Source organism: Cornus florida, unplaced genomic scaffold (assembly GCF_030987335.1).
Source record: "Cornus florida cultivar Cherokee Brave unplaced genomic scaffold, ASM3098733v1 CherokeeBrave_3.0.0_Hap2_Chr03, whole genome shotgun sequence".
NCBI classification, from domain to species: Eukaryota; Viridiplantae; Streptophyta; class Magnoliopsida; order Cornales; family Cornaceae; genus Cornus; species Cornus florida.
Window position 1 is genome coordinate 41,870,814 of NW_026775573.1, and position 72,089 is coordinate 41,942,902.

The window sequence follows — 72,089 nt, forward strand, 5'->3', positions numbered from 1 at the left end:
TTTCAACCCTACTTGTGCATGGAAGGTGGTTTCATACATTATTTATTTGAGTATAAGCTATGAACTTATTTGTTGATTTTGGAAACACTTGGAATATTATGACGTTGACATGGCTAGAGTCCGGCTCTAGTACGGGAGGTACGAGTTCTCCTTACAATATAGTGCGCACTTGGGTTGTTCCCGTGGATTAGTCCCGATTAACTGCTACGTCTTAGTTATATTCCGGGATTTGATGTCCAAGATTTCTACTACTTGATTTCGCAATTCAATTCCAAGTTGACAACCAACACTTAATTGTAACTTGTGGTATTGGTTTTGATATTCTTGTATTGATTACATTCTGGTATTTGAAATTGCAATTCAATTCCAAGTTGACAACCAATGCTCAATTGTAACTTGTGGTTTTGGTTTTGATATTCTTGTATTGATTACATTCTGCTATATGAAATTGCAATTCAATTCTAAGTTGATAATCAATACTTAATTGTAACTTGTGGTTTTGGTTTTGATATCCTTGTTTTGATTTAGTATACTTCATGTTGTAGATTGTGAAAAATGCTTCAAGTTAGTTTAGGATGATCCCTTAGCTTCACCATAGAATATAGACGTTAGGAAGCATGAACCACATGTATTGGTTTATATTACGTTGCAAAAAATTGATGAAACTTTAGGGTATACGCATATGCTTATTCCTACGATAACTTTAGTCACTCACCCTAGTTGATTGGGTTATTTTCAAGTAAAGAAGTCCTTTTCATGGAGGGACATCATTCATAGCCTCTTATGTAGCTTGGTGTTGTGGACGTTTTTGATTTGAAAACTATGCAAGTGTTAGCATGTTTTGATCTCTCTTAATAATGTAATATGTAGCTTAATTGAGGCATGTTTGCTTCCCTTTTATTGTGAAATGAGCACTTGTATAACTCTCTTTTGATGTACTTGTATCACATATGTAATGAGGCCAAGGGCCAAACATTTTAATTTATGCTATGGATGCTTTTAAATTCTTGTATTTGTCTATTTTTGCAATGTATGCACTTGGGGGAATTTAGGTCATTTTCCATTGAATGGTGACCTTGGTTTGGACCATGGTTGATTAGAACGTACAATTTTAAGGAAGGTTACTTCACATCCAAAAAAGTCCATCTTGGCACTCAAAATGGTGCATTTTTTCAACATTTCCTGATTGTGAGACCCATCTAATCGATTAGATGGCCTCCAGTTGCTTTTCTGCCTTTCTGTTTGTCATCTAATCGATCCATCTAATCGATTAGATGGTCATGTGTTGCTTCTTTTGACCTTTTTCTTCATTTAATCATATCTTTTTCATTCGGACTCCAAATCAAGTGATTTTTTAGCCTAAATTTATTAATTTTTTGTTGTCTATCCAATGGTATGCACAGTAGAATCCATTCTAGTTTGAAATGACCATTTTATCCTTAGTGGTTCATTTTGTCCGTTTTAAATCCTAACTTTCGCATTTGCTTCCGTTGGTTCTCGAGACTACTCAGGAAGCCACTTTGTGTCTTAGAGGTGATGTACATCTCTAAAGACCTTATTTCCTTCTTTCGCTTCCGCATGTAGGATCCGATATCGGGTTAGTTTCGGGTCACTCGTTAAAGCACCAGGTCCTGAGAATCTGGGATGTCACAAGTGGTATCAGAGCTCCTAGGTTTGAATACCTTAGGACGATGGGTTTTTATTTCATTATTCTTCTTGACATGTTTTGATGTGTTCACATGTTTACGTGCTTATGGACTTATGTGTTTAGAAGCATCTTTTATATGACATGTACGCTTATGTACTTAAGTATTTAAAACGTTTATTGCATGACTTAAAATGATTTATGTGCTTATGTGTTTTACCATATGGGGTTTAATTGTGCATTCATTGATAGGGTGCATTGGATTATGAGCACTTGAATTTGATTAATGATTTAGTCAAATTTCTTGGTGCTCATTTGTCTTCGACTTAGACGGATTAGTGGGGGCATGAGAAAGGCATGTAAGCGTCTCAATTTTTGGTTTTCATGCATTGTTAGGTGCATTTTGTAATAAAGTGTGATACCTCCTGATTTCGGAACACTGGTTAATCAAGTCCGTGCACAAAATCAGGGGATATCAAAACAATTAAAGTATTTAAACAAGCATAAAATACAAAGATGAATAATAAAGAATAAATAAATCGCTGAAGAAAACTAATAAATAAATATTAATTAATAATTCTCCAACAATTACAACTCGGGAATCCTGTAACTCAAGGACCCCTTATAACATTATCTAATAATCTAATACTACTTAAAAGTACACAAGATGAATAGATGAATGACAGTCTCCCAACTGCACATCCTCAACCTCGAGACTGGAACCTCTAATAACCTGAAAAATAAATCGTGAGTTAAACCCTACGAGCAAGTTCTCTCTACCAGACCTCTGAAAACTAATAAGTAGATCATCTCTGATCAAAACCAAACCTAATAAAGTTTTTATCTTTAATATACTATGATATACATATATATAAATAATTATATACAGTATAACAATAACATCTATAACTAGGTGCATTAATTCCAAAACCATTATCAACGATTAAATTATAATCATACCTAGTCCAATCCACAATTTCTTTATAAAGAAACTCCTCCAACCTTAATTCCATCCTAGACAGCAATTTAATAATTTAAACAATAAAATATAATTAAAAGAACATTATATTTAATTCCCAAAACCAATAATGATGTTAAGTATTTAAATCACACAGCCAATATTTAGGCTTTGACAAATCATCCATGTCACCACTAGTATTATTTTATTAATATGTATAAAACAATACACTAACCTGTAAGTACTAGACTATTCTAATTTTAGAATATCTAATCCTAATCCAACCTATACATACAATAACCATAGATGATATCTTTTAATCATCTAACATATAGCAATATAATTACACTTTGACAAATCAACCACGCCATTATAAATATATTTATTTATATATTGGCAATTCAACTTTGCCTCCTTTAAGTATATTTATTTATACATTGGCAATTCAACCATGCCTCCACAAGTATATTTATTTACACATTTGGCAAATCAACCATGCCATTATAAATATATTTATTTATACATTGGCAACTCAATCATGCGTCCTTTAAGTATATATATTTATACTTTTAAATTAACAATTCAACCATGTTTTCTGTGTATGTATTTTATTCTTACAAATACTTAGGCAATATACTTACGCCTATGACAACTCATCCATGCCTACAATTCAACTATGTATCAACTTTAAACTTAAAAATAAATTAATTCACATATAACCATTTCATGCATATTATATGCATAAGATTAATTTAATAACCAGCCTAATATAATATATCAAATAAGAATAATAATTTAATTATCTTAAATGATATACACATATACCCATATATTATATAATACATATATGTATAATACCTTCAATAATAATCCTTAATTATTTAAAATCATATATACATTAATGAATATATATATATACATATAGTTCCTTCCATCCTACACATAAATTAATTAAATCATATATACGCATATATAATTAAGTATATATATAACTCCTTCCATCACCAAACTATTAATTAATCACATTTACGCAAATTAAACGTCACTAAATATCGTCACAAATGGTTTCCCATAAATATTCCATATCAACTTAAATAATTTTCCAACACCATTTCACTAAAATGTAAATATCTCTTAGTATGATAGGAATCTGATAATTAAATTAGTACCGTTGGAAAGAGGACGAAAAATCCTTGAATTTGAGCTTAAGAATGACCCAATTTCGATTTTAAATGATTAAGTTATGACCATTTAAATTTCGAGTAACAAAACAGGAATAATAATAGGTTAAGCTCAATGGTTACTGTGACTGCGCCCACATTGGATTAGCTCACTTGAGCTCACACAAATGCACCCACACCAGATTAGCTCACTTGAGCTCACATGTATGCACCCACACCAGATCAATCTTCGGTTGACCAAACCTAATCCATGGTCCAAATTCACATGCGCACTCTTTTGTGTACACCGCAATGCACCGAATCATTCCACTTATATCTAAACTATTCCAATGGCCCAGATTAGTGATGTAACCTCTTACCATGCACCATCCTACACCAGATTACTACCCTATTGTTGTGCCCACCTTATGGACGCCGCCTCCAATGTTGTAAATATATATATATATATATATATATATATATATATATATATATATATATATTTACATATATAAACTATCTATATAATTTTGCCAAAATAATATAGAAAACAATTCTAGAATAATTCCAAAAAATATAAAACACATTCTAAAATTAATCTAAAAATTTCAGAAAATTACATATAAATTCTAGAAAATATAGAAACCCTAATTAATCCTCTTGGGTTACAAATCCACCTATACATTGATTTTAAAATATATATACAACACCTAATATATATCAATTTAAAATCCAAAATTCTATGAGATCAATTATAATAATTTATGGTTTTAATTAATCCGATCTAACCATAATTTAAATTAATAATTTAATTAAAACTTTTATACTCAAGGTGAAATCCTTATGGATTCTAAGAGGAAAATTAGAGAAGAACTCGCCTAAAGGTTTCAAAATGAAATCGACGCTTCAAGCTTTATTTGTCTCTTCTAATCCCAACGTCCTCCTTCTCAGATTCGGCCTCCTCTTTGTCGGCCTTCTCCTTTTCTCTCTTTCTCTGTCTCTCTTATTTTTCTAACGTGTAAACTTTTAACCCTAAAGTCTTATGTGTATATTTATACACACTAAAATCCAAATCCTATTCCAACTAGGACTCTCAAATATAATAATAATCTTTAAATAATATATATCTATAAACATATATTATATTACATATATATATATATATATATATATATATATATATACCTTCTATATATATATATCTTTCTATAACAATAATTAATTAAATATAATTATATATATATTTATAATTAATACAAAAATGATCATTTAAATAATTAAATAACCATGGGCCTTTATTAATTAACCCAATAAGACTTCATACAAGCCCAAGACTACATCTTTTGGTCCAACTTCCCTTCAGCTTAAATAAACCAAATAATTAAATAAACACTTTAAAAAAAACTAAAAATTAATTACACTAAGCACGTAAACAAAACAATAAATTATAACCAAGTCAAACCATACCAATAAAATCAACACGCCAACAATTCAATCAATAATTAAGCACACACACAACAATCATCATATCAATAATTCACGAAATATAAACAAAATAAAACAATTAATTTAAGCACTCAATAACGCAAGCCAGTTAAAAATTAAAATAAACACAATTAATTAAAATTAAAACAAATAAATCATTTAAAAATAAAATAAAATTAATTAATCACAATTAATAAATCATTTAAAATATCGGGGGATTACATAAAGTATGCTAGTTGATACTTGTATGTGCTATGTGTGCTTACTATTTGTCTAGCATGAGTTGATTTTAAAGTTTTAAGCATAACATATGATGTATGCTAGCTATTGAGTATGATTAAGTGTTAAGTGTTTACGTCAACCTTGTGTTAGGTTATGAGCATACTAGTTGTTACTTGCGCTATTTGTTTTGATTTTTATCTACTTGAGTGACTGAGCATGTCATATATGAATTGTTTGCTACTTATATAAGTAAGTAATCTTATTGCCATGTTGTATTCTAAGTGTTTAGTGTACCTATATGTATAAATGAATGTTTTTAGTGTGGTCAATAGCATATTGCAATGAACAAGTTAAAATGTGTGTAGTGTGGCCAAGTTTGAATTTGTAAAGTGTCACTACTACCTCTAACTATTAAATATAGTTAGGGTGAGTAGGGATCGTCCCAAGGGATTGGAAGCGTACTTTATTTGGAAACAATGTTGGATTAGTAAGTCAAGTGATCAAAAAGTGGTTTGATTGGGTAATTAAACTACAATTTTAAATTAAATGAAAACAATGTAGAACAATTAAAGTAAGTACAGTGTAGAGAAATAAGAGAGAGAGGTCTTGGGACTTAGAGGTCACCACTAAACATCACCTTCCTAGACACTCAATGTGCAACAAATGAGGGGGATTGTATGTTGCAATACAAGTGTGTGTGATTAATTGAATCAATAAGCATGGATAGCTCATTTAGTATACATTGTCTAGACAAACTAATGAATAGTACAACATATCAAATTAAGCTATTGTTCCTTCCTTTAAGTTCATAATCAAAACACATCAACAAACTAGAGAAATATACTACTTACATTCATAAGCATGGAACATCAAACAACAAGCATAGATTGTCCTCCCATCTAAGAAAGTAAGGCAATTACACTACAACTAAGTTAAGGACATGAAAATTAAACTAATTAAACTAAGGAAGAGGCATAATCCATCAAAAAATTAGTATGAACTATCAAACAAGCCACAAGAGTATTCCATTAAAGCACCATGCCTTAACCATCACTAGATTCATGATATTAACATACATAGACATGCATCAATGTAGCAAAATCTAGAGATAAACACATGAACATCTATTTTAGCATACATAGACATATGAATAGAATGAAATGATCAATTGGAAGTATTAAACTACACAAATTAAGAGAGAAACGATATTTATATATATATATTAAAGGTCAAAACAGGAATTACAACACAAATCCCCTCAAAATACAAAGCATCAAGGTCTAAGAAGCATGCTTAGGGCTAACTCTAGCCCCAAGAAGATGTTTAGCCACTCATTGATGTAGTCATCCAACCTTCAAGGGCCATCTCTATTGTAGGATTGATCTTCTTCTCCTTGATGGAAACCCTAGATGAGTGGAAGAACTCCCAAATGGTGTGTATCTCTCTAATCTCTAGACTCCTCCAACCTCTCTTGTTTATGGTTCCTTTCTCTATAATTGTATATGTGTAAAATAGCTCAAAATCCTTATATAGGTAGCTCAAGTGTCATACCCAATGGTCAGACCTCGTGCCCTAGGACCTCCAAATGATTACACTACGAGCACACCTTTTAATAAGCTGGAACTCTGTTTTTCTCACACTTGAGGGGGTTCGATCGATCAAAGTATGGTCAGATCAATAGAACCTTGGCGGCGCCTTTTTGGAATAATAACAAATTTGAGATATTTTCGGGATATTTTGGGAAAAGGAAAAAAGTGGTAGGTAGGGATAAGATTAAATAAGTTCGATCAATCGAATGAAAGTTGGATCGATCGAAGATGGGAATTTCCTGAGGACAAGAGTAAAAGGCTCGATCCATCTTGGCATGGCTGGATCGATCACTGTGAGATCGATCGAAACTTGATCTGATCGATCGAAGATTGCTATTTTCCATCACTTTGCTCCTTTTTTCCATTCAGCTTGAGATTGCTTCTTTTATGCTTTAATTTGGCTGAATTAACTTATTTTGGGGATAAGTACTTGAAAAAGGAGATAATATGAAATTAGACTAAAACAGAAAAATAAGATATGATAAGGTACTAGAATGTTCAAGCTTAAGGGGTTTAAATACGCATTTTTTAGCGCTAATCAGTATTCTACGTGTTTAACCTGATTGTAGTGACAGCATGAGATTTTCTATGTGATGTGTATGATCTTTATAGTTTCATGTTTACTATGTATCTTGTTTTGACCTTATGTATTGTTCATGCTCAGTTGGGTGAGATTAATGATTGGGCATTGTCTCTTAGAGTCCATAGTATTCTTAGACGCGTCCTTGTCTTTTAGGTTTTCTTCCTTGTAAAGAAAGGATTCATTTTGTAAGGTCTCCACGACGGGAACCTTCTTGTCTATTTTGTTGGTTTGAGTGTTTTAAGACTTTGAGTCTGACAGTTGATGTGAGTAGGGCTCATGTAAGCCTATAGTTGCAGTCTTTGTCTGATGAAATAAGACGTGGGCCATGGAGGCACCATTTCATCTCTTTTTCCTTCATGGCTTCACGACATGGTCGGGGAGTGTCTGAGGTGTTGGTATCATCTCTTGGGGTTTTGTGGTGATCTTGATGTGGTGACATCATTTAGGGTTTCGTTTCTAGTATCTGGAACAGTGAGTCAGGATTAACTTGAGTTTTTCCTTAGGAAATGAGAGATTTGTTTCTGTGAGCCTCTACGGTGAGGTTCTCATGTCTTGTCTTCTTAGAGTGATGGTTTAAGGACTGATAGGTGTGTTGACCTAGAATCCTTCTTGTGTTTGCCTTAGACAACTCTTACGAGCTACGTATTAGGGTGTAAGTGGTTTCGTGTGATTAATTGCATTGGTGCAATTAATTACTCTTTTTTGTTACTTGAGAATTGGGGTTGTGTGTTAGGATTCCGTTAGAATCCTATAGAGTTCCTATCGGACTCATTGGCATCTTGAGGTATGTCTTCCTTGTGGATGTCTTATGATGGTTAGTGTTGAAACTATTCATTACATTGTCGTTTTGTTGTTCAGTAGTCGTTTTTGGAGATGTTTCCTTTCCTAGCAGTGAGAGATTGGGGCTCTTCCGAGTTTTGGGGTACGTTTTTCCTTTCCTTGTGAGATGGTTCCTTTGAGAGGCATTCCATTTTCTTGTGATTTTGTGGCATTGTTTTGTATAGTCACCCTTACATGTCTATATGCCTTACTATTTTTAAGTATGCCTTAGAAACATGTTTAGGATATGTGGTTATGTGTTGGTTTGTGTGATGATAGATATGATTCGTTCTCATATGCTATATCTATTTAACATGCTTGTATCATTAGTAATATATGGCATATTGTTCCTTTCTTGATCCCTATGTGATAGGTGAATTATTTGATTATCTTATGTATACTATGTGTTTAGTAGTAAGGTGTTATTTGGTTTATGTGATTTGATATTGTGAGTATGTATCATGTTGTTGTCGTGTTCCCCTTGTTTGCATGTAGTGTATATATGGGTTTTCAGTGTTTTCATCGTGGAATTCCTCGTAAAAGAGTTATCACATTTTATTTTTTCCTAAGGTGGGAAGTGTCCATTTTTCGTTCTTGTCTTATTTTCATTTGAGGGAGGGTAAGGCTTCTCCTCTTTTTTTGGATTGTGTTAGGGACTTTATAGGGAGTGAGTTCCATTTCTTCATTTCTTTGTGCATAGTTGTAGGTTGATTGGTCCGCGAGAATCACCATTATTGTCTCGAGTCTTTGGTGAGGATTTGATTGATTTTGGTCGACTTACTTCCATATAAGGGGTGAAGTCTTTGATTTTTACGTCTTTCGTTTCAGATGTGGAGTTGAAGGTTCTGATATTTTATGATTTTATGGAGTCTTTTGTTTTCAGAGGTGGAGTTGAAAGTTCTGATGTTTTCATTTCAGAGGTGCAATTGAGAGTCTTTGATTTTTGCGTCTTTCGATTCGTGGCTGGTGTTGTTGATGGAGGTGTTTGGAAGAGTCCTTGATTTGATTTAAGTGACTTGATTTTGAGATTTCATGATTTTGAGGAGTTGAGGCCTTAAGCATAACGGTGCCTATGACATTGTTGTCCAGGTTTTGGGATTAGCTACCCCAACTCTCATAGGATGTCTGGTTACCACAATGCTTGTTTTGTGGCATTTATGTCATTTGTATCGAAGGTTTTACGGGTAGTTAATGGGGACATGTATTGAACTAGGGCTATATACTTTCATGCTACTGTACGAAGTTATGTGTTGTGGGCGGGTGCTAGTTGCCGTCAATGCTACCTTACTGACGAATAAGTGTGGGCGGGCTTTAGACACTATCACGCTACCATACATTTGAGTATATTGTGGGCAGGTTCTAGTCGCTATTCATTCTGCCACATTGCTTTTTTTTTAGGTACCTTGATTCGACGTGTTGTTGTCTTGGGGCCCATTTTTGGGCAGATGTTATTGTGTGTGTTGTGTTATGAGCACGTGGGTGCAAGTGACATTGGTTTGTACATTTTCTTTCGATTTTTGGGTCGCTGATGTAGCGTGTTGTGAGGGATGCTCGAAGGTGTATTCCGTGGTTATCCTAGGTTGGCCTTGATTTGCCATATTGACAGTTATATACAAGTTGGTTATTTTTTGGACAATGATATCCCCAATTTGAAAAGTTGACAAATGCACCTCTATAGCCACCTGCCACATATGACATGTGGGGAATTGACAAACTTGCCCTTTGACAGTTTAGTGGACCTTTTTAACTTTACAACTTAATGAATTGGACCAATCTATCCCTCATTAACATTTAATGCAAAAAAGTTGAAGTGGTGTATTAGAGGAAAATTCTGCACAATAGTGAATAAGAAATTCATAAAAAAAATTCGTTTGAAATCGAAACGGAGCAAATGAAAATGTTTGAAAAGTAGACTCACGGAAGTATAAAATTGAAAATTTTGGTGACGATCCGATATCCAGAAGACTGTCAAATAAATAAATTATAAACCTGATTTCAAAAAGTGGAAAATTCCAGACAACAATTGTTGTCGGATTTTTAAAAAAATATATTTTTGGCCAAAAATTATGAAATTTTTCAGAGAGTAAACATTTTGTAAAAATTTCATAGCAATCGGAATATTACAATACCTTGGAGAAATTAATGAATTTCAACACAATAAATTGACGTCATTTTATGGCTCATATTAACTCAAGGGTAATTTCGAAAACCTAACATGTTGGTTATTTTACAATAAAATTGATTTTAATATTAAGGAGTAAGTTCGTCTTTTCAAACCATGTAAGACTTTATTTAGATGACAATTCTAACAGGAAATGTCATTATCCAAAAAATAACCAACTTATATATCCGTGTCCATATAACACACCTCAAAGGATGTAGTGTGCCCCAAATATATATATATATATATATATATATATATATATATATATATATATATATATATATATTATCCACTTCGGATATGGCATAGTTATTTGTTTGTCAGACTTTAGTACTTTGCATACCCAAAGTTTGGAGGTTCGAGTCCTACTAAATGTTCTTTGTAACTACCTTTCGGTACTCATACAGTGACTTACCAAATTCAAATGAAAAGGCATTTCCTAGATTCTCGAAAATTAATCTAGTTATCAAGGGCCTCGAATTTGTGCCTTCCCAAATATATGAGATATGGCATAGTTATTTGTTTGTCAAACTTTAGTACTTTGCATATTCAAAGTCTAGAGATTCGAGTCCTACTGAATGCTCTTTGTAACTATCTTTTCGGTACTCATACAGTGACTTACCAAATTCAAATGAAAAGGCATTTCCTAGATTCTCGAAAATTAATCCAGTTATCAAGGGCCTCGAATTTGTGCCTTCCCAAATATCTGAGTTAATTATATATATATATATTTCACTCATACCGACAATACCTTTTCTAGCTTATCTGAGATGCATGAACCGATTTAAATGGCCCACGTCAGTCCGCCACATACAAAGTCAAAGTAGGTGGCGCCTCAAAATATAATGTTAGTTTGAGTAATTGAGCATGGCATTATTGTAGTTCCACACAAATTGGCGGCCTATTGTTTTATAAAAGAAACACCCCTAGCTCAACAATACACACAACAGACACACACACACACACACAGGTCGAGAGAGATGGCGAAGAAAATAGTAGTTATGGCTTTTGTTCTGTTTTTAATTTCATCTTGGGCTATGGAAATTGCTGAATCTTCTGCTTACGACTGTATTGATTCTTGTTCCACTGGTTGTGTTAATAGAGACGGTAAGTTTGTGTTTTTTTTTTTTTTTTAACCCCTAAATTGACACATTGTTATGAGTATTTATTATTCTTGTCAAAATTTGAATCTTGAAGATAAAAACCAGAATTATTTAGACAAATTTAGTAGTTTAGATATAGTAATTTTAAAATATATCTATATATAGATCCAGAGTAGATTTGATTTTGTGCGTCTCAAGACAAACATTTCCTTGTCTGATTTTCAGCTAGGCTTATGGCGCGTTGTGATCGCAAGTGCCAGATAAAATGCGATCCAGGTAACTCGACAAAATATATAATATATGTGTGTATGCATATGTTTTTTTTTTAAACCATATGTGCAAATGTAATAAATTGAATGAACATATATAAAAGCTTTGGATTGGTTTTCTTATTTATTTTTTTCTCTTTTCAAAACTTAGAAAATAGATAGATATTTAAAAAAAATTATAAATACAGTTCTCAAGTTAAAAAATTTTGAACGATTTTTCACCAATGGGCATCTAGTGTGAACATTGTGTACTATAGTGCCGCAAAACACTTTCAATAATTTTTGTTAAGATTTGAATAATAACGTATTTCTTTTCGAAAAAAAGCCTTTAATCGAAAATACTAAATTCTAATATTTTTGCACATAGGTGAACGAAACCTAAAAAAATAAAAAATAAAATAAACATTCTGCACTTTTTTAATTCGTTATTATAGTTTGGATAAATTACACTTAGACCTATAGGTTTATCTGGACTAAATGAAGATTTTGTTTTTAATTTTTACTTATATTTGAATTAATGGTTTAGTATTTTACTTATACTTCAAATGTCAATTTTTGGTCGGGTTATAATATTTTTGAAATGTTAAATGGCTATGCTACTCTTTAACCTGTTGTTAATTATTTTTGTGACCAAATTACCCCCAACATACCCCTTTCCTCCTCTTTTTCCTCCTCCCCCTCAAATTAGAAGGTCATCGTTAACAGTAGCTCTCATGAGGCGTCTTCTCAAAGGGAAATTTCACACATACATGCCTTGAATGTGGGTAATCTCTACACGCAATCTACAATCATTTACATCATTAGGGGGGAAAAAAGCGTAATATAAGGGAAAACCCATTTCAAGTTGGTTTGGTTCTATGCATCTGATCATACAAAAAGCAAAGCATTAATTAGATGGGTTCAATACAAGTACGAGTCCCCTGTTCATCATCATCAATTCATCATCACTCCAAATTTGAATAGAAATTTGAGAAATAAAAAAGAGAGATAATCTGAAGAATCTGATGTCAACCCATTTTCAGAATCCATTAATGCTTCTTATCGTGCATATCTATGTGTGTGTATATATTGTAGAGAGCGACAGAGGGTTGAAATGAGGTTAACCTGGCCCTTTTTAGCAACGACAGGGAGGTCAGGGGAATCGGAATCATCAAAATCCTTGGTGACGGCGAGCTTGGGGATGTCTCAATGGAGAAGAGGAGGTTGGATGGGAGGAAAGAGATGAAAAACTCAAAATTGTTGAGGGGTATTTATGTCATTTAAGATTAAAGATATTTTGTATTAAAAAATTAAAAGTAAAAGGATCCATTCGCATATGTTTGAGGCCAAAAAATAAATTAAGGTATAAGTAAAAGTTAAAAATAAAATTTTCATCTATCTAAAAAATAACCTAATCTCACAAGGTGCGTGTAATTTACCCTTTAGATTTCAATCTTGCAATGTGCGTGTAATTTACCTTTTAGATTTCAATCTTGCAATGTGCGTGTAATTTACCCTTTAGATTTCAATCTTGCAATGTTTTTTTTTTAGCATGTTATACATTTTTGCTTTTAAAAATTTTTTCCCTTTTGTTTTGCTGGACAAGTTAATCCACTGTAAATGGGCCATTGGGACCATAAAAAAAAGTTGGGCTTTAAAGAGCAATGGTTGTGCCTAGGGCCCAAACTAATGAATGGCATTAAGTAATGTAATGGTCCATATATGACACTCAAATCTTTGTGCAGATCTTGAAGTGGGGGAAAATCTAGGTTGAAGTCTTGGCTAGACAGGTGGAGCGCATGAATGATGTTAGTGGGTACTTGTTGACAATGTAGAATAAAGATTTTGTTATCCAATACATTGTCAGTTGGATTTGAAATTTCACACAATAAATTTTAATATATGAAAATGTTGTTAGAAATTTTAATCTATGAAACTTTATTGACTTGAATGGGATTCTTTTTCTTTTATTATTATTAATTTTTTTGTTGGTGCCATGTATTGAGCTTTTGTACTTTAACTAATCAAACTGTTGAGTTTCAATATAACATAATTAAGCTGGCAATTTCTTATCCAACAAATGCACCGATAAATTTGAGCATTATTGAACAAACTAAGGCATAATGTCTGCAATGTATTTCGGTGAGAGATGATTCCGGTGAGAGCAGGGCCGGTCCTAGGGCAAGGCGACTAAGTCCGTGGCCTAGGTCCTCCAATTTGGAAGGGTTTTAAATTTAGTACAATAATGTAATATAATAATGGTATATGTCTTAAATAGCACTAGTTTCTATTTGTAACTAGCTTTTTAATCAAGTAAAACTATAAAAGACATCCATTTTAGACCATAATTTCCATAATAAAAAGATAACATAATTTTCATAATTAAAAGACAATACACAATCATATATCATGTAAATTTATGACAATAAATAACTTTCAAAAAAAAATTATGACAATATACACGTGCTTATAATATCAATTTATATACATAATACAATAATTTGTATAGTAAAAATAATTTGTTTCTATGCCTTTCCTTCAAAAAAAAAAAAGGATTTTTTTTATATTTAAATAAGAAACTGATTTATTTTATTAGTATATTAGTTTTGGGCCCACGTGCATGCATGATAGTCCAGTTCAAAAAATCAAAATTTTAATTCATGGATGCAATAACTGTCAAAATTTTAACTCAGCCCAGTTCAAACAACAAAATTATGACAGTGATTGGAGGACTTTAATTTATAGTTTTGCCAAAATGTAAAACGGTCACATTTTTTTTTATATGAAGTTGAATTTTAATTTTTGTGACAAAGTTGTATTGAATATTTTTAAAATTTTTAATGTAAATTGGATTGTGCTCTTTATAAAGTACCAAGATCGATTTTTGTTTTGTATTTTTCAACCTTTGTTTTGTATTTTTCAACCTTAATATATTATATGTGTTTATGGTTTAATTTTAATATAAATTTCGCACTCATATAAAAATTTTGAGAATCTCAAGACCGCCCTAAGCGACAGAGATGATTCCGGTGAGCGCCTTCGCAGGGCTTTAGGTTTTCTCCATATTTCATTGGTGGTCTTGCAGGGTGACATTCTATTGAATTCTTCTTGGGCTCAAAGTGTTATACAAGTTACACATGTCCTTATAATTTTATCTCATCAATTGTGTTATCTACATTGGTCCACTCAATTTTCTCTTTGGGCCTTTGGCAGTACCGTCATCAATCTAAGGCCCTAACTTATGTCATTATTTTGGTATTCCAAAAACTTTATTTTAGTAGTTCCATTGAACCAAGAAGTATATAAGTAGTTCCATTGAACCAATAACTAATGAATTTTTAGTAGGTGTATATTTATAATATAAATGTTTTCGATATACTAATAAATGTTAGCAAAAACACCTCAAGTCCAATGATACTAAATTCAAAGAAGACTGAATTCCTAAATGGAAACTATGAAAAATAAATAAATTCTTTTTAAAATAATTATATATATATATATAGTCTTTATGACTTCCTAATAAAAATTGAATTTGTTTTTTTTTTTTTATATATACATATATTCTTAGGAAAAATTTAAAATATATATATATATATATATATATATATATATATATATTCTCTAATTAATTTTAGTCTCTTTAAATACAACATTAATGAGATTCAGAGTTACACACCCAAGCGCCTCCACGGAGTCTTGATCTATAAACTTCCCTTTTGGAGACTAAGAGCCGGTACGCTAGGTATAACAAGGGTCATTTGTCCTACATCAGAATCGGATGTGAAAGTGATTAGGTATAAATGGGTGGGTATGCAGCATCACCCAATAATTCGAGCTTTTGGGTAAATGGGCAAGTGTCCACCCGTTACAGTTGGTATTAGAGTCAGACCCAATCCTTAATCCGATGTCACGCTAAACGTCTAGCCCGAAAGGCGTCTGAGTGAGCATCCCGAATAGGTAAGGTGGCCCGAGCTACAACGAAGGCGTTGCTTTTGGGTAAATGGACAAACGTCCACCCGTTACACTAAGCTACTTCCCTTTTAGCTTATGTGAATATATACAAGTGTTTTTTATTGGTTAAAATAAAAAGGGACGAAATGCAAAAATTCTCATGTAGTTTGAAAAGTATGTAAACAACACTTCTCATATTCAAATTTGCACCCTTACACTTAAAAAGTGACATATGCTAGTCATGTGCCCAAAAAAGGCTCTTTAATACCAACACTACCCATGATTACTAAGACCGAAAAGTTAAACATAATTCCTTAACTGAATATCTTGGTTGGTCATTTTGTAGTCCGATTATAGCGATTTTGGAGAACCATTTAACTTATTTGGGCAGGGATGGTTTTTATTAATGAAAACCGGCACGAATTTGTGGCGGGGGCAGGGGTAACCTGTCCCTGCCCCATTTATGTTGGTAAATTACTAAATTATACTTATTTTATTAATACATATAGTTAGTTCTAAAAACCTTAGGTCACATTTACTTGCTTTCTCAACCATTCTATAAAGGGACAGAGCCCTACAAATTAAAAACACTCGTACCCTTAAATTATTAATTGCCTTTTTTTTTTTTTGTTGAATTTTTTCAATAGATATATAATTATATTTGAGGGAAAAAAAAAATGTGGAGAAATTATAGAATTAAACAAGGCGGGAATGGGATGGAAATGTCCCCGTTTAAGCAATTTTGAAAGAGAATTTCTAAACTATTACAAGAGCGGAGGTGAATACATCCACCCAAAATCGTCAACATTTTTCCCCTTCCTTATATTTTAAACACATAACCAAATTAAAACTTTAAATCAAGAAATTCTTACAACGCCTTCGCTTTACAGACATTTTCCAATTGTCAATTAACTCCTTTAACACCGTCGATTGTTGGAATCTGACAAGGATGACAGGGTGCAATTCTGAAAGCAGGAGGGAAGGCCAAAAGTGTAATTTCACCTCTCTTTTTTCCCTCTCTCTTCCGTTTCTTTTTCCTTCCTTTTGAGCTCGTGAATTGTGTTCACCCCATTTAATTTCCACTGTCATTTCCACTGGCATTTGCCAACCAAGAAGGAAGGATACTTAGTAATACCATCTCCCAACCATCCCAGGTCTCGGATTGGAGAACACAGGGCGGTGACGTGTAGTTTAATTCCACAGCCATGCAAAGTGAAGGCGTGTCACATAAGTAAAAGACCTACGCCTCGCACGTGTGAGTGCTACACACGCACGTGCTTGAATTGATTACGTGTACGTAGTTGCTGACGTAAAAAGTCAGCAGATGCCCTCGAAACTCATCAATTTTTACAATAAATACCACCCTCTTTAAAGGTTAAGCACACAACCCTAAAACATTCATCCCCCTATTTCTCTCACTTACTGTTTTTGTTGTTGTTGTTGTAAAGAAGAAGTACTATAAGAACACCCCAATGACTCGCTCTCTCTCATTTTTCTTGTCAGCTCTAAACAAAACAAGCAGGGAGAACTAGCTTCTCGATCTTTTTGCTTGTTCTCTCTCTCTACAATTTCACCTTTCTCTCTCTATATAGACATAATATATAGAGGTGGTGTTTGGTGATGAGTCTAAACATGGCCATGATGATGGAGAGGATATGCAACGCTGTACATGGTTTGAAACCGGTAATGATGATGGTGGTGGTTAATATGGCAATGGCGGGAGTGAATGTATTGTACAAATTGGCTGCAAATGATGGAATGAGTTTGAGGGTTTTGGTTGCCTACAGATTTTTATTTGCTGCAGCGTTTATCGTTCCTCTTGCTTTTTATGTTGAAAGGTTCTTTCTCTCTCTCTCTTATTTTTTTTATAAAGAAAATCAATTCCCATAGCTTTGAAATAATTCATTTTATATGTATTTATTCAATTATTTTCCTTGATATGCGCGCTTCGAACAACTCTAATTTTCAGTGTTCTTGATCATGTTCGCTTTTGTCTCTTGGCTATATATTCTCTCTATTTTTATATATACATAAATATTTAAGTATATATGATGACTTTAGTAATAACAAAATTCATTTCTTTGCTCATTATGATTTAAATTTCTGTAATCAAGTTGATTTAAATCCAATTAATTATGGGATATTATTCTAAATTTGCTTTATTTTTTATTTTCCAGAGAAATTTGGATCAGTATAGAAAATAATTTATTTTTTTGTTGTTCAGCACCATCCCTTTTCTGGCTCCGGCCGTGATCACTGTAGTATGGCTAGTTGCTGAAACTACAATCCGTTATTTATTTATTAAATATTATTATTACTATTTTTTCGGTAAATAATAATAATTATTAGTATTGCAAATAAATCATTTACAGTTATTATTTCTCGTATGAAACTGGGTTATTTATGATTATTTAATGTTTAAGGATTCAATACCAATATGTCCGCGTTACTATCTAGTGAATCAACAAAGGAGGAAAATAATCCATATTAATCAATGAGTTTGAAACTTTAATATTGTTGCAATATTGACTCACAATTAAATATGAACAGCTAGACTCACAATTAAATATATTTCAAAAGTTACTCGCAACATGCCCTTAGCAAAGTTTAAATTTTCAACAACAAATTGTTCCAACCGAACAAATAGGCTAATGAATATATATATATGTATATACACACATATATATATTGAAATGTGAAATTGTGTGATATTTTATTGTTGATTCATTGCAGAAAGAGCAGGCCAAAGCTGACATGGGTAGTTTTAGGTCAAGCATTTCTCTGTGGATTATTTGGGTAAGTTGCATGCAAATCTTGCGTTACTGTGTGTTTGTGTGTGTAAATGTGCATTTTCGATTACTCCATATTGATTTTCGATTACTCCATATTGATTTCTAGAAGATGAATCTGTTGTCACGCTCTATATAGGAGCGTGGAGGAATTAGACACTAGGTCATGAAGCTGACAGCTGTATGATCGCTTGCAGTCTCTATTAATAACCGTTGTTAAACATAGACACGTGAAGCAATTTCTACCTCTGCCTATCCAAATATCTCTCTCCTTTGTTAAATTGCTTTATGTGATGTGTCCTCGTAGACACATGAAGCAATTTTTACCTTTGCCCATCCAAATATTTAGGGTCGCAATTCTTGTTCGTGAGTTCTGTCGTATAAATGTAAGAATATTATATTAAATAGTTAAATTTATATTCAGTCTATTTAATTATTGTATTAAGAATTCTTAATACTAATTTAACCGATCGTTTAGACATGTTGACTTGTTTAATGGTTTATTTATTAAAACGAGATATTTAATATTTAATTAAATATTACATAATAAAAAAAATTGTCATAATTAACCTAAATATTTAAAATAAAAAAAATAAAAAAATCATAAGACATAAATAAAGTTTGGGTTTAAATAGGTAATATATTATATAAGTCATATTCACGATTATAACATATTGAGTTAAATAGGTCATAAATGGATTACACGGATTGACTCAATCATAACCCGACACGGTTAGGTAAACGGAATAATTGTGTTGATCTTTTTATGCCAAACTCAATCGTGTCGTGCATGTTGTCGTGTAGTCTCATAATCTGGCACCCCTACAAGAACCCCCCCCCCCCCCCCAACACACACACACACACACACACACACATTATATAAACACACATGTTTAGTAGTGGTATAGTATTATTACATTGCAAATGTTTTTATCTCATATATATAAATATTTTCAAGTCCTCTTTTTCACTTTAGACGACTTAATATACTCTACAAAGCTTCATTGAGACCTTTAATTCCTATTTTTGAAACATTTTTTTTATAACCTAAGTTTAAACATAGCCATCTTTCGTTTGTACTTTCTTAAATTATTAGAACTAAATTTTGCAATTATAATTTCTAACCAAAATTTTTCTTATAAAAAAAAAAAAAAAAAAAAAAAAAAAATTCTAACCAAAATTTATTTTTTAAAAAATAATATTTTAACTACTTAAACATGTTTATTATTTTCTTAACAATTAAAATACTTTTGTTAGTTTATAAATTTTAGCTTTAAACAGTAACTAATGTTTTTAAAAGTGTAAGAAAATTATTTGATAAAAATTTATATTGCTATTTAGAAATTAAATAATTTTTAATATGATCGAAAGTTATAAGATTGTTTTTTTTTAAGGTAAGCCATGCACACATACATAAACTCATTTGTCTTAGTCGAGACTAGGTTATCACTTGAGCTAAGCTTTTAATTATTACAAATTATTAGAGTAAACTTTGAGAGATTTTAGTACTAATACAATGATATTTATCACAAATAAAAATTTAAAAATCTTGTTGAAAATTGATAGGACTTTTTAATCAATAATGTAAGACATGATGTAGGTAATTCTATGAAATAAATTCTTTCTTGGTTTTTAATTATTAGATGGTTGATTGTGGAATAAATAAAATAAAAATCATCATCATGGTTTATATAGAAATGTTTCTTGAATATATAACTAAAATTTTGGTAAATTGTTCATTATAGTGGTTCTCTGGCCCAGAATTTATACATAGAGAGCTTGGTTTTAACCTCGGCAACATTTGCTTCAGCTATGAGCAATCTCATTCCCGCCATTACTTTCATCATGGCCGTTTCCTTTGGGTATGTATATTCTCTCTTTCCTATTTTTCTCATATACATACTTTGTTTTTGTCATATATATATATATATATACAGACACACACACTTTTAACTTGTTAATTAATCGTTAGCATTGTTTGATAATTGTCTAATGTATGCGTGTGTGTGTGTATATATATAGATAAATATGATTAAGTGAAGAATATTCTCTTACTTATCCGTGATTACGTATGTTCTCTTTCCTTAGGATGTGTATAATTCTCTTGCTTATGTTGAGTAAAAAAAAAATATAACAATAATATTAGCTGTCTTAATACCTGGTGTATATAAATTGCTCCTCGGTGAGAAAGAGATTAATTATATATCTATATATATATATATATATATATATATATTGGGTTCAGGTTGGAGAGTCTGGTATGGAGTTCTATGGCAGGCAAAGCAAAGGTGGTGGGAACATTAATGGGAATGGGTGGGGCTATGCTGCTCACGTTCTACAAGGGAGTCGAGGTTGACATCTGGTCAACGCACGTTGACCTTTTGCACCACCAAGGACGCGTGTCAGCACCACATTCTGATAATCATGTGTTGGGTGCTTTATTGGCTATATGTAGTTGCCTGTCGTATGCATTGTGGTTGATTATTCAGGTGATCGATGATCATGCAAAAGAAATAATTATTTCGCTTTATTCCAAATTTACCCTTCACTGATTTGATTTATCACTCCACATTCTTGTTATCTTTTTTGGATCAGGCTAAGATGAGTGAGAGGTACCCATGTCCTTACTCCAGCACAGCGCTAATGGCTGTGATGGGATCAATCCAGGCCGTTGGATTTGCCCTCTGCATGGAGAGAGACTGGAATCAGTGGAAGTTGGGGTGGGACATCAGACTCCTCACAGTAGCTTACGGTGTAGGTGCCTATACATGTATAGATATGCATATATATATATATATATATGTATAATGTATTCTGTATGTCTGTATTGATTTTTTTTTTTTATTTTTTTTTTTATTTTTTAATTTTGTGTATGTGGACTTGTGTTATAGGGAATAGTGGCCTCCGGATTGATGGTTACGCTAATTGCATGGTGTGTACGCATGAGGGGCCCACTGTTTGTATCGGTTTTCAACCCTCTGATGCTTATACTTGTTGCCATTGCTGGGTCTTTGGTATTGGATGAGAAGCTACACTTGGGAAGGTTATTTCTTGCCATCCTTTGTTAATTTTTTGTTTTTTTTATTTTGGTTTTTTTGCTTTTTGGTAAGTTAACAATTAAACACATATTAAATGTGTCTATTATGTTTTCATAAAAATTTGAGCGCTAGATTTAAGAAAAAGATTCACTCTTGTGGAGGAAAGAATGCTCACATAGTATGACGTGAATTCTGTGTTAGGATATATGTCTGTGCACCAAAATGACATCATTGCACCGGATGCATGGGTCCGGATTCTCTGGACTTTTTATGTCTTCTATGTAAGAAGACAAGAGGATGTCACTTGATATTGCGGTGTTTAGATGTCTAACACCGCAATAATGTAAGGGGGTCGAACTTTTAATTTGTGGGGGTAAACTTATACAGTGAGTTTATTTTTATAATTTCAATTAGGTTTTTTCATAAATTTTAAAAATGTAAAGTACAAAATGTAAAAAGCAAAAAAATTCAATAGGGCCGAATTGCAATTTTATTGAGGGAATTTTCATAAATTCTTAAAAATTTAAAGTATAAAATGCAAAAATAATAATAAGAAGAAGAAGAATCCACTAGGGCAAATTGTAATTTTAGTAGGGATCTTCATAAATTTTTTTAAAAATTAAGATATAAAATGAAAATATAAAAAATTTAATGAAGGCATCCGCCCCCACTAATCCCACGTTGGACCGTGCCTGATGGCATGTGCAGTTGCTCATCTCATATGCACGGACCTAAGAAGTTTGTCTTATGCCCCTGTCTCCATTGGAGATGTCAAGATTGAAAAAAAACCACCAAAAACTTTTTTTTCTTTATATATATCTACAAATATGTGTGTGTTGATAGAAATTAAACCTCCAGTTTAACATTTTATTTTATTTTGGTGTTAATATATAAGTTTATGGTTGGTGTTGATTTACATATATATATATTTGTGTTTGACAGTGTGTTAGGGGCTGTGCTAATAGTGATTGGGTTATACTTTGTGTTATGGGGAAAAGGCAAGGAGATGAAAAAGATTGTTCCACTCATGCCCTCCAAAAGCTCTGCAGAATCGGAACGAGTGGACATTGTGGTAATTTCATCAGTTGAAAACAACACCACTAGCAATGGTAGCAAGGTAATTGTACCATTGGCGGATAATGTTATTTTAGATGGAGAAACTAAATAATAGTAAGGATGGTAATGAGGAAAAATAGGAATTTTTTTTTTTTTGTTTTTAAAAGTTTATGAAAAAAAAAAGGATAAATCTTTATATGTAGTTGTAGGTGTAGTGTCATCCCAATTGCCCGTGGATTTGGGCATTTTTGGTAGAGTTGGAGGTGGCACATTTTTATTATTTTTTTCATAACTACTTTCTATTGTTGGTTGTATTAAAAAAATAGTTTAATTGTTATTCATTATAAATGAATTGATAGATTTTATATTTGGTATAATTTTTACTGTTTCCTATAATTGGGAGGTGGCACACATTTGTTTTGTTTTCATTTGACCAAATATTAATATACCAAAAATATAATAATAATAATAATAAAATTATACGGAAGTAGGGGCTTAAGGCCCAAACACGGCAAAAGCTCAAACCATCCCCAAGCCAAACCCAACAAAACAGCCCACCTAGCAAACTAAAGAACTAAGGGCTAGCAAGCTAAAGAACTAAGGACTAGTTTGGTATGGTTGAATGAAATAAAGTGGAAATGGAATGAATTAGAGAATGAAATGGGAAGGGAATGAGAATGAAACCATGTTTGGTTTGTATAGAAAAACATCCTATTTTTGTAAAACACACACACACATATATATATATATATGTATATATGTATTCAACGTTTCATAAATATTTTTTTTATTCATTTATTTATTATTATTATTTTTTAAAATAGGAATAAAATGGTCATTCCCTTAGTTCGAAATTGGAATGAATTAGTGGGAATCACCATTCTCAGAGAATGGTTAAGAATCATCATTCCAACTTAAAATTAGTTATCAAACTAAATAATGGAAACAAAAGCATTCCATTCCCACTTTATTTGATTTCATTCACTTGCACCAAACATGGGTTAAAGCCTTCAACAATATTGAATATAGCTGTTTCATAAATATTTTTTTTATTCATTTATTTATTATTATTATTTTTTAAAGTGTGAATGGAATGATCATTCCTTTAGTTGGAAATTGGAATGAATTAGTGGGAATTACCATTCTCAGAGAATGGTTAAGAATCATCATTCCAACTTAAAATTAGTTATCAAACTAAAGAATAGAAACAAAAGCATTCCATTCCCACTTCATTTGATTTCATTCGTTCGATAATATTGAATATAGCTGTTCCACTATTTTTTTTTTTTTTTTCCTAACTTCATTCAGGCCACCCCGGTTCAGATTCGGGACTTTCTGGGTTTTCAATTCTCTTTCCAAATCAACCCTTAATCCAATTATGATTTATCCAAATCTATTCCAATGGGAGTGGACCGGAGCCGATGGGACGGATTAAATTGACATCCAACACTCCAAGCAACTGAAATGGACCTTGAACTTTTATAGTTTCGCATCTTACACTAGAGTGGGCGATTACGAACACCATTAAAGATGAGAAATAAGAATAGAAGCATGACTTCCAAATGATACTTGAAAAATATTGGAACCTATACCAGGACAAAGGTCCAACTAGGGCCCAACTTCCTCTAAAGGGCTGGTATTGGTCTATATATACTATTTGCATAAGCCGACGAACATTTATTTCAACAACAAAATAAGAAATATATATAGTGATCCGTACCTTATTGTATAATAATAATAATAATAATAATAATAATAAAAAGGGATACAATAGCGTTGACAGGAATTCGAGAGACAAGTTTTTGAGGTCTCGTTTTTTAATCGCATTCTTGACTTGATTAGTATGTGTGTTGTGGGACACCTACACGTGCTCTTTAGAAAAAAAAAAAAAAAAAAAAAAAAAAAAACAAACTTACCAAAAGATGGGTATAAATGGAACAATTTTTTTTGTTTTATAGTTTCAGATTTTGAAATAATATTATGACATATGAGTTTCTTATGACATGAGAGGAAACCAACTATAAAATTCCAAAATTTATGAAAAAGGGATTGTCTTTTTCTTTAATTACAGTCTGGTTTTTCTCTCTTTAAAATCTAGTACTGTTAGTCCTATGGTTTGATAAATCCTTCTTATTGAACACTTTTGCTTTGTGACTATGACTACCTTCGATATATATATATATATATATATAAACAATGCTTTTGACTAGGATAATTGCTTTGTTCCGTTAAATGGTCAGTCTCATTGGCTTTGACTGTTTAACAGGAAATTCACTTTATTTGATTGATGAATTTGAGTCATGTTCAAAGTATTATGTAGATGAACAACGATTTTTATTACGAAAAACGCCAACAAACTAAAATTTGACCATATTACAAGCATTTGATGACTTAGATTTGAAACTCCTGGGTCCTACGCATCGAAGCATCAAATTGTTGCGATAGAGTTGCAATTGTGACATATAAATTTTATAATTGACATATTTTGATTTCAAAACACGCATGATTGAGTAATAATTTTTTTTTATAAATTTTGATGTTTCGACATCAAAATAATACAACAAATATACAAATATTTCAGTTCGAGGAGAATATAGGGACTATATAAGTAATGATACGTAGCACTTATTTGATTTGGATTAGTTGTGAGAACATTGAGAATTAAAATAGGTCAATTTTTAACCCTCGATAAAAATCACTTATTTGATCTAGATTAGTTGTGAGAGCGTTAAGAATTAAAATAGGTTAATTTTCAACCCTAAGCAAAACACAACCGAATGAGCTCACAAATAGAATTTGTTGTGATTTTTTCAGGTTTAACTTAAAACAGCTCTTGGTAAAAAAAAAAAAAAAATTGGTGGCATTTCCAAAACACAAATGGGGCGTTCTCCATGATCATAAATTGCTCTCAATAAAGTGGTGTTTTGAATTGCATCCATTGGTTTTTTCTGGGATGCCCGAATTTTTTAGATTTTGGAAATTTTTTACCCAAAATCCTAAGGTGAGTCCTTCCATATACATCGAGAGCACTCTAGTCTGTATAACTCTCTTTCTCTGCTAAATTTTTAGGGCTTGAAAATTAATATATTTCTAATTGAGAGTATTTTTCTACGAAAAAATCACCTTGATTGTTTTGTATATTTTTATTTACTTGAGAACATACGCAAATACACTTGAGTGATTTTACAATGATGTTCTCAATTTGATTCAAAACCTACGGACAACTCTCCCTTTTATACGCCCTTTACTTACTCTATAAGTGGATAAACAAATTCAACAACGCCATTAGAGTTTGAAAGGAGGAGGAATCGATCATAGTACGAAAGGGTCAAACGTACATTCGTAGAGTGTGTGATCTACTAACAATCTTTTTACAAGGATTGAGGACTAAGCTCAAAGTTCACAATAATCGGGGAGTTGCGAGAGTCAATCTGGGATGTTCAATAACTAGTTCTTGGTAAGAGGACTAGTTGTGAGACTAAGTCAGAGTCTAGTGTACTCTACTTCAAAGATAGTGAACCGTTTCGTTCGAGTTTGCGAAAGTTTATGTGGTTTTCACCCCGATTGGTTAGATTTCTTTCGACTAGAGTTTTTACGTATAAGAATACTAGTGTTATCTCTCAAACTTTATTTACTTTACTTATACATTATTTTTTGATTTTTGGATTGATTTTATTTTTATTTCAGTAAAATTAAAATAAATAAAAATTACGTAAATAAACAAGTAAAACCTATTCACCCCATTTATGATATTTTTTTTACATCAATTTTTCACATCCATTTCGTATTGTGCAACTCACATCAATTTTGTTAAAACAATAGAGTAGTGCAACTTTGACGAATTTGAACCAAAATCTTTAGTCGAACCCTGCTTTTGGCAAGATATAAAGAAGTACGTGCCTTATTTATTTATTTCATATCCAACCGATCAACAATCTTAGCTAAGTATTTAGGTTAAATTTTTTGGATTTTTCTAAACAAAATAAAGACTTACTAATTTAAAGAAATAGCTAATACTTAGAGTTAGGAGAATGTGACCCTTTTTAAGTTTATATTTTGAAAGATAAAAAAATATCAAGTTATGAGAAAAATTTAAATACTCTGATTATAATAATGATGTGGTATCACCACTATTTAAAAGCGACACATAAATAAAAATGCATAAATCTTACTATATATCTATATTTAATTAATACACCATAGGCATCATCACGACAATCGAAGCATTTAAAATTTTCTCCTATAGGCTACAATTCAGACACACTTTTGTAATTGCGGGTATTTGAATCCTTAATTATCTATCTTGTGAAAATGTAACCACTACATGCCATAGAACTTGAACAAGTGATTTGCCCAAACTTTGAACGCCTAGACTGGTCAAATTTTCTTGCTTTGAAAAAGAGAGAGATATATATATATACACACACGCGCGTATACGTGTGTGAAGTGTGGTCAAGCTTGGCCGGCTAGGATAAAAATGAGAGCGACGTAGGGGTATAATTGACATTTAGGTAAGAGGGCAACATATTCATGATGAAGCGTGCGGACGGCCATTAATAATTCTCCCCCACCTGCATTCTACCAGCCACCCACACCCTCGTAAAGTCAAAACGAAAAGAAATCACATCCATGGCTGCCAAACAGATGGATGGACCAGTACAGTACCATAACGCACCACCAAACACTGCTTTAAAAGTCTTCAAAAAACGTGACATTGCCATTCTAAGTCAATTCCTACTGAACCAATTTAAATACACTACCCCAATATATATATATATATATATACACGCACACACGCACACCTTATGGTATGCATACAAGAACGTGTTCTTTGAATGCTTGGTCACGATATCAACTTCCGACTACAAATTAGGAATATCGGTTATATAAGACTTGAATAGTGAAAGATAAGTTTAGTATATTTGATTTTTCATTTTAAAAAAAATTTAATAAAAAGAAGTTATTATTATCATATTTGACTTTATGTGGGAGTGTGATGTGGATAACTAGACATCGAACGAATTGTCACACTATTACATGGTGTAATATCTCACATCGCATAACAAAATAAAGTGTTATATGTAAAGTTTAATACTCTTGTATAAGACAAGGCATTTTAAAGTCACGATGACCCTAAATTTATTAAAATTCTAAAATTAAACGTGCTTATTGTGAATTAGTATTGGACGATCTTCTGAATAGTCTCTCTCAAGGAACAATATTTTATATGAATAGAATAAGGGTTCTTACAAACAGCTCAGTTATAAGTAGGGATGGAGTCGGGATTTAGTTTTAGAAGAGGCACAAAGTAGTAATTTTCATTTTTAAGGGTATTTTTTTAAAAAATTTAATTTTAAAAAAAGCACAAAGTAATATTTTATAAATTTTATACCTATATATAATAAAAATTTTAATGAGCCAGCTTAAACTTAGGGGGCACGTGCCCTCCCTCGGCCCAAATTGGCTCCGTTCCTAGATGTAAGTGCGGGAACGAAAATGTTGGACAAAAACACCACATTAGTTTTTAACAAATCAATTATTGGTGTCTTAAATATTTTGTCCCATTTTAGAAAATGTAAACTAATACTCAAATTTTTAACATTTAAAATCAACTCTTGGATTTTGCACCAAAGTGAAAAAGTCTAGTCGCCTCATAGGATGCCCTAAAGCGGAGTGGTCTCAGATGTAGACTAACAAAACCCACCGCCCACTTTCTCTGCAACTTCGCTTAGTCAGAGTACTGAAACGGAGAAGTCAAACGTCATTTGAATTGTTCCCCTGTTTTGGTCATGTAGTGGGAACATAAAAATCATATTATATGTATTGTAATACCAATAAATTTTTTTAAAAAATATTATTACCATTGGCATGAAATGAACCTTTTTTTTCTTCTTTCTCTGATTCGTTTGTTGAACTAGATTTAATGTTCACTTGAAGTCCGGATGAGACAGAGAGAGAAAAGAGCCCCAATTCATTGCTGACCTGCTTTTTTCTGATCTGCTCCTCTGGGTTCCAAAAGATCTCTCAGTTTTTCTCTGAATATACGTACCCACTAAGGTATAGATCTTCAATCTTACTTTACAAGCCTTCAATATATATATATATATATATATATATATATAAAGTGTATGTTTTCAGTTGTGGTTAAATTTGATGTGTCTTTGAACTCATTATTTTGATCTTTTCTTGGGTTTATGTTGTGACAATGCCTAGGTAATCTAGTGGGTTCAGCCCTATTTGTCAGTTTTATCAGACAATTTATTTATTTATTTTTTTAATTTTTGTTTTCTTCCCCAATGTCATTTTTAGAATATACTTCGAATTATCTTTGTTTTTGTTTTGATTTGCTTGGCTCTGATTGTTGGGTTTTTTGCTGGTTTCTTTTTAAGAAGTGAATCTTTGGTCAACATTAAGGTTCTGCTGATTTCTAAGCTTCAGTTTATGGTATTCCAAAGAATTTATGCATTTTACATGGGTTTTTACAGATCTTTGAAGAAGGTCGTAGCTTTTAATTTGTATCAACAGGTTAGTTTTCTCAAGTTTCTTTTGAGATTGAAAAAATCAGTTAGGTCTATGTGTGTGTATATATATGTATATCTGTGTGTGTATCAAAATCTATGTTTTGTTATAACAAATATGCTGGTAATACAACTGCAAATGATGAGAATCAGAAATTTATTTGCATATTGGGACAATTTATTTGTCAGTAAGGATTTTATACTAAAAAAAAGAGAGCAGAAGTAGGAGAAAAAATTTGTAGTATGAAGAGAAATTTCACAATTAAAGCTAGCATGACTGCTCACGTCTTTGTATCTAGCTTGTTTTGTCAACTTGCCATGATGGTGTGGGTTTTTATTGCCTATCTTGAAAATAATCCTTTGGATAATGTTTTTTAGATTCCTGGGAGGAAAGTTTTCATGCGTGAAGTGCTTGGTGCCTTATTTAATTACAGAGTTGACCTTGCAACATAGGTGATGAAAAGAGAATAAAAACGTCCTGGAGCTAGGTGATGAAATCTAGATGGGAAGAACATAGAAGTAGAACTATTTCAAAGCAAAGTGCTAAAAGAAGTACATGACGTTTAGAGGATGAAACTAACTTAATGCGTAATATTATGATAGCCAAATGTATTAAAGGAATATCAACAGAGGTTCTTGGTGAATAAAAAAGAAAAGGTTCATTTTTTTACGAAACTTGGTTAAGTTCAGATCTGGCAAAAACATGGGGAAGGACAAAGGAAAGGAATCGCTAAATACGAGTCAGTCGATTTGAACTTCTCTTTTTCTTTAAGCGGAGGCTCAGTCAAGATCAACCTATGGAACTCTCTATCGTTTCGCTTTGTTTGTGGGTTCACCCATTCCGTCAACCCTTCTTGTCCGGTAGCTCTGGCCTAATCAAAGAGAATTTGTTATAAAATTTGGTGAAAAATGTCAAATTTGGTAAAAAGTAGTAAGAGATACTAAATAGATAACATAAGGTGATTTTATTCTTAATTAGGTCAAAAGGATGTAGGGAAGTGTGCAAATAACATTGCTAAGATAAAAAGAGGAGAACTAGAAATGTGAATTATTTTAAGGGTGAGTATTTAAAGGTACTTGTTAAGGGTGTTATGAGGGTGGATTGGATACAAAACTAATCTTTGGTATTATTACAAAGTGGTTACTTTCAAGATCCAAACCTGCATTCTTAGCTCGAGCATTTTACCATTCCCCTAAAGATATGTATGGTAGTGTGCCATTCAAATAGTTATAGCCTCAGATATGGTAAACTGGTTAAACATGATTCATGCGGTGGGCTTGAAATCGTTAAGACAGATTTTTGTTTAGTCGGGTTGAGGTGAGTGAGCTAGAAGTATCATAAACTTTTTCCTATGAAGTATTCGTATATCCAATCAAAACAAATTAACATTTTGGGTGTTTTTGAGAGCTTTCTGTTGGATGTTTTGAAACCTTGCAAACCTTGTCTTTTGTGCGGATTTATCTCAAATGTTCGAGGGACATTCAATTTTTATATCTTTTGGTGATAGCGTTTATGCTAATTGGGTCCTAAGATTTTCTTCAATAACTCTATTTTTGAAAACCAAGTGGGCAGTTAAAATTAAGGTTTAACAACCTAAAAAATGGTGCGATTTAATCTACTTTTTATGTGCATGTGAAGTTGTCTTTTCTTACCCATCTCATTTTCTTTTACTTCTCTCTCTCTCTCTCTCTCTTCCTCGGTGCATTTTGTTTAGTAAATGATCTTCTTCCCTTTTTCTTGTTTGTGTGCTAAACCTGATTTACCTTTTGTTTATTTGCAGCCATATTCACATAAGAAGTGGAATATAATTTATCAATAGAAATAGATAATTATTCTGGCATTTGGATTTCCATCTACCAGTTTAGGGGGTTAAATGTCATTCCGCAGCATAGTTCGTGATGTTAGGGATGGTTTTGGAAGCTTATCCAGGCGGAGTTTTGATGTCAGGCTTACAGGCCACCACAGGGGGAAATCGCATGGTTCATTTCATGAGTTGCATGACCAACCTTTTTTGGTAGTTCAAAACAGCCGTTGGGCCAACCTCCCTCCAGAGCTACTTTTTGATGTAATCAAGAGGTTGGAGGAGAGTGAGAGTACATGGCCTGCTCGGAAGCATGTTGTTGCGTGTGCTGCCGTTTGTAGGTCATGGAGGAGTATGTGCAAAGACATTGTTACATGTCCAGAGATCTGCGGGAAGCTTACTTTTCCTGTTTCCCTTAAGCAGGTAGGTTGTTTATGTGCTTTTTGGTTATATATGGCACAAATTCATGTGAGATATTGCTCTATATTTCAATTTCATTCATTATGAAATTAACCCAGATTCGTATATGTTGTGGCTTAGATGTGGATTATGTTTTTCATTTAAGAAGTACAGTATCTTATGATGTTAGGACAACAATATGTTAAATCCTGTTCATTAACTTTTCAGCCAGGGCCTCGTGACGGAACTATTCAATGCTTCATCAAAAGGGATAAATCTAAGTTAACATACCACCTTTTCTTGTGTCTTAGCCCAGGTAAGCATCTTGTTCAAATCTTTTGTATTTCTGAAAAATGCAAATATTTGATGAGTTCTCAAGTTCTACTTATATTTTAACTTGATGAATATGGTAACTGTTTTATTTGTGATTGCCATTTTTATCTTCGCAATTGTGCAGAAGAAAACGAATTGCATTTTAATGTTTGATTATGGTCCATCGTAGAATATTTATATATGCGCCAGTTCGATTCACATGGGAATGCTAGTGCAATCGTGCACACTCGGATTACCTTCTCTGTTTACCCTGTTTTAAACAATAATTATAATAAATGCCATCATAAAGTGTGTTGTTCATACCTGCAGAAATGGCACTTGTCAGGCTCTTTATAGCAATATGTATCCAGCATAGGCTGATATCAATATTGCATATAAGTCTCATGTTGATAATGCTCTAGTGTCTGCATTATTGTTTAATGATGATTGACATGGTTTATTTAAATGTCTACCTTTTTTGTCTTTTGGCAAGAACCTTCAGCCTTTCTATAATTTACAGACTTGTAACTAAGAAGAAGTCAGTATTTTGTTTTACACTGCTTGAGAAAGGCTTGTAGCGAGGAAGTCAGTATTTCGTTCTCGCTGCTTAGACTTCACTAAGCTGCCCCTGGCATACTGTGATGGTGTCATTGAGTCATGTAGCATGTGATCTGCAGTTCTATTCAGATGCTTAACTTCCATGGCATGGAAGGATTTTCCAAATATTCATCTTTCAGTTTCCAAAATTTAGTGTCTTTTAGATATGATGAAAGCTCTGTAAATCAATAATGCGAGAAAATTCTAGCTTTATTCTCTGTTGTGTTGTGATAATGCCTAGTAGTTCAACTTTCTCTCATAGATACTGATTACCACTTTACACCATTAACCAAAAGATGGGGAAGGATAGAAAATGATTGCATTTAGCTAGTGTTTTGCAAGAACTACTGGTTTGTTCCCATAGGATCTTTTATAAATAAACTACATAGATATATATTTATATATGTTGCATTTACTTGGGAGTAATGGTATCCGGATACCAACAAAATGTTTTTCCTCCCTTAGTTTCATCCATCTTTTAGCAATTTTGTTTCACGAGTGTCCTCTTTGCTATTTAAATTTTTTTTTTTAATACCATAAATAATACTTGATTTTTACTGTCTTAAACTTCTCTCTGTTCTACTGAATCTTCCACCTTTATATTTATTATTATTATTTTTTTGGTGATTCTAATCCATTGTGATTACAACTCTGCAGCTTTGCTTGTTGAAAATGGGAAATTTCTACTTTCTGCAAAAAGAACTAGGCGAACAACTTATACAGAGTATGTTATATCAATGGATGCCGATAACATTTCAAGATCAAGCAGTACTTATATTGGAAAGCTGAGGTAACAAATTAGAGTGACAGAGATTCAATATCCGCCCATTTTCTTCTTTTATGTACTTTACCCGTCATCATTATTCCAGGCTAATTAGGAGTTCTGGAATTTTCTTCTTATAATTCATCATGAGAGGATTTACCATAGAATGAAAACAATATTTTGTCACGCCCTAATTTTTCCTACAACACTGGTGGAGAATGTTCATGAATGACCAAGAACGAAGATGCTATAGGAAATTAGGACTTTTAATGTGAGAAATTTAAGTAGAGCTTAAGGATTATGGAGTTGGCACCTAAAATTAAGTTGTGGTGTGCTAGGTCACTTGAGATGAGTGATAATGACATAAATGCAATGACCCTTTGTGTTGACATTTATATGGTCTAATGAACTAAATTAATGAATTTGGAGGTCTGATTATACATGCAGAAGGTTTTAGGCTGCCGTAAAATTTTATAGTTACGAAGGTCGCAAAAATGATTTTTTTTTTTTCCTGAATAAAAATGATTTTTTTTAGAAGTACAATAAATTTTAAAAGTTCTGAAAAATGCTACAAATAATTCAATTTGAAAGCTTTTTGAAAAACAGTAATTTTTTTGGAGATACTAATGGACTTTTTCAGATTCAGCAGAATTTTTGCTCAATGCAAGGATGCACGAGTGTTATGCTAACATATATATATATATATATATATATATATATTAATTTTCCAGAATAAAAATAATCCTAAAAACACCAACTATGATGCCAAAAAATTGCGGCTAAACCTAAAGGAATGAAAACGCCTAAAATAATGCAGAATAATGACACTGTTGTGATTCAGACAAAATTCTGATTAAACCCATTATTTGAGGACTTTATGGAGTTGATAGAAACATACTTTCTAGAACGATTTTGAGTTGAAAGTATTGGAAATGTTATTACAACACTATTATTGGAAAAAATATCAAAGGATCATAGATAGATTTTGGCAATGCTGACAGGTGTTACGCAAATTTTCATAGAATTCCAGTTTTAAAGCAAATATGTGGGGTTTCAAAGGATGTAATGCATAGATGATATTCCTTAAAAGGTAACATGAAACCCATTTTGAAAAACATTATTTTGATATAAAGCAAAAGTCAATTTTTAGGTTTTAATAAAATTATGGCAAAATAAAAGCTGTGTACAGAGTCTGCGACTAATGTACTTAAAACATGATGGAAATTCTACCTAAATTCATTAAAATCATGCCTTTAGCCTATGGTTTAAGTTTACGCCAATTTTAACGAAAATTTGACTGAGATTTCCTTTTAGCTTATGATCACAAAAATGGAGATTTAAGTCAAATTAATGAACACACAAGAAGAATGCTTTTTTAGGCAAAAATTGTTACAGGTTCTAGGGTTAAAAAACAATTGATCAAAGGAAAACACCTACTTTTCCCTCCTCAGCAAGTGCCACGGTCTCCCATGATGCGATTAGCAGGATTTAATGGCATCAACGCGTACATTGGAGAATTTTTTTTTTGGCTACATCGGAGAGTTCACCATGGGGTATTTTAACACAAATACATGGACCAAAAAGGTTCAATAAAAAGAAAATGAAAGGTAGAAGAGAGAGAGGCATGCAAAATTTAGAGGAAGAAAATCAAAAGAGAAAAAACCCTAATCTTGCATCTACAGAAAGGGGGTGAAGAGAAGTATAGAGTTTAGAAGGTCTACCTTGTGTCTTTTAGCTGATATTAGAAGTTGAAAGCCTTCTTTTTTTAAGATTAATTTGAACCTTCTAGTCTTAAAAGCTCTTTCTTCAAAGAGGGATCTTGTTCTTCTTCCTTGCTTTTTAATAGAGACTGATTTTGAAGTGGAAGAGGGTTGGTTTGATGTCTTGAATGCCTTGGACTTAGGGCTGTTTGAAATTGGAGTAGAGGGCCCAATTATGTGTTGTTCCCAATTCTGGAGCTGAGAAGGAAAAGAAAGGGGGGGGGGGGGGGGGGGGGGTGGGGGGTGTTGGAGGGGGGTATTTATAGGCCGTTGAACTGAAACTGCATCAATTTGGGAAAACTTTACAAAGTGCCGCACCTGGAGGTGTGATATTATGTAATTCACTCAAATTTTTTGTGCTGCACCTCAAGTTTCTACATAATGAAGAATGCTTCACCTAGAGATGTGGCAGTTTGCTTCTCCTTGCATTTTTTGAATTGGCTTGAGATTTTTGAGGAGAAATGACATTTATTTTTTTATTTTTATGTTTTCCTGCCTTTTTCAGAGGTAAAACACAGCTTTATGTTGCATTTTGATCATTCTAGACGTTATGGACGTGATCACATGGGTCGTGTGACTTCCTGAAAGATGGTAAAAAGTAATCCAATCGAAAGGTGATTGTGAGATCATACATGTAAAACCATGAATTTTAACATGGAAATGTCAATTTGACGATTTGGTGATGATGGGATGGTGATCGGAGCAAATTTGGTAATTGATCTGAGGTCCCAAACCCTTAATTTACTTTTTAAAATTGGATTGATCCGGTAGACCCGCTCGAAACTGAATAGTATGAGTGAATGTATTATGATACAAGATGATGTTTTAAATCCTTTGATTGGGTTCCGAGGAGAGATTATAGTCTCCTGGTGTTGATCGGGACTGTAATCAAGTGTATGGGGAAACCCAAATTGAACTTGATTTTAGACTGATTTCATGATCGGGATATAAAATGTTAAGTGATAAAATTTCACCTTTGAAGTGGATTTGGAATCTTTGGAACTCATCGATCGTGCCAATTGTTGGACTTTACGAAGTTTGAACTATAGTCACAAATAGGGAGTATAGGGCAAAGTATGGTGTCTACGAGAGGACAGGATTGGATTACTCAGTACTAAAATTTTCTGCTTAATTAGTCAGAAGACAGATTAATTACTTCCGAAACAACAAACAAGCTGCATCCCTTTTGGGAGAATACTTTTGAAGGGATGAAATGAGGCTCAGGCATTCTCAAATAAGCTGAAATGCCATAAAACATGAATGATCCATTCTTCTCAGTGGAATCAAACCTGTAGAGCTGTACTTGATGGATTTTAACTTGGAAGCCTCACTTCAAAAGATAGTCCATGCAATTTCATGTTTACCAACACTTCAATTGATTGCTTGGATTTAATTATCTATTGATTGTTTGCTTGCTTGACTTTTTATTTGCTCTCTTTCTTCTTTGTTTGGGCTATAGACTGTTTTTATAACTAATTAACGTTAATCATTTAACTGCTTACGGAATCTCATGACTTGTTTCAGATCAAATTTTCTTGGCACGAAATTCATAATATATGACACACAGCCTCCACATACTTGTGCTCATATCCCCCCACCAGGGCGCTCAAGCCGTAGATTCTACTCTAAGAAAGTCTCTCCAAAAATCCCAAGCGGCAGCTACAACATAGCGCAGATAGCATATGAGCTCAATGTGCTTGGGACACGAGGGCCACGAAGGATGCACTGTATCATGCGCTCAATTCCTGTGTCAGCACTTGACACAGGTGGCACGGTGCCCGGTCAACCGGAGCTACTCCCCCGCCCTCTGGAGGATTCTTTCCGGAGCATTTCTTTCTCTAAGTATTTTGATCAGTCTGTTGAGTTCAGCAGCTCACGATTTTCTGAAATTGGTGGGACAAGCAATGAGGACGATGATGGCAAGCTGAAACCTTTGATCCTCAAGAACAAGGCCCCTAGATGGCATGAACAGTTACAATGTTGGTGCTTGAATTTTCGAGGGAGAGTAACTGTTGCATCTGTTAAGAACTTTCAGTTGATTGCCGCTGCACAGCCACCTGCCACTACTCAGCCAGCCGCTGGTGCATCAGCAGCAACTTCTCAGCCAGCCCAACCGGAGCACGACAAAATAATTCTGCAATTTGGCAAGGTTGGCAAAGATATGTTTACCATGGATTATCGTTATCCGCTGTCTGCATTTCAGGCTTTTGCAATCTGCTTGAGCAGCTTTGATACCAAATTGGCTTGTGAATAATAGGAAAGAATGAACAGTAGGGTGAAACAAACCAGAGAAAAAAAAAAAAAGCGATCCTAACGCGTTTTCCTATCTTCGAGCTCTTGTTTACTTTAACTCTTCATCTCATGTCATTAGGATAGGAAATTGTTGTTAATGTAATTTAGTTGTTGTTTGTTGTTGTAGAACTTCATTCATAATTTTAGTGTGGTTCGGATTAAAGGGACCTTAGCATTGTAAAACTCATTCTTGTTCACTTTGTCTTTGTTGTCAATGTGTTCATTTTATATTTTACTTTTGAATGCATTGTTTTTGTATGCTTTTTAAAATTATTTCTGAAAAGCAAGAAAAGCAGATTAATTTCTATTTGGGAGGGTAAATATAAAACACATCTCAGAACACTGCAATTCAGAATAAACTGGTTTGGGTGGATTGCTACAAGTATGGTGGTTTATGTGCAGTGGTGGTAGTGATGGTGACTATTGACAAAGCTGGTGGTGGTGTTGTGTTAGGCAGTTTTAATGGATGAAATAAGTCAATAAGTAGGTGTGCATCTCTTAATAGTGATGACAAAAAGCTATGTTTGGGAGCACAGATAGTGCGGAGCCTGATATATATTGTTCAGTAGTGATGTCAATTCGTCTTTATGGGTTATAATAGTGTGTTTATGTAAGGATATTATATAAATTTAAATCTAACCCATTTAATAATCGTATCAAGAGCCCTCAATACTAACCTAACCAGTTTATTAAATGGGTAAACGTGTTAACTCGTTTAAAGAACTCTTTATCAAAATGAAACGTTTAATATTTAATCAAATAGTAAATAATAGAAAAAATTTGTCACAATTATCCCAAATATTCAAAATTTAAAGAAAAATCATAAGTCATAGACAAGGTTTATGTTGAAATGACTTAACTATCTATATTAATTGGTTTTAAACAGATATTATATTACATAGGCATATTCACGATTATAACATGTTGAGTTAAGTGGATTATAAAAAGGTTACACGGATTGAATTTTTCAACCCTAACCCGACACGATTAAGTAAACGGGTTAATCGTGTCAATCCGTTATGACCCGAATCCTTGTAAGGTCCCATACCAGCTTATCTAGTGTTGTGTTCGAGTCTTGTTAGCGGGTCGTGTCGTAATTTGCCATCCCTAGTCCAGTAATGTCCAACTGCGTAGTAATTTTCACACTTATTGTGTTGTCTTAGTGCGAGAGTATTTATTAATTGTGAACTCTCTGTATTGATGCCATTTTTATAGTGAAATCCCTGTAGTCCTAGTTTTGGGTGAACCAAGTAAAAATTTGTATTATTATTTTGTGTGTTTGATTTATTTATTTTTTTTAATTTTTTGTTTAATTTCGTAACATGCGTTTAAACTTACGTTAAAAGATTTTTTAAAGTTTAAATTAAATTTTTTATAATTTCAAGGAACCGATTTGGTGTTCCCACCCAAATTGAAAGGGTAATTTTTTTAGTTTACACCTGTGAATTACTTGAGTTTAAGACGAAGTAATTGTTCTTGGAAGATTAATTCTATGCTAGGGCATTTTAATTAGGTTTGTGAACCTAAATTCAATCAATGAGGTTTGTGAACCTAATGAAAGCGTGTCATGGATTGAACAGGAGTGCTCTACAATTAGGAGGGTATCATACTCATCGGAGCACCAATTACTCAATTAGGGTCTGTGAATCTGGTGAAAGGGCTGGCCATTGATCCAACAATGTCAGTGGTCCACAGTTAGGAGCGGTTATCACAAGAAGTCAGTGGCACTTCATCAATATAGGCATTCAATTTATATACACATATATATACATACATATATATATACATATATATATTTGGTAGGTAGTTAGGCACATCTGTTTGTCCCATTAAAACTGAATCCTTAACCTTTCATATGAAATGAGAAAGTATCACCATTGTGCCAAGTCTTCATATAAATTATAAAAATTTGAAAGCTTTTTTAACAGTAGTATGCAACCAAAATAGAATAGGATTATTAGAGCGCTAGAGCCACGAACCTATATATATTTAAATGTTCAAGCAATCGCATATACTAATTATATTCTCTAACCGAGTTGGATATTCAATCTCTTCTTGAATAAGAGATATCATACCATTGGATGCACATTAAACTATATACATTAATATATATGTCCAGGATCATCCATTTAAATAGGTTGTGGCAGCTATGGACGGGCTCATTAATTTGGCCTAATGGTAAGGCGTGACATTTGAGGAACAAGTCACACTTCTAAATTAATATTTTGGAATTTTAAGCAAGATGCTGGTTATTTTTGCTTTTAAAATTTTATATTATTCTTTTAATTAATCCATAATATATTTTAAATTGCATTGAATTCTTAAAAAAAGAAAATTATAAAATCACCCGCTATATCCAAAATCCATTATTGTCATGTCCCAGCTATATCGGATTAGAAAATAAAATATTCACTATTCATAATACTTCTAGCCGTATTCAAATTGTATCCGCGTATGTGAAAAATATTCGAGTATCCTAAGCTCAGATAAGTGCTTGTGCTTCCTAAGTTCAATGTGTATAAACTCACTGATCTCACTTTTGTCACTATTAAAAGAAAAGCTACAAGTGTGACGGTGAAGAATTTGGGAAGGTGACATTGGAAAGTGACAGAGATGAAGTGATGGAGAAGAGATGGTGTCACTCAATTCCCTTCCCTAATTCTCCGTGGATATGTCACAAATCACATGTGTTTCCACCCCTACATTAAACACTTTCTCTCTCCAAAAATTTCTTATGGTATCAAAATTTTGAATTAGAGAGGGGTGGTCCCAAAATTGGTGGAAGCCATGAAAATGTTGATGTGAGGATTAGGTAATGAGTTGGTAGGAGAATCAACCATTGGACGTGCAACATGGTGTCCACTCCTTTTCGTATTTCTTAATCACATAAAATTATTAGCGGATTAAATTGAACATAATATTTAGAGTTTCATATTAAGTTCCAAACGTTATTATTATTGAATTAAATTTTTAATTATATCTGAGTTATCGAAAAGAGTATGGATCAAACAGACCTAATTACGAGCATGGCTTGTTTGTCAAGCTCGGATAATGGTCGGTCCAATACCATTAAACCTAATCTTTTAAGGAATTACATGTGTGTTTTGAATTAAATGTCCTTTGTTAGGAAGAAAGGAAGGTGGGTGAAAAAAACAAAGAAAAAAAAGAAAAGAACAAGAAGAAAAAGAAGAAGAAGAAGGAAAACTTCCTTCGTTTGGTAGAGAGGATGCAAGGAGAGAAGAGAAAAAATGATAGATGATTCATCTTTCCCTCTTCACATATTTATGTCCCTCCAAACATGGAGGGAAGACACGAACAAAGAAATGCAACGTTATTATAAATGTTTTTAAATTACAAAACTTTTCTTATAATTAGTCATTTCTCTTTCTTTCTCTCGTAATAAACAAAATAAGGTTCTTATTCTCTCTTCTCTTCCATCCAATCAAACAAAAAGAGAAAAATACATAATCTATTCTCTAAGAATGTCACATTTATTTCTTCTTCTCTGTAAAATTAAAAATTTCAATAAATAAATTATGGTATTTAAATAAAGATTTTTAACGATTGTCGTAAAAATAATAAGATATTATTCTATTCCAACGCGAAAAGATGAGCAGGTTAAAGGGTTAACTCTCACTCTAATAAAAGCATTGTTGTTCAAATGTGGGTTGAATCCAATCTCGAGTAAGTTCAATTAAGATGTGTTCGTTAAATTGGTTAGTAACTCAGATTAGCCTACAATTCCAACAAATTGTATCATTTTTTTTATTTCATAAAATTTAAAAAAAAAAAAAGAAAAAGAATAGATGGTAGTGCACGTTTAGAGAAATCCTCATTTGACGTTGGAATATTTTAAAAATTTACAAAGACGTGGGAATTTTTTTAAAAGATTCTATTTTGCAGAAAAAGTGGAATTCTGACTCCACTTGTTTGTAAGTTGACCACCAAAAGACCTTTTTTTTTAAAAAAAAAAAAAATTATTTTTTAATATTATTATTACTATTTTTAAATATTTGGGTAGTAAGCTCAAATTATATTGAATCAACTAAATAATACAAGATCCAAAGGGCATCCCTGAGATCAAAATATTCTCAAAATCACCAATTCAAAATAAAAAGGAAAAGGGAATAAAGTGAAGCAATCCTAACAAGAGAGCAACAATGAACAAGAAAAAGACCAAAAGATACCTCTTGTGGAAACAAAGCAACCAATTTCACAGCATAAGAATCTCAAAAGCAGTCCGAATCAACAGCAATTCCATCTGAAACCAGGCAGCTAACCATGTAAATCTATCGGAATTCAAAAATAAAAGTAAGAAAAATGTTACATACTTCAAATTTAGTATGTATAATATTTGGGTAGTTATCAGTGAGGATGTATACCGTATTCACCATTGATTTAGATTAATAGTGAATGAATATGTCCCTTTTAGTTACTAAATCAGAGATGGTGGGGTACAAAGGGCGGAGACGGTTTGTGCTGAGGGGGGCACATGCCTCCTCGCCTGGCCCCGCCTAGCATAAAATATGATTAATTTAAATTTATTTTTCTAATTGGGACTCACACACACGGCCTTTATTGAGATTTGAACCTCTGACCTTCTTTTGAGAAGTAGGAGTCTTATACCGCTAGGCCAAAGGCCTGTTGGTTATAAAAAAATTTCTATATAATGTCCTCCTTAAAATTTTTAATTTCTAAAATTATATCCTTCTTTAAAATTTTTAACTTCTAAAATTATATCCTAAATATTTCTTTCTTCTCTCTTATACTCTTAAAATTCCTTTAATTTCCTTTAAAAAAAAAGTTAAATTTTCCTTCTTCAATCAAAGTCCAATTGTTTACTTTCAAATATCTCATTTTTTCTTTCCTTTTTCTTCTTCTTTTCTTTCATTTTTTTTTTCCTACTTAAAATTCTTCTTTTTGCCCTTAGCAATAATATGTGAATGCATTTTTTTTTTTCTATTTATTTTAATTTACTACTCTAATTTATGAAGTTAGTGAGTCTAATTTTCAAGCATCACTTTTAAAATAAAAGATCTACAACTATATTCAATAAAAATATTAACTAATAAACAATATTTTAGTTCTTATATTGATCAAATACTTATAATTCTTATACTACTCATTGATTTAGTATATTTGCAATGATTTTTTTTTATATTATTTTTTATTATTATTTTTTTTCATACATCATCTCTGATTTGATAACAAAAGAAGATTTGTTTATTTTTTTATTATTCCACATGAGCAGTGAGAACGATGTACATTATCACTAGTGATACCTAAATATTGCCATTTAATATTGTGTGTGACTGAAATGTAGATTCCATCATATGATGTTAAGGTAATATCATAAAATAGAGTTCACAACTCCTTCCATATTTCCTATTTGGTGTCTCCAAATTTTATACCATTTATGATAAAATAAATTACAATAAAGAAATAAGATTATATCATCTAATTATAAAGCAAAAACATCGAATGTTAGTGGACTTTGGAGTTCTAAACTCACTTACAAATTACTTCAAGTTTATTAGTATAATAATAGATACGGTATAACAAACATTGATTCCATAAGTACACGTTAAGAAATGAATAAAAAAAGTAATCACCTTTAAGTTGATGGCACAAAATTAGGATGTAGAGTTCAATACCCAATTTTTAGGAGGTTCATGGTGCTACACTCATTATTAAGAAAATATAAATAATGTCACACCCAAGGTCTCAACACAACTTCATCCCTCCTTGCTTGTTAGAAGGAATCTCCTCCTTACAATTGATGTGTGGTGATATAATTGCAACACCTCTCCTTTTAAATTATTTATTTATTTTTTAAAAAATAATCTACTTTTTTTTAGGTGGGTCTACAAATATAGTACAATTATATCATGGGCTTCCACTGTATATAAGGAGGAGATACCTTGTTAAATAGAAGGAGATAAATAAATCTCATTCACATTATGTTTCAAAGTTCAAAACATGAATTAGATCGAATGCAAAAAAAATATTTTCTAATTGAGATTGTCATTTCCCCTCAAAATAAAGGAAAATTGTTTTTAAATAATTTACTTTGTTTTTAATTAAGGACTACTATCTAAAAAAACTGTTATTCGATATCCAAAATTGTACTTAGATGCTCTACTTCACATTCATAAACGAAAAAAATGACAAAAATAATCTTTTAACTACTTTAATACGTCTTGTTGTCTTGCCTTTTCATTTTTTTTTGGGGTCCATCTCCTCTCTGAAAAACTAAGCAAATACAAGAGAATCATAAGATTGAAACTCATTAAACAAGTTATATATTCATCACTATTTTTTTAATTTATTTTTAGCTTACAAGCATAACATCCAGCTTGCAGAGCCCAATCAGGGTGTCTTCCAAAGGCATCATTGAATAGATTATCATCCAAGTCCCAAGCTAGAGAAATCAATGTCACAAAATCACGGTTAGTGACAAAATCAGGGTCGGCCCTAGGTATAGGATTCATGCGGTCATTTAGGGTCTCCAATTTAAAAGGGTCTCAAATTTAGGATCATTGTGAAAATATATTACGTAATAGGATCTTTGTGCAAATAGTAGTATATGCCTGAAATGTCACTGCTTTCCATAGTCCCCATGTAACAACAATAGCCATTAAAAAGCTAAACATATGTCCATTTCAAGCAATAATTTACATAATTAAAAGACAATACACACCTTTACATATCATGTAAATTTATTGCAATAAATAACTTTTAAAAAATATTTATGGCAATAAACACACGTACTTATAATTTTATATGGTAACAATAATTTATTTGTCCCCTTTTTTAAAAGAAAAAAAAATTCTTTTTATATTTAATATGGTGACAATAATTGTTTCTGTTCCCTCCTTTAAAAGAAAAAAGAATTCTTTTTATATTTAGATTCAGAAACTAGTTTATTTTTATTATTATATTATCATATTATTTTTAAGCTTATGTGCATGCATGTCCGCTCCATTAAATTCAAACTAAAATTTTAATTTATGAATGTAATCAACGGTCACATTCTCCGTAATAACCTAAATGAATGAAAAAGGGTAGAGAGAGGTAAGATGGAACAATGAGTAGAGTGAGAAAGGAGTGAAGTAAGGATGAGAAAAGGAAAAAGTGAAGAAAAGAGTCCAAAAAGAAAAAGAGATGGAAGAGAGTGAGCTAAGAGAGTCCTCGATCCAAAATATATATATATAACGTACGAGCATAACATCTCCTTTTCAATATTTTATTTATTATTTTTGTGTATATATATATATATATATATATATTTATTTTATTAGTATTGTTACTTTATTTATTTATTATTAAAAATACAAAGAGTTTTATGCTCTATTTGGTATAAATTTCCTTCCCTCTAATATGGATGAAAAATATGACAGAAGAAAGGTAAGGCAATAGTAATTATTATTATTATTATTATTTTTTCTTTTCTTTCTTGACAATAATGTTCTGTCTTATATTTTATCTTCCATCCATCGAACTAAACAAAAAGAAAAGATGACACTCTTTTTTATAGGTATATTTATTTAAGTCTTCTTTTCTTTCTTCCATCAAAATTTCATGCATCCTACCAAATAGAGCACTAATACATTATTGTGTTTAAGTACATATATATTACTTTATTTTTAATTAAATTTTCTTTTCAATTTTAACTACTATATTATTATTGTTAACTAAATAAATAGGTTTTTCCGGTCACACAATCCTTCTGTGCTTTGAGAGCATATCGCGTGAATTTAGTTTCCAACTATTATATTATATTAAAAAATCTAATTATATAAGAAAATATATAATATTAAAAAATATAATCATAGAAGGAAACACATTAGTATATAATATTAAAAAATGTATTTATTTACTCTCAGAATTGTGTTTGTTATTAATAAATCTGAAAAAGAAAAAATATTTGGCTTCATAAATATTTGAAATTTTAATTACTAAAACAATTTGTTAATTAATTAGTTGTAAAAAAAAGTTATTTTGATAATTTTATATAATTTTTTTAATTAAAATTATAAAATAACTTTTGATAACGTAGTATATTTACATGTATATATATATATATATTTTCTTCGTACTTTTCAAAAATAAAAAAAACATAAATCTCCCTGTCTTCAATATTTGGTTGTATATGTGCGTGTATATATTTATATCTTCTTTTGTAAGCCTTGAATATTTGTCAGACCAAAGGCGTTTGGGCTCATGCCTTCCAGTAGGGTTCCATACATATATATACACATATGCTCATGCATATATGGTTCCTTTCGTCTTTGGAGCTCCTATTTTTATTTAATGTTATAAAGGTACTCTCTTTCTCATCGCCTCTGGTTATCTGTTTTGTTATTTTCTCGAATTATCATTTTGTTTTTTCGTTTTCTTTGATCTGTTGAAAATTTATGGAGTTCATTGTCATATGGATCTGCTTGTTTTTCATGTTTCCAGTTGCAGACCAATTTTTTTTTCTCATTTTTGCTGATTTGGGGTTTGTCTGTTCTTCATTAATGTCTGAAAATTTAAATGGGTTTTGGAATTATTGTTGATTAATATGTTTGGATTTTATTCGGGGTTGAGAGTTCCTTGGATCCGGTTCTGAACATTTTATAGATTCAGGGATTCTTAGCTTGATTTTTGTTGAGTTTTATGTTGGTAATGAAAGTTTTATATAGGTTTTGGAATTCATATATTGGGAGGCTTTTAGGAATGTATCTGACTGAGGTATAGGTGGGTTTCTGTTGATTCTGGAAATTGTTTGGGTGTGTTTTCAGTTTTGGTTGATGAAAGCTGGTTGAAGCATAGGTGGGTTTTGGAAAGGCTTGGATTTGGTTCTAATAATTCTTAGGTTTGGGGGAGATTATGTTGATGAATTTGGTTGAGTTATTCATGCATTTCTGTTAATTCTGTTAGTCTATGGCCTTGGAGGCTCTTGGAGGTCTTATTGATTCGTTAATTTTTCGTTCTGATAAATCTATTGAATCATAGGTGGGTTCAAGATGATTTCCTGAATCGAGTCATCTTGAGGATTCTGAGGAAGTTTTGTCAAGCAATAATGCCCTCTACCGATAATCAAAGTCTTTCTCTGCCTTTTGCATCATTCCGCCGGTCAATTTTTAGTGTTAGGAGTGATCAGGTTCATTCCATGGAAACTAATTCTGATTCTGGTGTCCCGGAAACCGAACTTGAATCATTCCAAAAGCAAGTGTCTGACAGATTTCATGCTCTATCAGCTGTTTCTGCTGAAGAATTTCTCTCCATTACATGGATACAGAAGCTATTGGATGCGTTTCTTAGCTGTCAGGAGGAGTTTAGGGTTATCTTATGCAACAACAAGGCACGGCTTTCAAAACCACCCTTAGACAGGGTCGTCTCTGAATACTTTGAGAGGAGCATTAAGGCACTTGATATTTGTAATGCAACTCGTGATGGGATCGAGAAGATTCGGCTGTGGCAGAAGCACTTGGAGATCATCCTCTGTGCGTTGGATTCTCAACAGAGGATGATAGGTGAAGGCCAATTTCGTCGAGCAAGAAAAGCTTTGATGGATTTGGCACTCATGATGTTGGATGAGAAGGAATCCGGATCTGTTTTTTCACACCGTAATCGGTCTTTTGGACGTCAGAATACAGGCAAGGATCCTCATCGTAAACCAGGTCACTCAAGGTCCCTCTCGTGGAGTGTATCTCGTTCTTGGTCAGCAACGAAACAGCTCCAATTAATCTCTAACAACTTGTTCCCACCACGTGGGAATGAGATCTTGGCTACAAATGGGCTTGCAATCCCTGTTTTCACGATGAGTTATGTGCTCATGTTTGTATTGTGGGCTCTTGTTGCTGCAATTCCTTGCCAAGATCGAGGTCTCCAAATTCATTTTTCAATCCCACGACAGTTCTCATGGGGTACTCCATTGATTCTGCTTCATGATCGAATTGTTGAGGAATCTAAGAAGCGGGACCGACGCAATTCTAATGGCTTGCTGAAAGAGATTTATCAGATTGAGAAATGTACCCGTCACATGACGGACATGGTAGATTCAGCTCAGTTCCCATTGAAGGAGGAACAGAAGGAAGAAGTGGGGCAGGGAGTGCAAGAACTATCACAGGTTTTTGATGTTTGTAAAAAAGGGTTGGATCCTTTGGAGCGGCAAGTGAGGGAGGTTTTCCAAAAGATTATGAGTTGCCGAACTGAGGGTCTTGAATTCTTGAGCAGGGTAAACAAACCTGAGTAATATGAATCGTTATAAAAGTGAGGTTCAAATGTAAAAATCTGCAAATATGTTGTTATTTTACTTTTTGTTAGCCTATTACGAGGAAGGTCTTTAGCCAGCGATAATAAAGGATTCTTCTGCAGGTAACTTTCTCGAAATATAATTATACTTCTTTAGGAGCACAATGTTTATATTGGTTTCCCTGTTTTATGGTTCTATCATCTGGTTTGCTTTGATTTTGTATTGGTTCTTGATATATATTCACATTTTCATTTGGAAGCAACTTATGTTACTTATTTTTCATTCTTTTTGGCTATAACTTTCCCTTTTTCTTTCTTTCTTTCTTTCTTGTTTTCATTGATTCTGCAAATGATCATCAGAGGCTTCCTTTTCCTTTTGACCCTTCACTGCATGATGTGCTTGGAGTATATCCAAGTGATAAAATAGATAGCCTATATAAACTTGACAAGTAAAAACAAACATGTCAAGAGTTTACATGGAAGGTTCTTAATTAACCTATGTTCAATTTATAAAACGAAGAGGATTGTCATATGTAAATATTTATTTGTAAAACGAAGATGGTTGTCATATGTAAATATTATTCTTATTCTCGGTTAGGTCCTTTACTCACAAACGGACTAGAACTCCTAACCTTCCCTTTGAGGTAGGAGGGGTGTTCTTGCAATAACAAGTCAGTACTTGTGAACTGTGTTTAAGAATTGTCTTTTTAGTGCGTGACAAGAGCTTCAGACTGTACAAATGTAGGCCCTGGGTTATTATGGCTCTGTGATTGGGCTCCCTTCACACAATAATGCTCAAATGATGCTTTGGTGATGCCTTGGAATCAATGTGGTTGCAGTTCATGAACAGATAGGTTGTCTTTGTCAGGTCTGTAAGGGTATTCTGAGTAATGTGGTTGGGTTATGTTGTATCATCTCAATGATGGTATGGATAAATAAGTTATTAAAAAAGATTTGGTTAAATTAAATTGAAGTTTCCACAGTAATTGTTGAGAATCTTTTGCTTTTCCTAGTTTTACCATGTAGGTTAGATCACTGCAAAAACTAAGGAGTGGGTAATATTATACCAAGCACAGATCCATTCTTTCAAACCATTTACAGTGAATGAAGAGGGCAAACATATGTGAATTGCATTGCTGCCTTCACTTTCTTTAAAATGAATTACTCCGTATTATTTTTTATTTGCAATTTGTGTGTGTGTGTGTGTGTGTTTGTTGTAATGCACCCATTACCTGTGTGAATAATACCTAGGTTGACATTGGAGCTTGGAGGACGAACAACCCTGGCAGCCTTAGCTGCTCGATATTATTTCATGATTATTGTTACATGCTGTGATCTTGGAAATAATATTTATTGAAACTTTGTTGTGCATACCAGCCTATGAAATTTACATTTTTACTTCTCATTTGCGCACCTTATTAGGAAAAATGGGTGGAGAACTTGGAATTTACGAACAGATCAGTTGTTAAAGTGCAAAATCTCACCGGCAAAGACCTATTTTCTTGTGGTCCTTTGTGTACTATTACAGTGCTTCAACATTCATATCTTTTTAATGCTTTAGTTTAAATAAATTTCAATCTGGAACTAGTGTATGTTGCTTGATTGCTTTGAGATCACTTTTTTTTTTGTTTGTTTGTTTTATTCTTAATTGTTCGGGGAAAAAAAAAACACCATAAAAAAGGAAAGTCAGAATGCAACCAATGCCGCGCTGTTTCTGCTTCTTTTTCGCTCCCTGTACAAGAAAAAACTGAGTAATCATGACTTTGCTTTCAAGTTGTTGCTATTACAAGTTGTTCTTGAGCTGTAAACAGTTGAGAGGTAGTCGTGCATAGGGCATTCAGTAAAGTTGGCCATCTAATACTCCAGTGAGGATATCACTGGCTCAAAGCTGGCATGAGCCCTAGATTTGACTTACTCTGATTGATTAACATTAAAGAAACACACCAAAAAGCATTTTAGTAGTAAACAAATCACCCTCAAACCCAGGGCATCAGCTACATTGGTCAAAAAGGACCGTTAGGGTTAGGAGGAAGAGGGTTAAGGTTAGGAGGTTCGATACTTAATACGAAAGGAGGGTAGTGATGGTCAAAAAGGACGGTTAGGGTTAGGGTAAAGTGAGGGTTGAAAAGGAAGAGGGGTTAGGGTTAGGGTTAGGGTTAGGGTTAGGGTTAAAGTGAGGGTTGAAAAGGAAGAGGGTCAAGGTGAGCTTCGATTCCTAAAGATGAAATGAAAGAAGAAAAATTATTTTTGCTGCAAAACCTTTTAGTGTAAAACCGAAATAATAATGTTCACATGACACAATAAAGTGGGACTCACAAAAAGGAAATTAGCACATCCACATTTGGGTTCCACCTTATTGCATCATGTGGATGTGGGTATTTTGGCCATGCACTTGTAATGTCAAATGATTTGGTAGTCATTAACTAAAGACACTCTGTTGATGGCCCCAATGTTGCAAAAATTGGTGGGTGAGAGTGTGGTATGCCAAAACAGGCTGGACCGATCACCAAGTTTTCCCACCACAATCAGCTAACCAGTTACTTGTAGTGTCTCTTTCATGTTATCTGTTGGATTGGACTTTAGTTTAGATGGGTCCTATTCAAATCACTACACATTGAACACATCTGCAATGGATTTTGGAAGGTGACTGGTTATGTGCTAAGTTACACAATCCTTTTCAACAGGTGTTGTTCTCACGTTCCGAACGTATTGTCGTTCTTCTCGCTCTGTGCGCGCTTTAACTCAAATTTTCACTATTTATGACTTAATTCTGCCGTTCTCATGCTTCCGTTCTTGAATTTGCTCTTACTCCCGCTCTCGCTTTATGTGATTTAGGTCATATGAGCTCTTGATTTTTTTCTTAATAGACATGGATAACTAGATTTGTCGCCTATGGAAATTTGGATTCTCAACCTTTTACTAAACAGGGTCGAGAATTATTGATAATCTCAATATTTTTTAGTATACAATTTTTAATATTGTATCAACTTCTTGATGCATGGATTATATGAACCCTATGATTGCATTACAGATATAAAAAGAAAGAAGAAAGAATAATACTCATTTCATCTTAATTTAGTTGTTCATTTTTTTTTCTTTTTGGATTGTCCCAAAATATTTGTGCAGTTACTAAGTTTAAATAAAATATTTTGCATTGTTCCGTAAATGCCCTTAAAAATTTTAAAAATTTCAAACTTCATTACATATATTTTTGATAATTTAACAATTAAAAAAAAGACATTGTATTAATTGCAGTACTCTCAAAAACACTACTTCCCAAAACTTACATCTAATTTGGATAAAGGGTTATATTATTGCCAATTTTAACTCCACAAACAATAAGATTCCAACTTTTTGGAATCATGTAACTTATTAGGTAAGGTTCTATATTAATTGAATTGATTTGAAATGAGCGGGCCATTCATTTCAAATCATTCAGTTCACTTACAGTTTTGTCTAGCTGCATAAAAATTGTACAGTAACAAAATATAATTGCCGCAATGGGCAACGTTTTATTTAAACTCAAGTCCCTACATTTTAAGTCATTTATTTTGCCAAATGTAGCATGCAATAAATTAATTTTAGAAAGTTTGGGATTGAATTGGAGCTAAGCTAGGCATAGCTCGAACTTTGACCAAAACCAAAGTTGAGTTCAAACATTTGATCAAGCCCAGCATAGCTCTAACTTAAACTGACTCAGCCCAATCAGATAGAGCCTGAGTTGGCAGGTTTTGGACCTTCCCAGCCCAATTGATAGTCTTAGAAAGGCGAGGCTCACAAAACCATTTGGAATGGACACAACTCAATGTTTAAATATGAGAAAAAATCACATAACCACCTTCATTTTCGTCCATAAAATCCCCATCAAAATTAAATACCCCCTGAACTAAAATTAAACATCCTCCTGAATTATAAAAATGCTATCAAGTTATCACATATTCGTGTCTGACCCGTTTATTAAATTATAAAATGACAAAACTAACCTTACAATTTAATATTAAATTTAAAACTGATAATTATAATTTTTAAATTACAAAAATACCCCTATTAAATGGGTCTTCTTCCTCTCACTCTAAGTCAACCCAGTTCTTTTCAGCAAGTCAACCCAGTTCCTCCCCGATTTGCTTGAAGAGAGAACGGCGATGGCAAGCTCGACGGCCGATTTGCTTGAAGAGAGTCAACCCAGTTCCTCCCCGATTACCAGTTCATTCATTAAGATTTCAAAAGTTTATTTATTGTATCTTTTGCACCTCCATAATATTCAAAACACCATTTTCTCTCTCCAATTTCATAATGACAACAAACTCAAAGTATAGCTCTAAGACTACAACCATATGTTCCAAAATGGGTCCACCTGTTATACAAAGCATGATATACTGACCATTGGAGCACCCCACAATTGTCAGATTTAGGTGGAATGACACAAGATACAACCCAACCCTTTTTCTCATACAATAAATGAACTTTCGAAAGCTTAACAGTTGTTCCTCCCCTATTTCGCCGGTAAGTCTCTCTCCGGCAAACAAATTTGTTGATAGCAGAAAAGACTTGATGCTGGAAGTTGATGAAGATGGTGTGTGTGTAATGTAAAGCTGTAAAGTTGTTACAATTTCTGCCTTTCTTCCTTTTCACCCCTCTCTCTCTACCTTTCCTCTCTAAAACTAGACCCATTAAAGAAACAGAGCAAGCAAATAGATCAAAATTTCTAAAATTCTTGCACTGTGTAGGGGTTCTTTTTTAACTGAGTGATAAACAACAATATAGTGGTGATATCAGGAATACAAATATGAAGGAAAATAGAGGAGATGCTCAGTGTAGGAGGAGGAGAAGAAGACTAACTTTCAAGATAAAGATGGTGGTAGGACAAGTATACAATATCTTATGGCAGCTTCTTCTTCTTGGGTTGGTTATTCCTTCATAGGACAATGCTATTTATAGATTTGGATTCCATTGGTTATTAGCCAATGGTCCCTTCCGTGCATGGTCCCTCGCCTGCATTACTCCCAATCTGGATTACGTGAGTAATCCTGGAGATTTAGGAGTCTAAAGGGTCTAATCCTTTCCTCGAGCCTTGTCCTATGTTGCCATGTCGCTTCTCCCTTAATCAGGGGCATTAAATTTGCTTGGTCGTCGATTGGTCAAGCCTGACACAACATTAATTATGATTTTAAGGTTTGCTGTCATGACATGTATAATCCCATCATCTTGTTAATTGGGCCTTGCTGAGAGCGAAGGCACCTCTTGATTTCTCATCCACCAATCCAAGATCCTCCTAAGTTTCCCAAACATAGATTCCTATAGCACAAAGACCCTACCTTCGTCTCGTGCTATATGCAATCCCTTGATGGCGAGCCCCCTAGGGCTTTAGTCTTTCAAAGCAATATTGTTTGGCGTAACACTAGGACTTGAGGTATTCGAGAGTTGGTCTCTCGAGACTTGATGGGCCTGGTGTGGTGCCAGGGTTTAGGATGCTCGATAATCGGCTTTTCGAGGCTTGTTGGGCCTGGAGTGATTCCAGTGTGAATGCTCAAAATTTGATCTTTCGAGGCTTGTTGGGCCTGGAGCGATGCCAGGGCTTTGAGTGCTCGAAGTTTAATCTTTCGAGGTTTGATGAGCTTGGAGTGATGCCAGGGCTTTAAGTGCTCGAAGTTTGATCTTTCGAGGCTTGTTGGGCTTGGAGCGATGCCAGGGGCTTGTTGGGCCTGAAGCGATGCCAGGGCTTTGAGTGCTCGAAGTTTGATCTTTTGAGGCTTGTTGGGCCTGGAGCGATGCCAGGGCTTTGAGTGCTTAAAGTTTGATCTTTCGAGGCTTGATGGGCCTGGAGTGATGCCAGGGCTTAAAGTGCTCGAAGTTTGACCTTTCGAGGCTTGATGGGCCTGGAGTGATGCAAGGGCTTGATGGGCCTGGAGTGATGCCAGGGCTTAGGGTGCTCGAAGTTTGATTTGTCGAGGCTTTTGACTTTTCAAATTGGCACGGAGGATTTGACTGGGGTTGTATTGACTTGTTAACATGCCACATTAGCTTTTAATAAGTGACACCCACATTTTGCCCCCCTGCACATGTGACGATTTAGAATGAATTATTGGGCGTGCAAGACTAGGTGGCTAGGTCATTTATTGTTTCGAGGAGGTTGAAGGGACGCAAGCGTGAAAGGTCGCCTCCAGCCATTAATGTGTCGTTTGTTGCCTTTTCGATTTTTGGGGCTCCTGAGGTGAGGGAGTTATTTAAAAAGGGGGGGGGGGGGGGCAACAGTGAAGGGTTATAGAAATAACAGTTACTACTCTTGCCTTTGTGTCCATTATCGTTGGCGAAGAGAACTTGCAAAACTTAAAATTTCATTCGTATTTACTCGATTGGTGGGATTCCCATCATGGTTAGCAAGAAACAAGAACTAGCCAAAAATGATTGTCCTCCCCCTAAAGTGCCAGCAGATTCAGAATGGCGGTGGGCACCATTCTTTAGGAAAACGGACCTGTTTTGGCATCGGGCCAACAAGGCTATGGTTGCCGGCGAACCACTGGAGGTGGTAGATTTGATGGAGGAGGAGGTTGAGATTAGCCTTACCCCTCGCATCCCTGCTGATACCATTTTGAGATTTGATGTCGAGTAAGGAGAATATCCAAGGTCTTATGTGAATTTCAGCATTCACATTAGCCCTGGACATAGTTGGGAATCGTGGACTGATGCGATTCTTACTAATCCTGCATATAAGGCAATTTTGGAAGCGACAAGCTTATTGCCTTGCATTAAGTTGTTTCGCTAAATACACATTCCTCGCGACACTGCAGGTTTATGGGAGTTAACCTTGCGGTGGAGCTCGAGCTCACACACCTTTATGACAACATGGGGGGAATTTACACCTACTATCGAAGATGTAGGCCAACTATTTGGTTTACCCTTTCAGGGTGTGGAGAATCCTGGCTCTTGGGGATTCTCACCCGCTGAAGAGGCTTTGGCTTAGGACCTCGAGGTGGGTCTGGATAATTCCAAGGACTTGAAGACCTTATGGGGGGCACAGGGTGTCCGTCATGCTGATCGAGGCAAGGGTACACGCAAGGCCACTTTTAGCGCTTTGGTGCGCTACTACTTTAGAGATTTTCCCATATCGAAGAAAAATCTCTCGGAGGAGGGGCGAATAGGGATTCCAGGTCCCTAGATTGATCATTCTTCTAGTCTCGCAGCTTATTTGCTATGCTGGCTGTCGAGATACATTTTGAAGGGCACCCCGGAGGATGCGCCTCTGCCTCGACTCCTGGAACTCGCAGTGAAGTTAGCGAGTGGTGTGAAAGTGGCCCTCGCCGCCCTATTTTTGGTACATTATACCATCGTTTGGATATGATGGTAGAGGATATGGTACGTTCTATGGGTCGCTATGTTCATGGCTCTTACGCCTCCAACCTTTTCTTACAGATGTTTTTGTACGAGAGGTTCCAGTCTTACGCCCCCATCCCTGCAGACTTGGCTGTGGATGAAGAGGTGGTGCGAGGGATGAGATGGCACGGGCACTCTCTGCGAGAAAGGCTAGGATATGCATTAGACCAAAGCTTCCAATTTATCAGTCGCCCCTATGCTGCGATCCTACCTGGGGCATTGACACTGCCTATGTATTTTAATAATGATGAGCATATTCCAGCAGGTGCTCATCGATTAAACGCGAGCGAGGTGTTGGTGTTTCTGCTGATGACCACCCCTGGTTATTTGCCCGCCATATGGGAAGGTGGCCAAATATCCAAGACTTACAATCCTTGCAGAGTGCCTCTGCAATTTGGTTATGACAGAAGGGTACCCTCGCAATACATCTTTGTCGAGGGCGATGACTCCTATCAGAGCAGCTTCGCGAGATTTGTAGCAGATCACATTGGACTAGTTCACGAAGGGATTGATGCTTTCTTCCTGCTAGGGAGGGGCAGGATCCCTAGGTGTCAGAGGTAGCTCACTTACTCTGGGCTATAGAGTTAGCAAGCTGGAAAGATTTTTGTCAAAGTCCTGCCCAGCACGCGAAAACATTAGTGATCTACGCGGGGGACCACTCGTTGAGGCCCCTTATAGCATTTCATAGGGGTGCCCTCTGTAGCTTTACCCCTAATCCTATACCAGCCGAAATGCAACAAGGGGAATCCTCGTAGCCTGTCGTGACGACCACTATTCCTGAGGTCGAGGCAGTCCCAGCGCCTACCTGCAGGCACAAGACAAGAGTCACTCTGCGTGTGAACATTGCCCCCCTCCCCCCCCAGAAAGCGAGCAGCTGTGAGCGCTGTAGAGCCAGCCATTACTACCACGAGGGAGGGGAGTGTCAGGCCTCCGGCGACAAACACATCTCGGCCTATGGCTTCCTCGAGCAGAATCCCACTCATGGATGAACCAACTGAGAGTTAGGATATAAACACTTCTGAAGACGATGGAGAACAGCCTCTCATTGGGCTGGAGATGGTAGGGTGCGCAAGCTTCGCCGGGTGGAGATGCTGCAGGGCTTCCTCGCGTCGCTCATCGAGGGCTTCCAATTCATTATCTCGAGATATGGGAATCCTGCTTCGCGAGGCGAGCTATGCCGCGGGGATTATAATATTTATGGGCAAGATAGCCTCAGTTCCATAGACAAGGGAGAACAAAGTTTGACCAGTAGAGCGCTTGGTGGAAGTGCGATAAGCCCAGAGTGTTGGGGGCAATTGCTTCACCCATGTGGTAGGGTTTTCTTCGAGGGTTCGACTTAAGATTTGGATGAGATTTTTGTTTGAGGCCTCAGCCTGGCCATTGTCTTATGAGTAGTATGGCGATGAACGTTTATGTTGGACATTGTACTGCGTGAGCAATCGTTTGACTCTATAATTGATGAAAGGAGTACCATTGTCAGTGAGAAGGCACTGAGGGATCCTAAAGCGATAGATGATATTTTCCTATATGAAAGCCGCGACGGCCCCACCGGTGGCATGCTTGAGGGGGACCGCCTCAATCCACTTAGTGAAGAATTCTGTTGCAATAAGGATCCACATATGACCTCGCACCGGTGGATGGATTGGCCCAATAAGATCTAGTCCCCATGTATGAAATGGCCAAGGGACTTTAATGGGGTGGAGGGGTGTAGCCGGAGTATGAATCTGATGATGGTGATGTTGGCAAAGCCTGCACTTTTGTACATGAGACTTGGCGTCATGCTCTATAGTGGGCCAATAAACACCTTTTTTCAATAAGTGCGCAAAGAGTTTGTGCGAGCCCTGATGCTCTAATTGGTGAGCCTTCTTGAGAGCTTCCACGGCATCGCTGCGAGACAAGCATCGCAAATACTTACCATTGAGGGTACGGCGAAACAGTTCACCCTCCATAAGCTCGAATCGTGTGGATTTTCTCTTTATCCTTGCAACAATTTGTTTATCGTCTGGAAGGGTGCCATGTAAGAGGAATTCAATGAACAAGCGACGCCAATCAACCACCTCGAGAATACAAGACTCTGTCTCGTCCATCATGGCTTGACATTACGGGCAGATGTGCTGTAGGGTATTGGCTTGTATGCCATATCTGGCCAATAACAACCCTGACGCTAGAGTCGTCGTTATAACGCCAGAGGTGTAGCGCAGTGCTACTCATGAGTCACTTTGAGAGCTATTTCGGCATCGCGAGGGCCCAAACACTTGGCTAACGTTCCATATGGTAGGCGAAAGTATAACAACCCTATAAAAGTTGGAATGATTTTAATTGTATGAGGGGTAGTGGTCCTGTTCGTTGCTTGAGTTGGCTAATAATTGGGGCTCACTAGTCATTGTCCAGAACAGTTTGGGCTGGGAAAAGCTCGGTGATGGTAGCTGGACCAATGCGCTTGGTGATGCGAATTTGAGTCATGTCATCTGCAATTGTTAGTTTAGAGGCCAACGTTGCAAGTGCGTCTGGGTACCTATTATTGGAACGAGGTATATGCAGGAATCGAACGGAGGATAATCTAATGAGGAGCCTTTGAATAATAGTACGATAAGATGCGAGCAAAGGCTCGCGTATGGCGTACTCGCCCGTCACCTGCTTAACAACTAGTTTGGAGTCCCCGCATATGTATAATCTCAAGATGCCCTTATCAAGGGCTGCGAGAAGGCCAAGAATGAGTGCTTCATACTCGGCTTCGTTGTTAGAACAACGAAAAACAAGTTTGAAGGTCGCTATGATGTGTTGAGTTGGAGAGGTGAGGACGATACCTGCCCCTCCTCCCTTGCTAGTGGAAGACCTATCAAAAGTAAGTTACCACTCACTGTGACTATCTTGGATGGCAGCAACCTAGAGTTTGTCAAGGGGCAATGTGTCATCGAGGGGCTCGTGCCTCTGTTCGGGGAACTGGGCGAGCAAATCTGCTAAAGCTTGGCTCTTAATACCCCGCGGTGCAAAGCATGTAATATCAAACTCTGAGAGAGCTAAAAGCCATCGCGACGCTTTTCCTGAGATGATTGGCTTAGAAAGGAGGTGCCTATACGGGTCACACTTTGTGATCAAATGGATGCGGTGAGCCATGAAATAGTGTCTAAATTTTTGTGCTATAAATACAAGTGCGAGGCAATAGCGCTCGATGGCTGAGTATCGAGCTTCAGCCTCTCGTATAAGGCTACTGAGATAATAGATTGGATGTTCTTGCCTTTCGACCGTTTGTGATAGAAGAGTGCCAATAGACTTGTCAATCGAGGTAAGATAGAGAAGTAAAGGTTGCTCTATGATAAGTGGGTGTATTGTGGTCGAGGAGGTAAGAATGGACTTAATCTTCTCGAAGGCTACTTGATGAGCTGCTGTCCAAATAAATTTGGCATTGCCTTTGATTAGTGTGCTAAAAGGGTGAGACACCTCTGCAAGTGCTGGTATGAACCTACGCAAATATGAAACTTTGCCCAAAAAACTCTTGAGCTGTTTAAAGGAGCAGGGGAGGGGCATATCTGTAATTGCGCGAGCCTTGGTGTGGTCGAGGTCGATCCCTTGGCAATGTACTGAGAAGCTTAAAAAGTTGCCTCTACTTACCCTGAATGCGCACTTAAGGGGATTCATGCGTAGATTGTACATGCGACACCTTTCGAATACTTGACGTAACTCTTGAAGATGATCTTCTCGCTGTTTGGACTTTACCACCAAGTTATCAACATAGTCCTCCATCGTGTGATGCAACATATCGTGAAAAATGGCAGTCATAGCTCTTTGATATGTGGCTGCAGCATTCTTTAACCCGAAAGGCATGACGGTGTAATGGAAATTACCAAGTGGTGTTTGGAATACAGTCTTGTGGGCATCCTCTGTAGCCATCCGAATCTGATTGTAGCCACTGTATCCATCCACGAAGAAAAAAAGTGAATGCCCAGCCGTTGCATCAACCAGTGTGTCATGATAGGAAGAGGGAAATCATCTTTTGGGCATGCCTTATTGAGATCGCGAAAATTGACGCAGATCCGGATTTTCCGATTCTTCTTCTTCATGGGAACAATATTTGCTAGCCAAATTGGATGTAAGATTGGTCTAATGAAACCTGCGAGAAGCAAGTTTTCGACTTCTGTCTTAATCTGAAGCTTTAGCTCAGAACGATAAACTCGAGGTGCTTGCTTGACGGGGCGCGAGCCTGGGATGGTACTGAGATGATGTGTCACGAGTTGGGGGTCTAAGCCTGGCATCTTGCTATAGGTCTATGCAAAGATGTCCAAAAATTCCTTCAAGAAGCAGATGAGGCTGTCTCGCAACGATGAGCCCAATTGCGAGGAGATGAAGGTCGTCCGTGGCTCTCGTCCAATGGGGGCGAGATTGACTTCCTTGAGATCTGGAGGTTACAGTGACTCCTCCTTTAGAGACGTGGGCTCGATAACTGGGCTTGCCGAAGCTGAGCCCGTACACCGTCATAAGCGGTAGACATATCGCCCATCCGACAGCCGCACCCGTTTGCACTCCAGCGGGGTAGTGACCTTTGTACTGCGGCGAGGAACATATGGTTGTGGAGGGTAAAAAATGCCCTACTATACCTCGTCCCACTTGGGCAGCGGAGTACGAATGAGATGCGTCTCTCCTTCTTCATCCTCATCGTCTAACTCATCAAAGAAGAGGGCCTCAGTAAAGTGCGCCTCGTGCTTGGCAAAGGGCTTGTCCGAGCATGGAACCGTGATGACTTTGTTGCCCAAAATGCCTTTGAAACATTGGTGGTAAGTCGAGGCCACTATGCCGAAACGGTGCATCCACGCTTGTCCGAGGAGCACATGGTAGGAGGTATCGGCCTTGATGATATGGAACTTGGTGGGAGCGCAGAATCTACCGACTGCTAGATCGACATTTACGTAACCAAGGGTCTGGTGGGATTTATTGCCGAAACCATAAACTTCAATGGCCTCCTTGACAAGGCAATCTTGGGGCAAACCAGCTTTCTGAAAAGTGGCCTATGGCATGATGTTAGTGGAAGATCCATTATCTAGAAAAGCGCACTGGAACTCTCTGTCATTGAGTTACGTAGTGACATAGAGAGGACGATTATGAGAATTAGAGACCCTCTTGTCAGAATCAAAGAAAGAAATAGTCAAAGGAGCCTGTTGAGAGGTGTGTTGACTTGAAGAAGCGGCTGCGCAGCACTCTTCTTCACTATGTTGTGCTTGAACCTTTGATTGCATGGGGTTGGTTTCTTCCAACTTATCAAAATACGTGACCACAGCCACACCGTGATGACAAGGGTATGGATTGCGCTGTACATCCTTCGGCACCGTCAACTCGAGATCACCACCATCGAGTCGTTGTTGAAAAATTCACCTCAGAGTCCTACAGGCGCTTGTTGGATGTGTAGTGGCTTGATGGAAGATGCAGAAATTTGGGCTTGCATGATCCTGTGCGGTTGGCTTTTTGTGAAGAATAGGTAGCACGACTATGCCATGCTTAACCCATTGTTCGAGGGTGCTGGCGACTTCTTCTATACACACTGGGAATGGGGGAGGATCAATAATTCACTCAGCCCAAGATCCCTTGGCTCTAGCATCTGCCTCACGACACTTCTTTGCTCTGTCATTGCGAGGAGCAGCCGAGAGTGTTTTTACGAGTTACCTGTCCAGCGACCTCTACTTTGGGAGGTGCAAGATCCTTACAAATGTTTCATATAGCTGTGGTGAAATCGCTGAAGCTATTGAGTCCCAAATTGACCAAGTGTATCCTGTAAGTCTTTATCATGCCCTGTATGTAAATATTAACCAGATCCCTTTCACTGCTACTCTCGAAGCATTCCCTAGCATGGGCTTGGAAGCGAGATATGAACTTAAGGGGCTCCTCGTGAGGTTCTTGTGTTTCTTTAGTGAGGGAGAGGGTGGTGATCCTCTCGATGGCTTGACCAAACTTTTCATGAAACTTCTGGGAGAGCTGTTGCCAAGTGGTAATCGAGTCTGGCTCGAGGCTTCGAAACCATCTGTATGCGAGCCCTGTGAGAGACTTGGAGAATTCTCGAAGGCGTAGGATCTCGTCATGGTTATGCTGGTCTAGAGATTCTACGAATCTCTGCAAGTGCTCATCAGCATCCCCTTTGACACCGTCATACTTAAAAAATTTCGGGATGATGTAGTCCTGTGGGTACGGCGTCTGAGCAAGGCTTTTTGGGTACGGAGGCTCCGTACATAATACTAACGCTTGTACAGCAGATGTGACATGCTTTATGAAGAAATCACATAGCATGGATTCAGTGACACACTTCGGGGAAGGGTTTGCTGGCGGAACAACTTGAACCGGGGTGGGCTTTGGGGCTGCCTGGGCTGGCGTAGGCGGATACCACGGTGGTGGCACATGAGTGGATGAACTGCCTGGCTGGTGGTGCTCAGGTAGGGCCACCCTAGCGGGAGAAGCAGTTCTGGCCCGTGCACTTTCCATAATCAAGGTTTCCAATTTGTCAAGGTGGTTATTAAGATCACGGTTGGACTGCAACAACTCCTTATGAACGGAAGGGGCTGCTAAGCTTTCTGGCATTGTGACGTGTGGTGCACGAACATTGGAAGCACGTAACGGCGCCTGGGACTGGAGGGGAGAGTCACCACCTCCTCCAACAGAGGGCTCTGAATGGTGAGCTGGCATATCTTGTGATTCCATCCGCTTGTATTGATATCCCTAGTGAAGTCGCCAAAATGTAGGGGTTCTTTTTTAATTGAGTGATAAACAACAATATAGTGGTGATATCAGGAATACAAATACGATGAAAAACAGAGGAGATGCTCAGTGTAGGAGGAGAAGAAGAAGACCAACTATCAAGATAAAGATGGTGGTAGGACAAGTATACAATATCTTATGACAACTTCCTCTTCTCGGGTTGGTTATTCCTTCATAGGACAGTGCTATTTATAGATCTGGATTCCATTGGTTATTATCCAATGGTCCCTTCCGTGCATGGTCCCTTGCATGCATTACGCCCAATCTGGATTACATGAGTAATCTTGGAGATTTAGGAGTCTGAAGGGTCTAATCCTTTCCTTGAGCCTTGTTCTATGTTGCCATGTCACTTCTCCCTTAATCAGGGGCATTAAATATTGCTTGGCCGTCGGTTGGTCAAGCCTGACGCAACATTAATTATGATTTTAAGGTTTGCTGTCATGACATATATAATCCCATCATCTTGTTAATTGGGACTTGCTGAGAGCGGAAACACCTCTTGATTTCTCATCTACCAATCCAAGATCCTCCTAAGTTTCCCAAACATAGATTCCTATAGCACGAAGACCCCACATTCGTTTCGTGCTATACACAATCCCTTGATGGCGAGCCCTCTAGGGCTTCAGTTTTTCAAAGCAATATTGTTTGGTGTAACACTAGGACTCAAGGTATTTGAGAGTTAGTCTCTTGAGACTTGATGGGCCTGGTGTGGTGCCAGGGCTTAGGATGCTCAAGGATCGGCTTCTCGAGGCTTGTTGGGCCTGGAGCGATTCCAGGGCTTTGAATGCTCGAAGTTTGATCTTTCGAGACTTGTTGGGCCTGGAGCAATGCCAGGACTTTGAGTGCTCGAAGTTTGATCTTTCGAGGCTTGATGGGCTTAGAGCGATGCCAGGGTTTTGAGTGCTCGAAGTTTGATCTTTTGATGCTTGATGGGCCTGGAGCGATGCTAGGGCTTAGAGTGCTCGAAGTTTAATCTTTCGAGGCTTGTTGGGCCTGGAGCAATGCCAGGGCTTTGAGTGCTCGAAGTTTGATCTTTCAAGGCTTGATGGGCCTGGAGCGATGCCAGGGCTTAAAGTGCTCGAAGTTTGACCTTTCGAGGCTTGATGGGCCTGGAGCGATGTGATGAACACTGAAAAGTGCGCAATTAAACCCCTTAAGCTTAGGTATTCTAGGACCTTTATCTATCTTACTTTCTCGTTTTAGACTAATTTCATGTTATTGCCCTTTTCAGGCACTTATCCCAAAAATAAGTTAATTCAGCCAAATAAAAGCATTAAAGAAGCTAACTCAAGCTGGATGGAAGAAAGGAGCAAAGTGGAAGCAAAATGAAGCAAAGTATGGAAATTAGCATGTTCGATCGATCTCAGAAATCCTTTGATCGATCAAAGTAACATAAATCTGGACACATCAAGATGGATCCAAGCCTTTGTTCTTATCCAAAAGAATCCATTACGTTCGATCGATGCAACTTCTCTTCGATCAATTGAAAATATTCGATCTTATCTACACCTACCACCCCACCTACCACTTTTGTCCCTTTCCCAAAATATTCCAAAATATCTCAGCGATTTGTCTTTATTCAAAAAGGTGCCGCCAAGGATGGATCGATCTCTGCAGCGTTCGATGGATCTCAACATAGTTCGATTGATAGAACCTCCTCAAGTCCGAAAAAAATAAGTTCCAGCTCATTAAAAGTTGGCTCATGGTGCAATCATTGCAAGGACCCTAGTGCACGACTCCAGACCATTGGGTGTGACATTGACCTACATATATAAGGATTTTGAGCCTCTTTGACACCATATCTCATACATATCTAATATATATCTCATACATATCTCATATATCATCTCATATACTTAGAAATATTCTTAGAGAGGAAGAAAAGAGAGAAGGAGAGGCTAAAGACACATTCTTGAGAGTTCTTCCATTCTTCTAGGGTTTCCATCAAGAAAGATGTCATTCCTACCATGGAGATAGCCCTTAAGGGTTAGATGACTACTTCAATGAGTGGCTAAACATCTTCTTGGGGCTAGAGTTAGCCTTAAGCATGCTTTCTAGACTTTAATGCTTTGTATTTTGAGGGGATTTGTGTTGTAACCTTGTCTTGACACTTATTATATATATGAATTCATGTGTTTATCTCTAGTTTTTGTGTTATTGATGCATGTCTATGTGTGTTGATACTATGGATCTCGAGATTGTCAAGAGATAGTGCTTAATATAATACTATTGTTATTTATTTGATGGTTCATACTCATGTCTTGATAGATTGTGCCTCTCCCTTAGTTTTTTTTAGTTTAATTTTCATGCCCTTAACTTAGTTGCAGTGTAGTTGCCTTAGTGGTTAGATGAGAGGACAATCCATGTTTGTTGTTTGATGTTCCATGCTTATGAATGCAAGTAGTATTATTCTCTAACCATGTGATGTGTTTGGATTGTGAGCTTAAATGAAAGATTAATGGCTTTGTTTGATGTATTGTGCTATTCACTAGGTTGCTTAGATAATATATGCTTAATTGGTTATCCATACTTGTTGAAACAATCAATCACACACTCTCAAATTGCAACACATATTTCCCCTCATTAATTATACATTAAATGTCTAGAATGGTGATGTTTAGTGGTGACCTCTAGACCCTAAGACCTCACTCTCATGTTTTCTCTAAATTTCATTTAATTTGCTTATTCTACATTGAACTTGTTTAGTTTAATTTGTAGTCTAATAAACCAAACACACCACCTTTTGATCACTCGATCTACTAACCCTATACATTGTTTCCATTGCGAGTACGCCTATAAATCCCTTGGGACGATCCCTACTCACCCTAACTATCTTTTTAGTTAGAGGTAGTAGTGGCATTTATAAATTTAAAACTTAGCCACACTATTTTGCACAAATTTGGTTGTACCCCATGACAGGCCACCACGATGACAGGGCTTGATGGGCCTGGAGTGATACCAGGGCTTAGAGTGCTCGAAGTTTGATTTTTCGAGGCTTTTGACTTTTCAAATTGCCATGGAGGATTTTGCTGGGGTTATATTAACTTGTCAATATGCCACATCAGCTTCTAATAAGTGACATCCACACACTGATTCTCAGAAACCAAGCACTCTCGATCATCTTAAGGTTCCCAAGGCGTTCAAGTACCTTAAAAGGTACATACAATATTCTGTTTATTATATATATATATATATACATACACACACAATCTTCATTGTTTCTAACACCTTCATTTCTCAGATTTCTTCTTGTTAAGTTGCTGCAATTTCTGGGCTAAAGATCAATGAGCTTAGATCACCAGTGTCCATGGAGCTTGACAATGTTAAAGCTTTTGGTTTTGACAATGGTAAAGCTTTATGGTCTCGCCCTTTTTCTTCTCTTTAAAGCTTGCTCCATTGACGCACCTTCAACCATTTTTATACTCAGTCCATGAAACCCAAAATCACATGTATGTATGTATATAAAATATATATAAAACATCATATATATATATATATCTAGAGAGGGTACCGATAAAGAGTTTAGAGAAGAGGGTCGCCGTCGGTGGAGATGAGATGGTTTTGAGAAGAGGCGGTGAAGAAGACCCACTTAGGGGTATTTTTGTAATTTAAAAATTGTAATTATCAGTTTTAAATTTAATATTAAATTATAAGGTTAATTTTGTCATTTCACACTTTAATAAAAGGGTCGGTCATGGGTATCTGGTAACTTGATAGCATTTCTTTAGTTCACGGATATGTGGTGTTTAATTTTATTGGGGTTTTTTTGGACGAAAATAATAATACAGGCGGTTATGTGATTTTTCCCCTTTAAATATTTGATTGACTTTATATGGAAAAAAACCTAGGATTCACATATACGGATACCGCACAATATGGGTACGGCGATATGAAAAACTAAAAAAAAAAAAATGGATACGACAAAAAAAATTAAAAAATTATATATATATATATAAATTAATTTTTGGTCATTCTTTTAATAATATTTTGAATCTAAATGAAATCATTAATATAATATAAAAATTTGTTTCACAACACATAAAATAAGTATCCCTATTCATCACTTAATAAAATTTAAACCTTTTTTTAACAATTACACTATGTTATTATTGTTGAAAAAGTTATATTTTAATGTTCAAACTTGTTAAAAATGTGGTATGAAGTATATGAGAAGTGTCGGATATGCACTTGTAATACTTAAGAAGTATCTCAAAAATATTGGATGCATAGTAGAAATTAAAAAATATATCTTAAAATTATAGATTTGTTTAAGAAGTATCGGACACGTATCCACGAGTATTCGTGGAATATCGGTATCCGACATGTATCCAATACAGGTACGTTGATCTCTTAGAAGTATCCGTATTTCCTAAGTAAAAACTCTAGGAGATACCAAGGTTTGTGCACCAATGATATATTCTCTCCCTTTAATAATAAAAAAATGAAGGTTGGTGCCTCATGAAGCATTATGTCTCAGGTTTGAGCCTTTGAGTAAATAATTTCCGTGGAGGGGGGTGTGACTATCAACTAAAAAACAAGCTGAAGGTAGAAGGTGAGTGATTCAAGATTTCTCAAGTGAATTGTGCAAGCTATTGTTTGGTCTTATCAATGCAACTGGACTTATAGTGTATAAAGATAGAAGTCGAGTGAGACCGTGGTTCCCCCCTACTTCGTTGTTTCGTTCCCTTGCAATGCATGAGCTTTTTCGCACCCCTTTTGAGAGCTTAGAATTTCCACTAATTAATACTTTTACAGAAACTTTTTTACATGTTCGGCTAATCACAAATCAATTCGTAAGTATGTGTGTTAATTTTATTCAAATATATTTTTTTATCAATACGAAGTGTTATATTTGATACAAAACTAAGTTTCAATGCAACACTATTTACACCGAGTGACTACTTTCATACCTGAACTTTACTATTATTTTATCAACATTAAACCACAAATTCACTTTGCTGCATAATTAAAAAGACCTATTTGGAAGATATTTGGAAGTTCATACTCGACCTCACCACATTCACATTAGAGGAAGACTTCAATGTTTGATGTGTGGCAGTGATGGATGGTTTTGTTGGGAAACGTGCAAGTTTTAAAAATTTTTCGAGTGATTTTGATTCATAGATCTTGATTCATCACATAGAGACAAGTTTTATGCAAAAATATTAATATGATGTATCATTCAATTAATGGATTGAATACTTACATCAAAGGTCTGAGTAAACCTTTAAAACTTTCCTCTAAAGTGAATGTTCTCACTTATTGTAGATCCCTTAGCAAGATGCCTTCTCCTTGAATCTCCATCTTCTTGGTAATTATTTTACCTTTAGGAATCACTCATAAGCCTCCATGAATTACCTTGGAAAACTAGGCTTGTGGGAGCCTCCATTAGATGAGACCATAAACCCTAATTTTCTAGAGAGAGAAAATAAATTCCTTTTTCATTCTCATTAAAAATCACCCCCTAAAATATACATAGACCATGTATATTTATAGGCAACATAAAAATAAAGAAAAGGAAATAACAAATCCTTCTCCATCTCTAATTCATATGTCTCAAATCTAATATGATTCCAATATCAAGTTGGGCTATGAGTGAGAATCCATTGGGCCTATTATTTTATTGGCTGCAATGAATTAATAATTGGCCCGGTCCATGGACCCAATTCAATTAATTCATAAATTAATTTCTACTCCACTAAAAGAAATTAATTGAACTCCAATTAAATAATAAATAACCTCTAAGTCAATATTGCACTTTGACCCCTCTATGCATAATTAGTTATCGGATAAATAAAGCCATCAATCCGACTACTTAATTAATATATCTATTTTGGTACCTCTGATTATTTCTGGCTCGATCACAATAAAACATTTGTTTGACAAAAATAATAATTTAAATAAATAAATATATAATAAATCATTTTGTCTAAAAACACACGAAGGCCTTCGAATTTACTTTGTGATCAACCATAATCAATACAAAATAAATATAAGTAGCAATGATGCAAATATTGAAAATATAACCCTCTAACTATTAATTACATAACTACCCAAAGTGTCGGTCTAAGGATCCCGAAGAATCCGCCGAACAAATCAAAGTAATTATTAATTAATAAAAGAGTCTATACTTTTCTCATGCTTAAGAGTCAAATGCCATGACGGTGATAGGGAATAATTGCATACGACGGCTCTCGCAATATATCTCAACCTAACACGGATCCAGTTCAAGTCTTAATTAATTATGAGTTCATCCATAATTACCGACTATGAACAATTTATAATTACTATTTATATATCATGCATTGATTGCCATCACATACATATATATAAATATTTCTTGTAATTACATGGACACTATCAATTTCATAGTGAATCGAAACATAATACATTGAATTCACCAATTATATAAATCATAAATATTTCAGATATGTCAGGAACATATGTCACTATAATCCAGATAGGAATTTGCTATGCCAGGGCATATAAATCCCAACAGCTCCCACTTGCCCTCATAGCCAATTCAAATTGCACCTAACTCCAATGTTATCCAGATGATGATCAAAATTATTGATCAATGACACCTTCGATAATGGATCAACAAAGTTGTGTTCCAATGCAATGTTCTAACTACAAGTGCATTTTCTTGTCGGACAATATCATGTAGAACATGATACTTCCTCTCAGTGTATCTTGTTCCTCTATGGAACCTTGGGTCATTGGTTTGGACTACTTCTGCACTATTGTCACAACATAGCTCAATAGGCAGGCTAGTATACTCCACAACCTCTAAATCAGTGAGATCAAACTAATAGGCTTCCTTTGCCGCCTTTAAGGCTGCAATATATTCCACCTACAGGTTTGAGTCAGCAATTGAAATCTGCTTAACAATCTACCAACTGATCTCCCTTCCATTAAGTGAACTTACACTGAGTCATGAACCTCATAGTATCTACTTCTGATTGAAAATCAGAACTAGCATACCTGACTAGGACCATATCATCACATCCATAAATGAATATGATATCATTGGTTCTCCTTAGGTACTTAATGATATTTTTCACAATAGACCAGTTGTCAAGTCCAGTATTGGACTGATCTCTACTGACTATCCCTACTATGTAGCGGATGTCCTGTTTGGTATAGACCATGGCATATATGAGACTCTCATATGCCGAAACATATTGTTCCAGTTTCATTTGCTCAATCTCTTTTGATAGTCTTGAAAAACTACTTACTAGAGAGAGCCATCCATATCAATAAAGCAAGAACTCATTCTTTGAGTTATGCATACCAAACCTGGTCAAAACTTTATCAATGTAGGATTATTAAGATAAGCCTATTTTCCTTTTAACCTGATCTTGCAAAAGCTTGATCCTAGGAATATAGCTTACATCTTAAAAATCCTTCATTTAAAAGTAATTGAACAACTACCTTTTTATTGATGACACAACTTCCACATCATTCTAAATGAGTAGGATGTCATCAATATATATAGAATTAGAAAAATAATGACATTCCCTTGCACACTCGTGATTTATTCACTAAGAAATCTTCTGGTATCTTTTTTGTAGATTAACTTGCCTTCCATAGGAATCACCCTACTAGAAAGTTCTACAAGATCCCAGAATTTATTAGAATACATCGATTCCAACTCTGATTTCATAATAACTCACCAAAACGATCTGTATCCACATCGGTTCACGCTTCCGTGTAGCTTATTGGGTCCAACTCATGTTTAACAGGGATGTCCATAATGGTCTCACCTAAAAACATGATTCTGTCGAATTGGATGATAATCCTCCCACTACATCAATGTACCGATGCAAGAATCTGTGTAGTAGATGATGCTAACGCATCAATAGGGAATTCATATATTATTCTTAATCTCTATAATAAGTGTGTTCACATGTGGTACATCTGGTACTCATACCAAATTCTCTAACATTATGCTACTAGGTATGTGATTCATAATATGATTCTCCTATAGATAAACAGTGAGTGAAAACAATTAACTTTTATCTTTGAGATCATAAAATAATCCATCCTAGTGACATTTAGAGTAACTATCAAATCTAGCATGCCTATGATTTGCTTCCAACTTACTTGTCCATATCAAGCGCACATGTGCAAGACTACCCCATATGTGCATATGATTCAAACTAATATTTAGTAAAAAAAACACAGCTCAACGGTATCCTTGAGACAGACTAAGATGGAATGCAGTTCATAATGCGCATCGATGTCATTAACGCTAAACTCTTAAATGAAAGAGATAATGTAGCATAGCTGATCATAGATCTACCCATGTTAAGTGGAATTCTGTTATTCCTATTTGACACCTAAATACATTTAGCGTCAATTGCGGAAAACTGGTACATAATACCCTCATTGACCATATAGTCTTTGCACTATCCCAAAAAATACTCATATCCTCGATCAGATCGAAGTGTCTTGACAAGTTTACCTAATATGTGTTCCACATCAGTTTTAACCTTCTCAGAAAATACCAAGAGTTTAAGACTTGTGTTGCATCAGATAAACTTATCCAAAACGTGAGTAATCTTGCTTGGATGTTCATAAGACTACACGTGTCAGTGTGTACCGACTCCAATTGTCCTTTATGTCTATTTCATCTGGCTGATTAAGCCCTAAGAGTTATCTATCCTTCAAAACAGGGTTCACAAGTTTGGTTTAGGCTCCCCTGCCTCACTAGGTAATTAACCTTCTTTGACCAATCTTTGAATCTTATTTTGATTGATAACAACCCAAAAATAGACATTAAAAATACAATGAGTCAGGAATAACAAATTTTCTCTTAACATTCAATCTAGAAGATGCAACATTAGTTTCTACATCCTGCAAATCTTAAGAATTTGTGATTATAGTATATTAACCATCTTTCAATACACCAGAAGTAATCGCATATCTATTCAATTTTATAAAACCAGTTTTACAAAATAACAACACAGTTTTTATAAACCACAAGTGAAACAAGAATAAGATAGCGTCTAACTTCTGTGCATAAAAATAGTTCTCTAATACTAATATCCTCATACTCTCTATTTTCAGATGTAATACTCCCACTGACTTAGCTACAACCTTGACATCAGGTTAAGTACAAATATATTCCATATCATCGAGGCTTCTGGAATCCTGAAATCCTTACAATAAATTGCAAACATGTTTAGTGGCTCCAGAATCTATCCATCAGGAATTAATAGACACAACCACATAACATGGCTCAATGATTAAATATATATTTTCCTATGCCACGTCATTGCTTAAACAGTTCGTCCTTTAGTGTTTTAGTTAGCGACAAAAGAAACAGTTTTCTTCGCCCTCAACATACACCGCCTTATTCCCTTTAACCTTTTTGAATACCCATGTTTTGTGCTAGTCTAGTCCTATTATCATCCTTCTTCTTTGCTTTGCTCGTCCACTTGGGCCTAGAAGAAGATGGTATAGACTAGGTTAGATTGATAGGAACGCCCATACTCTTGATTATCCCTTCATCTGTTACCAATTCTATAAGAATATCAGCGAGTGTGAACTCAAACTGATTCCTTATTTAGTTCACTCTAACAGAGTCAAATGAGTTTGGTAATAAGGCAATAATCATGTCAACTTGAAACTTACCACCCAAGTCAGCCTTATTGATCTCCAGCTAATTTTTAAATAATAAACAATCATTTTTCAAAATTCGATTTCATACTGGAGTTCCTTAGGCTATCTTGATGCTATTCAAGTCTGACATAGTACTTTGGCATACTCTCTATCTAATCTCACCAAAACATTTTATTGACATTTAACATGATGCTTGAAGAAAATAAAATAATACAAATGTTAGCTTTGGAGTATATTCGAGCTAAACTCTAGAATATTGCACCAAGTCATATCATTTGCCTTATCTAATTTATTAAAAGTATTAATGTCAAATTTGGTATCTCAAAGTAAAAGAGATAGGTATAGGAGTAATAAACACATTTTGTACCCTTACGTTGTGAATAAAATATCTAAGTTCATTTTCCAGTCATTATAAATAAGATCCAATATCATAGAATATGTAAGCAAGTAGATAAACTGGATTAGACATAATTAATCTGAATATAAATGCATTCATACAATATGCAAGGTGAATTATTAATAATATCATGCATATTTAAAATTAAAATGAGCTTGTTAACCACATAATACAATAAATCTCAATCGAACAAGAGATTATTATCATTATTGGTGAACAATCCCTTTTAATTAATGCGGGTCCCTCAACTCTGTAGCATAATAAATCAACTAATCAATATGGAAACTGAATTCCATAAGGGCCAAGGACCACTTGCCTATTCCTCCAGAAATTATTGGACGAGAAAGCATATACTTAATTAAGTCAGTGGCACAGATCACATAAACTAAAACAGGTAGCATATATATTCTCAATTTGTGAGCAGCAAAATACGAAGCAAGACACATTTTTTCGATTGGCAT

At 35.1% G+C, this 72,089-nt stretch overlaps 3 protein-coding genes and 1 long non-coding RNA gene across 5 annotated transcripts; all 4 read left to right on the top strand.

Annotated features, from left to right (window-relative positions):
* The first annotated feature begins 11,547 nt into the window (after positions 1–11,547).
* Positions 11,548–13,973, top strand: LOC132300362 (uncharacterized). Its single transcript, XR_009480404.1, has 3 exons — positions 11,548–11,732; positions 11,954–12,004; positions 13,722–13,973. It is a non-coding gene; the product is annotated as an uncharacterized LOC132300362 (long non-coding RNA).
* A 3,366-nt stretch (positions 13,974–17,339) lies between these two features.
* On the top strand, positions 17,340–22,976 carry LOC132300363 (WAT1-related protein At1g68170-like). Its single transcript, XM_059797401.1, has 7 exons — positions 17,340–17,765; positions 18,661–18,723; positions 20,462–20,578; positions 20,962–21,205; positions 21,312–21,470; positions 21,608–21,759; positions 22,697–22,976. The coding sequence occupies exons 1-7, from the start codon at positions 17,548–17,550 to the stop codon at positions 22,920–22,922; spliced, it is 1,179 nt and encodes a 392-aa protein (XP_059653384.1). The 5' UTR covers positions 17,340–17,547; the 3' UTR covers positions 22,923–22,976.
* Positions 22,977–28,491: 5,515 nt separating this feature from the next.
* LOC132300364 (tubby-like F-box protein 10) lies at positions 28,492–37,496 on the top strand. 2 transcript variants are annotated; one of them, XM_059797402.1, is made up of 6 exons: positions 28,492–28,867; positions 29,296–29,335; positions 31,110–31,553; positions 31,758–31,845; positions 33,096–33,228; positions 36,486–37,496. In XM_059797402.1, exons 3-6 carry the CDS (start codon positions 31,203–31,205, stop codon positions 37,213–37,215), a joined length of 1,302 nt encoding a protein of 433 aa, XP_059653385.1. In that variant the 5' UTR covers positions 28,492–28,867; positions 29,296–29,335; positions 31,110–31,202; the 3' UTR covers positions 37,216–37,496. The 2 variants fall into 2 exon arrangements, with proteins under 2 accessions (XP_059653385.1, XP_059653386.1); XM_059797403.1 differs by lacking the exon at positions 29,296–29,335.
* A 7,929-nt stretch (positions 37,497–45,425) lies between these two features.
* LOC132300366 (protein BYPASS1-LIKE-like) lies at positions 45,426–47,758 on the top strand. Its single transcript, XM_059797404.1, has 2 exons — positions 45,426–45,577; positions 46,254–47,758. The coding sequence occupies exon 2, from the start codon at positions 46,321–46,323 to the stop codon at positions 47,494–47,496; it is 1,176 nt and encodes a 391-aa protein (XP_059653387.1). The 5' UTR covers positions 45,426–45,577; positions 46,254–46,320; the 3' UTR covers positions 47,497–47,758.
* Positions 47,759–72,089: the final 24,331 nt, after the last annotated feature.

Bases quoted from the DNA above. Each gene is read 5' to 3' on its own strand.
- LOC132300363 (XM_059797401.1), top strand. From the start codon at position 17,548: ATGAGTCTAAACATGGCCATGATGATGGAGAGGATATGCAACGCTGTA. The intron at 17,766-18,660 runs GTTCTTTCTCTC...GATTCATTGCAG, and splicing joins CTTGCTTTTTATGTTGAAAG to AAAGAGCAGGCCAAAGCTGA. The intron at 21,471-21,607 runs GTAGGTGCCTAT...CTTGTGTTATAG, and splicing joins TCCTCACAGTAGCTTACGGT to GGAATAGTGGCCTCCGGATT.
- LOC132300366 (XM_059797404.1), top strand. From the start codon at position 46,321: ATGCCCTCTACCGATAATCAAAGTCTTTCTCTGCCTTTTGCATCATTC.
- LOC132300364 (XM_059797402.1), top strand. From the start codon at position 31,203: ATGTCATTCCGCAGCATAGTTCGTGATGTTAGGGATGGTTTTGGAAGC. The intron at 31,554-31,757 runs GTAGGTTGTTTA...TTAACTTTTCAG, and splicing joins TTCCTGTTTCCCTTAAGCAG to CCAGGGCCTCGTGACGGAAC. The intron at 33,229-36,485 runs GTAACAAATTAG...GACTTGTTTCAG, and splicing joins ACTTATATTGGAAAGCTGAG to ATCAAATTTTCTTGGCACGA.